This window comes from Sylvia atricapilla, chromosome 9, assembly GCF_009819655.1.
Source record: "Sylvia atricapilla isolate bSylAtr1 chromosome 9, bSylAtr1.pri, whole genome shotgun sequence".
In the NCBI taxonomy this organism is placed as follows: Eukaryota; Metazoa; Chordata; class Aves; order Passeriformes; family Sylviidae; genus Sylvia; species Sylvia atricapilla.
This window is the reverse complement of record NC_089148.1, coordinates 11,723,508-11,793,953: the sequence shown is the minus strand read 5'-3', so window position 1 is coordinate 11,793,953 and position 70,446 is coordinate 11,723,508. Positions and strand designations below refer to the sequence as shown.

General features: G+C 52.2%; 1 protein-coding gene across 2 annotated transcripts; it reads right to left on the bottom strand.

Moving 5' to 3' along the window:
- Positions 1–16,910: 16,910 nt before the first annotated feature.
- TMEM121 (transmembrane protein 121) lies at positions 16,911–50,828 on the bottom strand. Of its 2 annotated transcripts, none has more exons than XM_066324864.1 (2): positions 50,704–50,828; positions 16,911–18,904 (listed from the first exon to the last, which is right to left on the bottom strand). In XM_066324864.1, the coding sequence occupies exon 2, from the start codon at positions 18,273–18,275 to the stop codon at positions 17,337–17,339; it is 939 nt and encodes a 312-aa protein (XP_066180961.1). In that variant the 5' UTR covers positions 18,276–18,904; positions 50,704–50,828; the 3' UTR covers positions 16,911–17,336. The 2 variants fall into 2 exon arrangements, with proteins under 2 accessions (XP_066180961.1, XP_066180962.1); XM_066324865.1 differs by lacking the exon at positions 50,704–50,828 and adding an exon at positions 19,884–19,972.
- Positions 50,829–70,446: the final 19,618 nt, after the last annotated feature.

The following is a 70,446-nucleotide window of genomic DNA, read 5'->3' as shown; positions in this document are numbered from 1 at the left end:
TCATTTTATGTTGCTTTCAGGGTTACATAGTTTATTCCACAAACAAGAGGTTGGGACAGTCATTAGCGTGTGAAATCAGAAATGCATGCATCAGTAACTATGGCAACTCTGAGAGAACACCAGCTTCTAGTAAAATCAAGAATTAAGCTTACATGAAAATGCTGAAGTAGGAGAGATCCTATCTGCTGAGGGCTTGGCATATATTTAGAAAAGAAAAGAAAGGTCTGAAATACTCAAGTGAACTGAACCCACCCACACCCAGGAGCAGAGGTGTTCCTGTAACCTGGCTGTGCTGGTGCATCCCTGCAAAAGGGCACATCTGAAAAATAAATCCGTGTAACTACTGGGTCCACCAGCCTCATCCAAGGACTCCTCATGCTGCCCCTGCTATCTTCCACCTGCTCGTGGGACTTGTCTTTCCCAGGAGCAGGCTGATGCCATAGTGTAGCTCACAGGGCAACAAAGCTCCAAGCAAGAGGGTATCTGCTGGAGCAGCATCCATAAATAGTGCTGTAAAAACAACACCTCCCGTCTGGGCCCTCTCCTGATGTTCAGTGTCAGATGCCAGAGCAGCTGCTTCCCACACACCTTGTAGATACAGCAGTGTGCTGCTCTCTGTGAAGGCATCACAGAGCTCTCCCTAAATAATTCAGGCCATCCTTTTGACAACTTCCGTACATGAGGGCTTTTCCTTGCCATGATGAAGAAAGTCTTTGCTTTGTTCTCCTGAAAGCTTGTTGCCTCCCCAGAATTTCCCTTCCCTGTCACATAGGTGGGAACACATAAACGAGCTACCAGCTCTGGGAAGAAGCTCTGAGGTGCTATCCCCTCTGCAGAGCAGTAAGGGCTGAGAAGTGACAGTCTGCCAGGGTGGGAGATGTGACACTTGTGACAGGTTGCCATTAATCGGGGGCCAAGTCTGTGTGCTGCTCCATGGACAGCATCTGCAGAGATTTTAATACCAAACAAGGTGCTATAAATACCTCACCAGCCTGGCAAAAGGCAGGAATTAGAGGAAATGAAGTTTTTGGGAAGAGGCTGCTTTCTCAATGCCTGATTTGATGATGCTCACACCGCTACCTATGATTATGTTTGCCCTATTCCCAGTTGCTTTTCCAGGGTAATCAGCCTCGAAGCGCTCAAATGGAAATCTTTCCTCCTGCTTTCCGCTTCACACTGATTTGGGAGCAGAAGAGGAAGGAAAAAGCCGCTGGCTGGTGGGGGCCTTGGGGAAATCAGGGCTGGTGTTGGTGGGTGGAAGCTGAGCAGTGGAGGATGCAAGGCCAGCAGCACACAGGGTGAACAGCCTGCCCACAGCAGGACCCTTTCCCTGCCCAGCCTCACCCTGGTGCTTCAGGATGCTGCATGTTCTGGTCCCAGGACGCTGTATGAATGCCTGCTTATTCCTTAAAAAATCTATATATGAAACAAACCATATCTGAAACAGATGGAGCAGAGCAGGACAGTGGGGATGGGATTGTCCAGGCTGGCCCAGCAAGGTCCTGGCACACAGACCAGCTCCCAGCTGCCTTTGGCCCAAGGTTGACATGGTTAGACTGCATGGTGTCCATCTTCTGGAGCACCTGAAGCTGCCTCCTCCATAAATGCACTGCCAGTTATCACCCCCAGGTATGTTTTCAAGTGTAGGCCCATGGATGCATAGCGGATATCCATCCAGAAAGAAATCACGGGGCTTAGTATAATGCCCTTGCACTCCAAGAGATCAAGCATTTACAAAGAAGCTGTGTGTTTCAGCTGAAAAACTGTCAGGAAATGTTTTGATGTTGAAAACAGTGAATTCCTTTGAACCCTGGAGATACAGACATTCATTGTGCTCATCAGAAAGGTGGTACCATGTGCGTGGGGGGCGATTTGCAAAGGCGTTTTGCACGAGCTTGAAACCCAGACCCAAATCCAAATTAAATATTTTTCCAGAAAAAGAGGTTTATTTTTGATGAGATTTTATCCTTAACAAGAGCACCTTGTCCTCTGCAAATTATCTGCAGACTGGAAGTCTGTGCAATTATTATACAGATAATAAAAGGAGTTTTCCATATGGCAGGAAGATTCCCTCCTTATTTTCTGCTCTTAAACAGACGTGATACATTTCCTTTCCACCAATGTGAGCATAAGCTGATATTTTTGAGCATTCACAAATAAAAAGGGTCATAAACACTGAAAAGGCAAAGCATCTGGGTTCTTCTGCAATAACTTGTTCAGTTGCAATCATTTTATTCACTCTTTTTGATGAGGGTGAAGGCTCCTTGGGACAGATTGGCTCAAGAGCATCTTGACTTCTGGCTTGGATGCTTTTGATCTCACACCTGAGTTTGGTCCTGAGTGGGATTTTTGGAGGAATTGTATGGCGGAGGGTGACCAATCTCAGAAGCAGCCCAAAAATGTGAGCAAATTGTGAGCAGGTGCAGACCACAGCCAGGGTGCCAGGAGGAAGGACAGCAGCAGCACATGAGCATCCAGAGGAAGCAAGCTGCCTGTCAGGAGTGATTCCCAAGGGAAGATGCCTCCTGATGTGACAGATGAAAACCTCTGCTGCCTCTGCTTGGTCAGGGCTGGGTGCTGGAGGATCCAGCATGGGCAGGAGCGGCTGCCCCCAAGGCACAGCTGGAGCAGGCAGGAGCACCCCAGCTGCCCAACACCTTCGCTCTTCAGGGAAGCTCAGGGACCTCTTATTTTTATGGGCTTAACTCCTCACGTGTCCTTGGCCCTGGGGAGCATCTCTTGCTCTCCTGCTTTGCTGGCTCCAGTGGCAGCAGACATTGTCTTCACTCACTGCATGCCTCGGGCAGGGAGAGCCCAGTGCAATGGGCAGGAGGAAGCGATAAAAAAATAGATTCCCTTTGGCCCTGTGCCTTTGAAGGCTCCTTCACCCTCACTGTTGTCTCTTTTGATGCTGCTGCTTTGATTTGCACTTCAGAGGCTGTATCAGAGCCCTTCAGGCTGGAAGGAGGCTTCAGTGGAAGAGTATTGCCCTGCAGCACAGCCTGACCTGCTCTCCATCCTGCAGCATCCTGCTGGCTGAGCAATGGATGCTGCAGGCAGCAGCTGGAGGGGGAAATAAATGTGGAGTTTTGCAGAGCAGCTCCCAGCCCTGCCTGCTTATTATTTAAATAAACCCATTCCTGCTCACTTTGAATCATCTCAATGAGAAAATAACGCAACAGAAGACTGCTTGTCTGAGGGGTGCCACAGAATTACCACCATTGGGTGAAGGTTTTCCATTCCCAGGTACTTTGATATCCCTCTGTGAGCCAATTTTCAGACTATAAACTGCACACATGCACACCTTGTGTATTAATCAGGCTGGTGGGTGATACCGTGACAGGTGCCTATGTGTAATGCCAACACATTCACTTTTATCCATCAACCTTGTAACTAGGTGGAAAAAACACACGGGGTTTGACAGGCTTCATTTTTTGTTTAAATGTACGGACTGGAATTCGTTCTCCATTAAAGCACATGGACCACTGGCCAGGCTGCTCTCACATGCTTTTCCAGCTGCTCTGCCCCTTGCTGGCATTCATCCTGCCATGGCTACTTGCTCCTTGCCAGCCTGTCATCCTCGGCTCCTGGGGACATTGCTGTGAAAGCTGATTTTACAGAGAAATGATCTGATTCTTCAGGCCTGTCAGGTGGAGAGGCTGTCACACAGCCCTCAGCCTGATGGCACCTTTATCCCAGACGTCTCCCCCCATCAGCCCCAGCTAGGGAAAATAATTTGAAAAGTGACTGACACCTCTGGAAAGAAAACACCTTTGGAGGTAATTTGGCTTCTGCTTCATGAGTTTGCTTAATTTTCCTGCATCCTGGTGGTGCATGTTAACATGGGGTAAGAGTCTTTGCTTTAAGCAGTTCATCAGCTCCAATTATTGACTGCGCTCCTCCTGTCGGCATTTGACAGGGGAATGTAGCAGCAGAGACCAGCCACAAGCTGCAGAATCCCACGTGTGACCTCTGCCAGGCTCCAGGGAAAGCAACTGGTAGGGACAGAGCCAAAGTAATTCACAGGGTTTGTTCCCTGGTATGAGTCAGGATCTCCTGAAAGTGTCAGGATGGAGCCAAGCAGCAGGCTTGGAGAATGCAACACCCCCACTAATTGCAGCCTGTCTAAGGTGTGACTGACAGCCAGGCCAGCAGCTGGGCAGAGACAGCTTTCCTGGGAGGCAGCTCCTGTGGCTCTGCTTCCTGGCAGGACAGTGGCAGCACCGTGCTGAAAGCCAAGGAAGGTGGTGCTTTGCAGAGGGAATAAATGGCAGCATTTGGTAGCTGTAAGGTGAAGTCTGGTGGTGGCCTTGAATGAAATGGAAAGGTGGCCCTGGATCTCAATAGAAGAGATGAGATGGATGTTAAACAAGGAAGAATTTTAATGCAACACGGAAGTTCTGAGTTTAGAGTGAGAAGCACCAGTCCAGGCAAGTGGGGAAGGGTCCTGTGCAATGTCCCTGTGCCAAGGGCTGTGCAGCTCTGCTGGGAACTCGTCCCCAAGCTCCTCAGTGGCTGACAAGACAGAGGCTGCCAGCAGCATCTTTCTGACAGGGAAGGGCTCACTGGGACCTGAATTTCAGGCAGTGCAAAGCCTGCAAGAGTAAGATTTAGCACCTAGAAAACTGCATTTTGTGTGAGCACCAGGGGCTGGCAGCTTGACTTTTGAGGAGCAGATCCTGCATCCATCAGGGAGATGCTGGTGCTCACAAGGAGAGGTGAGAGCCTGCAGTGAGCACGGCTAATGTGGTGTGAGAACAGACAACTCGGAACTCTGTGGAGGCTGCCTGCGGAATAAAGCAGATGAAATTTCACAGCTCTATTATCACTCTCTGAAAGGCAAGCGGGTCTCTGCTCTCCAAATGAGGAGTCCCAGCCAGCCCTGCACGCTTTGATGGCCCAGAAAATCTCACCTGCAAGGGCAGGTGCAGCAGGAGCAGCCAGGCGACAACGCTGTGAGACACTGGTGATAGCCTTGAAGGACAGACAGCAGGATGCTGAACTCTATGATTCACCTGGGGAAAGCCCTGCTCAGAGGAAATCCCCTTTCCTGGGAGGCAGCCTGGGGTGAGCAGCGAAGAGCTTGTGCCCAGGCTGCAGGGACTACGGCCTGCATAGCTCCCTGCACAGGGGGGACCCTGGATGAGGGGTTTGCTGTGTCCCCTCTCCGCTGAGTCCCCAAGCCCTGTGCAAGCTGCTCCTCTGCCCTCAGCATTCTGCACAGCTTTCTCCTTGGAAAGTGCTCCAGCAAACACGTCTTGAAGGAAAGCAACAGCTCATATTCCCTTGGGGTTCTCGGATAGCTGTGATTAGCACTGCCAGGTCCTTTGCAAACTCTCAGGGGCAGCCCCTCGGCTGGCAGGGGCGAGCACAGGCAGGAGGTCCTTGCTGGTGCTGCACAGCATCAGGAATTCCCAGAGGATGCTCTGGGATGTGAGAGGGAACTCAGCCCCAGCGGCTCTGGATCCTTCAGGCTGGAAGTTCTTTCAGTGCCTTTGCCCAGGAACAGAGGGCAAATCTTCCAAGAGCACCTAAATAGCTCAGGAAGTTGTGATGCCCCCAGTCCTACAAACACGCCCCAGCACCAGTGACAGGTGATGGGACTGAGCAGGCTCCAGATCCTGCTGTCCCTCCTTCCCCTCACCAGGAAGCAAGGCCACAGCCACGGTAGCTGCAGTGGCACCATGAGGCCATGAAATGCCAGGAGCCTCCCTCTCTGCGTTTCCCACATCAACGCAACCTACATCCTCCAAATGTTTTCCCACCCCTCTCCAGCTCTGGCAATCAGTTGCCTGTGAAAGCAGCAATGCTCGTGCCCAGGATGACTTTTATAGTGGGGCAGCTGGGTTACTCCACACTGGCAAAGACGTGCAGAGCCCTGCTGTGAAATTCAGGAGATCCTCATCCATCTTCCCAGCTAAAGCGAGTCCCAGGTAGCTCTCAGATGTGTTTTGGCTCCTTGTCAGCTCCAGCAGAGGAGACCAACCACAGCCTATGGGGGGTGGGGTGGGTGGTTATTTACCAGCCCACACATTGATCTGGGCTCTGTTCGTCATAGTTCAGGGAGCAAACACACCGTCCAGACTGCTCCAGCAGCTGAGAACTGCCTCAAAAATGCAGCCCACAGGTGGAAAATAGGACACAGTCAGCCCTTACGTTCTTGTGCACAAGTTCTCCTTGTCCTCTCCTAATTTGGGGGCATTCTGGGGAATTCTGACATTATGGCTGTAAGAGAAAATGCAGCATTTTGTTTTCCACAAGAATTGGTAGTTTGCCAAGAGGACATATCTCTGTGAGAAATCCATACCCTCTCCTATGCCTCCAGCTGAACACTTTCAAGCAGTGCTGAGCCAGCCCTGTGCCATTGTTGCTTCCCTCCACTTGCCTGCTCACAGAGAGGAAGAGGAGGAGGATTTGGGCTGGATTCTGTGGTTTTGCTACCTGCTTTTCCCTGACTTTGCAGAAACACGAGCCCCTGAAAAGGAGACAGAGGAGCATAATTAAGGAAGAGAGGAGCTCCAGATGACACTGGCTCTGGAGAGCAGCGCTTTCCCCTCGCTCTTGGTGCTTACTTACTGCATCTGTCTCTTGCTGGAGGCATGAGTCACATTGGTTCTGGTGATGGATGAAATTAGCTCCAATGTGGAATGGGAAATAAAAAGCCATTCACCAACAAGACATCTGCACAGGCATGGAGCTCAGGGCAAGGATCCTCTCTGCCTTTTTCTGCTCTTGCGCTTTTCGGAAGCAGCTCCCTTTTAATTAGATGGGACTCAGTTCTAAGTCAACTATAAATGATACTATCAAACTAATAGAGTGTGATCATATCTTGGCTTTTATTGGTCTGGGAGCTGCTGCTGGCTGCCATGGGAACAGTGTATTTCACAAAGCTCCTCAGCTCTGGCTTGTAGGCATCAAAAGGCGGTCAGGGGAGACGTGATGAACCCCTGGGATGTCCTTGACTTTGCAAAGAACCAAGGAGTGGTTCTCCTCAGACACTCATCTCTTGGGATGTTTTCATCCTCTCTTTCCTGGTCGAGGCTGCCCTTCAGCATTGGTGTCCATCTCCTGCAGCCCTCCACCTTTGTGTCTTGCTGCTCATCAGCCCCCTCGCTGCATCCAGACTGGGCAAAACCAAGAGGGGCAGAGAAGGAAAGCAGAAAACAAAAGGGAGGACACTCACAGCCTGCATGTGAGTGTGGGATGGAGCAGCCTTTGCCCCATACTGGGCTGTCCTCAGGACCAAACCCATTTTCCCCAGCTTTGCAGCCCACAGGAGCTCATCCTGCTGCCCTGTGCCTCTGGGGGATGTGAAAAACAGAGGCTTCCTGAAAGTTATCCGAGCGGAGTGAGAGCAGTAGCACAGGGGAGGCTTTTCCTGGGTCTTGCAGCTGCCACACTCCTGCAATGTCGTGTGGGGAGCTGGGCAGCAGCAGGAGGGCAGCCCAGGGGCTGGAGCAGCAGAGAGAGAGCAGTGTAGGATGCACCTGCCAAGGCAGGCACCTGGGAAGGAAGAAGAGACAGGAGAGAAATACATGACTCGATCCTGGCCATGACTGGTGTTCCAAGCCTGACAGGAGGTTGCAGGATCCAGGTCAGGCTCTCTGAGGATTAGAAGATGGCACAATGGATGTGCAGCCTCATGGGCATAGGGGCAGCCACAGGGACATGGGATCCACAGGGGTTGGTCGACTCAGTGGAAAGAAGGCTTCTCTGCCAAGTGTGTTCCTGTCTTTCTGTGGCAAGAGATTCAGCTCCAGTCTCAGAACTGGGGTTGTGGGGAATCATGGCTGAGTGACCGAGGGGACAAGGGACAGCCTGGCCTTTATCTCATCGAGATCCTCAGCTCAGTCCTGCCTGCCTCCCTGCTCCTGCTGCCCATAATGGTGCAGCTCAGACTGCTGGCTTGGCCTCACCTGGCCTGGTTAACTGCTCTCCCCTTCTTCCAGCATTTGGGAAATTCTTCCCCAGAGAAAACCTACCCTGAGCAGGAGGGGTTAGTTCTAACTTCTTCCCTGCCTGCCTACCCCTGCTCCTTGGCGTCCCTTTGAAAAGATGTGTCCATGCTCTATGAACAGAGGCAGTGTGAAGTCTCAGGGCCCAGCCGAGATCTCAAACCACCCCCTGCTGCATTGATTTTTTTTGCATGGGACTAATTTTTTAATCAGAGCGATGTAGAACACGATCAGAAGCAATTAAAGGCTGGCAGGCTAATTAGTGTCAATCAGCATGGTTTATGGGTATTGGCCTTGTCAATCAAACTTGATATTGTATGTTAGTGCGATTGCTTTTGGATTTCAGAGCTAATGCTTCACAGAGAGCTTTTCTTTCTTGAGCTGTCTATTAAAATAGCAAAAGTCCTTCAGAAATCAGTTAAAGGACATATTTAATAGTCCTTTAGGCACTGACAATTATAGGTAGATCCTTTGCTAAATCCCACTTGGGGCTACAGCAGATTAAATGCCAAGCTTGCTCCTGTGCCCCTGAAAACGGTGCTGGGTTCATCCCACCCCTCCTGGGGCTGTTGTTCTCCTGGGAATGTGTTTGCAAAAGTTGAGGCTGCAGGAGATGGGTATGGCAAGCTTCTCAGCCCAAGAAAGGAGGGATTAAAGGGCCATCATGGCAAGGCTGAAGCAGGAGAAGGGCAGGATTTCTTCCAGGGACATACTGGAAATGTGATAAGGGCCACTGGGTGGTATTCAGTGGGATGTCGGGGAAAAACAAAAACAAAAGCAGAAACCTCTCATAAGCTTGATCCTGACAGAAGTCAATCCCCCGGGTATGTCCTTTAGAAAGGCTGGGTTTGGAAGCAAGGAGACCAACTGCAGCCAGGGCATTCCCTGCACTGCTCCTGCTATCTTCACAAGGCTCCAGATTTTAGCTGACTGTGGGCATTGGCAGCATTTCCAGGATCCTGTGTGAACCCACAGAAGAAGAGCAGAGCCAGCCATTAAAGCACATCCCTTCTCTTGCAAGTCCATGTGCCCCGAGCCTGGTGCTGCCCTTGTTAACACAAAAGAAGCAAGGAGTGAATGTTAGGATGGCACAGGCACAGCAGCCATGAGTACATGCTGCCTTTCAAACCCTGAGCCCCACAGCATTCCTGTTCTTTGCACTTAACAGTATAGATGTAATTTTCTGCTTGTAAGAAAAATAAAGGAAGAACTCCATCAGGCAGAGCCCCTGGGAAGTGCCTGACAGAGGTGTGAGATACGAGAGGGATGAGCGTGCCAGCCAGACCCAGCCAGGGAAGCAATGCTCAGGAAGTCCCAGCAGCCCAAAGCAGGGATGGCACGAGCCACCAGACTGATGGCATTGTCTTCCCAGCAGAAAACACCTGGCCTGCTGACAGCATCATGTTTGGGAGGGCTAAGACTCATGCATCATGCCAGCTCCTCCCTGCACAGCCCTGGAGAGGGTTGAAATGCTGGTCCACATCCTGCTGGCTTTTACAGGCCTCCCTGGGTCTGAGAAAGACTGATGTGCTGCTCAGCATCCTCATCAAATATTACAGCTCAGCCAGCAGGTCTCTGAGTGGGCTACATTAAATTGATCTGTGTGATTGCTGGGGCTCGTGTTATTAAACTATGGAGCCTGGATCATTTTGTCCTTCCTTAAGGGCTCACAGCCTGCCAGGTGGAGGTGTCTGAAGTACCACGGCAGGCTGAGAGCACTGGTCACCAACCAGCTGAGAGCTGGACCTTGATTCAGGCAATGCTCCCCAGCTCCAGCCTGCAGGGAGCTGCTGCAGCACCCCAGGAGCGAGGAGAAAGCAGCCATTGCATGACAGCAGAGGGGGTTTTACCACACACTCAGTTCCGTGGTACAAAGTCACATCTTGACATCGTAGCAGAAGATCCTTTGCCTGGTTATTGCCCAAAGACATACATTTTATCTAAGGGAATGCTTAATTGCTCCTCGTTGGACACTGGTTATGGAACATTAGGCACCAATAAAAGACAACTTTTAAAATCCAGGCTGAATACCCTTTCCAGTGGATGGTGGTGGTTACAGTCAAGGAACATGGATTTGCTTCACTGCATTTTTATTTTTTCCTAACTTTCCCATTTGGGCAAAGTGGGTGGTATGCCTGCCATAACCACGTCCCTCCTTCTCAGCCCCATCCTTTGCCCTGAAGCTTTCCTGATGCAAAATGCCCCGCCCCATGGGGGGCCACTGTGATTTTAATCCACAGATTTTAATTCCTAGCTGATGTGGAAGAGCCTGGCCCCGAGGCAGAAGATGAGGCTGCATGATCCTCAGCAGAAACGTGGAGAAGCCAGTTGCTCTGAGGACATGGATGCTGAAGGAAGCATTATTATTCTAGGCCACCATGCCTCCCTACCATCTGTTGCACCAAAACAAAGGATGCCCTAAAAAAATTTCAAAAACCCCTGCAAGGGAGAACACTCTGGATGCTATTTCTACATCAAGCTTTTCAAGACTTGCTAAATCATCTCTCTCCTTTCCAAACCTTTTCCAGAGCTGACCTGTCTCAGAGAGGTGGCTTTGGTGGCTGTGTCCCACTCACAGGAGTGTGATGGAGGTTCATGGTGCTCCAGCACAGCCAGTCCAGCTTACTGCCAGGGGAAGGATGAGACAGAAACCACATCGTGTCCAGAGCAGCTGGTTGGGATCAGGCAGGGATCTGCAATCTGGTAGTTCTTGTGAAGCAGTTTGCTCCTGAGCTGACAGCACCATTTGAAGTTTTTAGAATTTCCTGACATGTCCAATGGAAAGGCAGTGCCCCCAGAACACCTGCAGACTACTAAAGGCCCTTGTGCTGCCCTACCTCCTTCTAAAAGCTCTTCCTCCAAGGATCCATCTCCTCCAAAAGTTGATGTCCTCTTGCCAGGAGGAGATCAAAAGGAAAATTTTATGAGGATTTCTTCTTTATTTGCTGTTTGGGACTCTCCCATTATAACACACTTTCTGATGATGGCCCATTCCCCTGTTTCCTACTATGTGCAGGTAAAGATTTATGCAATTCCAGGTGCCAGCCTCACTTGAGAGATTAACGAGAGATAATGTCTCACAAAGAGGTTTATTGAGTTCTCTGAGTTCATTCACCAGCTGTGAAGTGAAACATCTGAAAACAGTTTTTGAATACTAAGTTCTCCCTGGCACCAGCACAGGAAAGAGAAACAGTGCTGGTTTTTCTGCTTGAGGTACTTATTCTGCTGGGCAGAGCTGGCTTCATGTGAGCAGCCCTGGGAGCTGGGATGTTGGGTTTTTAAGCTGCCTGCTGACCTGGCCCATCTGGGGTGCAAGAGGATGTGCCTGGCATGCTCAAGGTGCTGCACTGCGTTTCTCAGCATCCTCAGCCCCATGAGTGACAAGTTACTATTTCATGGCAGATTTGAAGAAGCAGAGGAGCCCTGGCGAGCAGGGCAAGGGTGATCACTCACCTACAGCCATGGAAAGACACTAGAAAATGCATTTGTGGCTGCAGAACCCTGCAGACCTCATGTCTGCTGGCTTTATGGCACAGAATTGATTTGGTGTCGTAGCAATATCTCTTCAAGGGTGGAGAAGGAGGGTCCTTCCTTGGATGTCAGCCTGCACCGGTCACCACTGGATGCATTTTGTTCATTTGCTTCTTGGGACACCAGGAAGCTTCTTGCTCCTTCCTTGTGCCCTGCCCAGATGCCAAAAGAGGCTCGTGCACCTGCACACTGGGTTGGTCAGAAGACAGAGCAAGCCTGGCATCACCCAGCAGCACATCTCCTGCCCATACAGAGCTGCTGTTGGTTAGGGCAACGGGTTTTCTTCCTTGGTGCACGGCTCCTTCAAACAGAAGGTGCCCCTGCCTGGGTTGGAGCAAATGGGTTGCAATTTGTAAACTGTCTTTAAAAAGATCCTGCCATCAGCAATTGGGCAGGTGGCTGTGCAAGGGCCTCTTGGGTACATCTCAGTATGCAAATGTTGGCCACGAGGACATAATTATTCTGCTCTCCCATCTCAAGCACATTCCTACTTGCCAATGGATCGTTCTGCTAATTTTTATCTCCGCTGCACTTAGCATAACGTGCCCTGTGTTTTCACACAGACATTGGGGTGCATCAGCTGGGAAGGGTCCATGGGGAAACCCACAGCTCCAAAGACAGATTTTGGCAGATGATTTACCCTTTCCTTCAACATGTTACAGGAAGTCCCCAGTGAGGCATGAGGGCTTTTCCTCTGGGATATGCCAGTGGGGAGGACCTGGGCATCTTCATCACTTATTTTTTAACACTTTGACATCCCTTCCTTGGAGGTGACTTTTGTGCTATCTGCAGGATTTTTCCTTTAAAATCGTCCTCCCAGCAACATGACTGCTGCTTCTTCATGTCCTGATGAAGAGCTTGCAGATATTTGTTTGCAAATGCCTTTTGTTGTAACATCGGGAAGCTCACATAAAAACAAAACACGGTATTTGTTCTTTCCTATAACTGGTCTTTGTCTTCAGGCAGCTGTAAAAGAGGGCAATCAATAAACCTTGCCAGGGTCTTTTTAATGCTTTTTGAACCATTATGGTCATAATGCTTCTTCAGGCTGCTGTGTCAATACACTCGAGACACTGAATATGTCAAAACCACATAAAATCTTTATTAAGATGAAATTAAATGAGCAAGCCCAAATCAGCAATTGAAATGGATATTGTTCTTCAAGGATGCCAGACCCAAAAACTAGACACAACTGAAGAATTCAGGGCACTCAGTTAGGATTAAATTGGTGTGAAACTCAAACTTTTGCTACAGTCCCTGCGCAGGAGGACTTTAGGAGGATGGGAATTGCTGTCAGGGTGGTCTGGACACCGGCCCTGTGTTTTCAGTTGCAGCATCGGCCTGAGCTAAAAAAGTGAAGCAAGTCTGGGGTGGCTGGGAGGAAAACAGTTATTGGCATGAAAGTTCAGTCTGTCTCTGCTCATCAAATCAACCCAGACCGATCCAAAGGAAAAAAAATTCCTTATTTATGTATGGTTCCAGGTGACAGTGCTTGGAGCTGCAGTGGGTGGCACTGCTGGGAGCCCATCCTCGTGCTGCATGGCCCTGGTGGGTGTATTTCTTCTCCCATATCCTCCCAAGCCCTTCTGGGCCCTGCAAAGTCACCAGAGCCATGCTCACATGGAGAATCTGGCAGCAGAACCTTGGAGTGCTTTCAGCTCAGTGACTGAACCGTCCCCCAGCCCTGCACAGAGACTACAGCATCAGAGATTTTCACCTGCCAAAAGGAGGTGAGGACGAGCAGGACATGTGAGAGTTGCCAGCACCCTGGGAAAGAAAAGCTACAGCTCAAGCCCCTCAGCAGCCTCCCAGCACACAGCTGAATGCAGCAGCAAGAAGCTGGGGCTGCCGCGGGCTGGATGTGAGCTCCCAGGAGGAGACAAACCTGTGGTTCAGCCCAAGGCAGCGAGGAGGTACTGCAGGTACCACGAGGCTCTTGGGCCACAGTAGCTGGGTCCAGGTTCTTTTCACAGATGGTGTCTCAGGCATGCAGCAGTTCAAGCCCATTGCTGCCACTTCACCCAAATTTTGGACAGGGGGACAGGACCCAGGTGGATTTGTCTGGGCTTGATGCATTCAAACAGCCTGCATGGCTTGCTTTGCTCCATTTGGGAGCTCCTGTTTTGCAGTTCCAGAGTGGCTGGGAGATGAGTGGGTATGGCCTAGCCCTTTGCCACTGGCCAGCAGGTGATATCAGATCCTCTGTGCCTGTGCAGGACCAGGGCAGTTTGCTGACCCTTGGGACCAGCCTGACAGAAGGGCTCAGAGGGGCTCAGGTTTTGCATCTCCAGAGGGTGCCACGACTCTGATGTGCCCTGCAAGCTAAATTGTGAACCTGCTTCCCCCAAGGCTTGTCCCTTGGAAGGAGGTGTAGCCTCAGCACTGACCAGTGGGTTGGTAACAGGTGGGACAGCACCACCTGGGTCCCCAAAGCACCATCAGCCTTCCCTGCCAAGGGCATGGGCTGTCTTGTGCTCATGGCTTGGTTCTGATGGCAGCAAGGGACAACACCCCCGTGGATTTTCCACTGCAGCACAGGGAATTTGCATCCCTTCTGCATTTTAATTGTGCAGCTTTTGCTTCATCAGGTGGGATTCTACACTTGCCAGAAGGATTTGACTGTTCACAAAGGAGCTCTTTTTCTTCTCAGTGGAAAGCTGAAAAATTGCTCAGTTCCAGCCTATTTAGTTTTAATTGTTTCCTTTAGTTCTCATTGCTCAGAGCAAAATATCACCTTCCCCTAACAACCAGCCAGGCTGGGAGCCAGCCACCCTGCCCAGCCACTGGCACATCCCTCCTGCTGGTCCCGTGCCTCGCGGGGGTCCTGTCTGTGATGGCAGGGCTGGATTTTGGGGAAGAGGCATCACCCCTCACCAAGCAGCAGGCAGGAACAGCTGCAGTGCTGCCCTGCCGTGCTGTCCCCATGCCCCATGGGCTTTGCTGACTGCTCTGGCTGTCCCCTCTGCTCGCAGACATCCTCCTTTCCCTGCTAGCTCACCTCTCCCTGCTCCCCAGCCTTCCTCTGGCAGCTGCTGAGGAGGGGTCAGCCCGTCATTCCTGCCAAGGTGGCTTTGAAAAGAAAGGGCTGTGTTGCTGAGGCAGAACGTGATGCACACAGAGCCCTGGTCAGCATGAACAGCAGAAGATGAGAAAAGCCTCTTCTCCCTACCTTCACCAGAGTGAAGCACCTGTGGCTTTTTGGGAATTATGTGGTGCACTGCATGCCAGGAGAACATCTGGACCTCTGCTCTTGAGCCCAGGACCTCTGCTCCTGCTCCAGTTCCTAATGCAGCCCTTCCACAGCAACACCCCACTCCATAAAGACACAAACTTCACGCCAGTAGTAGAAAGCAGGGTCCTACAAGCTCAAGAAAAACTTGTGGGGCCTCCTAAACCTTCTTGGAAGTTATGGGACCAGGAGGATAAAGCAATATTCTCTTCCCATGCAGGCTGCCTTCAGGGAGCACAGCCACACACCCCCAAGCAACTTCAGCAACAGATCAGGCTCAAGGGAGTATTAACATATTCCAGTTTAAGGCAAGGATGCAGAGCTAGCTTTTGGGGTGAAACAGAACAAAAATATACCCAACCCATCAGAGTAATGCATCAGATCACTGATTTTATCCCCAGGATCAAAGATCTCTGCATCAGGGCTCAGTCTGCTGCCAGGCTCTGCCTCAGCTGGCACATCCCAGCCCCCAGGGTTCACAGCACCGTGCCAGAGGTTTCCCTGAAGGTTTTCCTCTGCTCAGTTCTGGGGAAGAACTATAAAACAAAGGCTCATAAATTAATTACCTAAAAGAGCGGCAGAATGTTATTAGATACTTGGGAGTTAATTGCACTGATGCTAAGCGCGTGTATTTTAAAGGCATGAGCAGAGATGTAATATGTAATTCCATAGGTATTCCAGAATAATTTAGCAGTTTAATTAATTTCTGCTAATACCTTTTCCATCACCTGCCCACTTTCTCTTGCTTCCTGAGGGAAAGGGGGAAAAAACTTTTCCAATTGGCTAAATCTGTTGCAAACTCACTTTTGTTGGCAAAGATACTGTTTTATTTCTCAATGGATTTAATTAACATTAGAGTTATGCCTGGGTGACAGGGTGGCCAAGCAAGACTGCGATTGCCTGGTCCTAAAATTGGAAGTCTGGATCAGGGATGGTTGAAATGTTTTGGACAGACTGTGATGGGCTGAGAAGACGAAAACTGAAATAATTTGTGGATTTAGGTCAAATTTGATAAGCAGAGCCAGGGGAAAATGCGGAAGAGAAATGTAAACAGCACCGGGTGTTTTATTCCATCTCCTCAAAATGCAACATTTTGTTTAGAAAAAGCAAAAATATCCCATTTCAGTATGTTTGAGATGAAGGTTTTTTGCTTGTCTCCTTGTGCCTTCCCCCAGGGTCAGGCAGCTGAGATGCACCCAGCCCCAGCACAGCATTGCAGCTGGAAAAATGATTTATTTCCTTTCTGGGCCCACTGCTCAGCGAGTGTCGGCCACAGAACCTTGGGATGGCACTTGGGAGTCCAGGGGAGGCGAACAGAAGATGAGACAAGTGATTTGAGCTGTAGGAGAGCTGAGCCCCACCCTCCCCACACTGGCAGAAAAGAGACCACCAGAAGCCATTGCTCTCATGGGGCTTTTATTGTCTGGCTGGCCCTCACCTCCCACCCTGCTGCCCGTGGCTGAGCCCCTCATCACCACCCATGCCTGCAGAGGAGACCCCAGCCCTGCTCATCCCCATTGCAGCCACTTGCCCGGGGCAGCACATCCTTCCCAGTTCAGCCCAGTCCCATCCCAGACACTTGCCTGGGGCAGCTTATCTTTCCCAGCTCTTTTTTGGGGTTTGGTTTTTTTTTTTCTTCTTTTTATAATATTTATTTTAAAAATATAATAGCTGTGGAAAGCAGCCCTCTTTATAAACCCTTGATGCCAGAGTGAAATGCATCATCGCCATCCTTGTTCCTAATCCCTCCTGGGTGCCCGTGCCTGCCAGCAGTGCTGGGGGCTGGGGAGGCTGCTCAGGCTGCTGCAGGCAGGGAGGCTCTCGATGGCAGGGAGAGAGGATGGGGGGGGAGACCCTTCTAAAAATAGAAATATTGTGCTGAGTCGTTTGGAGTGAATGAAATACATGAAACACCAGCATTAGAGTAGCTTTAGCTCATCAGATATTGCTGCCGGCAGAGTCGGCGCAGGGCACTGGTGGAGGCTCAGCCCCCCTCGGCCCAGGCCGGGGCAGTCACAGCAGCCCCAGCCCTGCTCCCCGCTGCAGGGCTCCCTGCTCTCGCCCACCATGAGGACACTGACCCACAGGGCAGCCTGAGAGCCCCCGGAGCCGATATAAATAGGAAACTATAAACACAACCATTGGAGATAAGAGACATCTACGATCACAGGGTTTACCGCCTCAAACGTCCCCCCCTCCCCCCCAGTCCGCACCCCTGCGCCCTTGTCCCCACTCCGTAAAAAGGTCTCCAGTAACAAAATCTTCGATCCAGGCTTGGAGTAAAGGTGAGGTGCTCAGGGAGTAAAAAGGGACATTGCAACCTTAGCAGTCTTTGCTCGGGAGGGGAGATGGTGGCAGGAGGGGGAGAGAGGGTCGGCTGGTTCAGGTCCTTTGCAAGTCCATTTGGTTTGTCTGGAGGACTCCTAGGGTTATACCTGAGATGAAGACGTCTAGAGGACACTCCATAGCTCAATTAGAACGCGGTTGGTGTTTCTGTGCCTAGAAGAGCCCTCACTGCCAGGATTTGTCTGTCGTGCTTGCGCCGGGCAGCAGGAAAGCAGCATCACCCCTCTTCTGCTGGGCACGGGGCCGTCTGAACCAATGCTGGGCTGGGCGACCCCTCATGTGTCCAGGATCTCGCTGGTGGGCGACGGCTCGTGGGGGATGCCCTGTGCGCTGTGGATGGTCTGGTTGTGCGACAGGGAGTTCTGCTGGAGCTCCAGGGCGATGGCGTTCTGCGGGAACTCCTTCACCTGCCGCTTGTACTCCAGGAAGGTGCACGCCTTGGTGGCGATCGCAATGATGTTCTTGCCGATGAAGATGGTGGAGACCCTGCTGTCCTGGAACAAGATCATGTTGATGGCCCGGATGAAGATGGTGACGATGTTGATGGTGACCAGGCTGAGGACGGGGTAGAGCATCATTTTTTGCGGGGCAATGTGTTCCCCTTGCATGCTGATCTCACTGAGGGACACGCAAGGCAGGATCAGGAGGAGTATGTAGCAGTAGAAGAACATAAGCCCCTCTGCCCAGATGGGCAGGCCAGTCCTGTGTGGCTCCCACAGGTTGGCCTGGATGTCCAAGATATCCAGCAGGTCGAGGGCCACCCAGAAGAGGCGTCCCCGCAAGTCCTCTTTCTTCCGGAAAGTCCGTATGTACTCCATGCTGTCCAAGGCCACCAGCACCAGGTAGAGCCCTGGCACACAGATGGAGAGCAGTAGGGTCAGAGCTTTCCTGGCCACCGTCTCCAGGTTCTTCTTGTCTGCTTTGTAATTCTGAAAGATGAAATACAGCTTGATCTCCAGCACGAAGATGTAGAGGAACCACAGGATCATGGCGTAGCCCCGCTTGGCCGTCTTCACCTCGGCGCCCACCCACACGGCCACGTAGCGCAGCACGATGAGGAAGCAGATGTCCCCCACCAGCACGATGATGCAGACGCCGATCTTGCGGGGCCCCTGGTTCTGCTCCACCAGGTAGGCGTCCATGAAGGCCATGCTGGTCATGATGACGATGGTGGTGAGGCAGACGTGGCGCTTGTCGGGCGGTGGCAGCACCATGGCGAGGCGGGCGGCCCTGCGGCCCTGGGCGCTAGGGGAGCGGTCCCGCCGGCGCTGCGCAGGGGCACATCCGTGGCCAGCCCAGGCACCCAGCGCCGCTCTGTCCCCCACTGCCACCCCAGGAGGAGGCGCCTGCAGGAGCAGTGGCTCGGCCGGCAGCCCCGCTGTCCCGGGCCTTGGGGCTGCCCCTGCAGACCCCACTCCAGCCCTTCGCCCCTCAGTGGCCGTGCCCTGCAGGCACCGTGGCTCTGCCCCCAGCCCAGGGCTGGCTGAGCAGCCCAGCCCCAGGCACCCTCCGCCACCAGCAGCCAGGGCTCACAGGTGTGCAGGGCCTCCCGGAGGAACGTCCCTCCCCTGTGGTGGGCTGCCCATCACTGCCAGGCTCTCCAGCAATCCTATGGTGCTAACATGCCTCCAGGCTCCACGCCCCAAATCCTGCTATAGATCCCTGGAAACACAGCAGCTGATGGCACAGAAGGGGAGCTCTCCCTGCTCCTGGTGAGATCCCACGTTCCTCCAGGGTCTGGGGGGCTCCTGTTGTGTCCTTACAGGGAATCACCTTCACGCCTGTTCCCACGGGGCTGTGCTGGTGTCCTGCTGCTCCCAGCTGTACATGCATCCCTCCATTCCTGGAAAAGATAGCAGGGAACAAGTGTTAGGGTCCCTCTGTGTGCTGACCACATGGCAATGACAACCCCCTCGGCTCCCAGCAGGCTGCGGTGTGAGCTGGGCTCCCACCAGGTGCCATAACACCACCGGTGCACCACCACCACGGCCTGTGCATCAGGATGCAGAACAGCATCTCTCGGAGAACAAGGACAGCACAGGGTGTCCTGCAGGGAAATGCAGCCTGCTGCCCTTCCAAGGGCACTCCCTGTCCAGAACCCCTCAGCACGCTCATGCCCTGTGTGCTTCTGCTGTTTCAACAGCACAGACACAAAACCACAACCCCAGTGAGGACACACAGGTCCACAGCATTCCCAGCTCCAGGTATCCCAGCCTAGCTGTGTCTCAGCTCCAGCAGGGAGACAGACCCACAAGTTACTGCAGAGGTTTCAGCCTGGACAGTTCTGCTTAACTACAGCCATGGGTTACTACTAGTTACTGAGCAGCTCACATGTTCCTCCTCGAGCAGGGGAGAGCACAGGGCTGGCACATGGGGGACGGAGCAAAGCTGTTTCCAGGGTGCCACGAGGTCCCAGGAGCTTTCTGAATGGGTTCAGCTGCTCATGGGCACAGCTCCTCCTCACCATGCTGTGATTGCCCAGTTAATCTGTTAATCGTTTCTGTGCAGGGAATGCACCCCCAGAAATGAACACGTAGGTCTCAGTGAATGCAAAAATGTCATTGGACTGCTTATGTGGAGACAGACCATGATCACAGCCACAGAGGCTGAAGGGAAGAAGCCAAGCCCAAGGAGGTGTAAGCCATTAAAAACCTGCCCTACTTTGCAGCTGCTTATGTTTATAGAGCCTCATTTAAATAAAAGCTGGATTCTCTCCTGCTTCAGGGAGACAAGAAGAACAAAGAAGAGAAAGTGGCAAGCCTGATGAGTCAGAGCCAGCCCTGCCTTGTGCCTGAGTAGGTGGACAGCAGGGATGGGTGTACCTGTGCCCTGGTTTCCAAAGGATGTGGTGCTCAGCAAACATTAGCAAGGGACTTGAAGCTGCTGCTCCAGCCAGGACCCTTGGGATGCTCTGCTGCCAGCAAGGAAAATTGGCATGTTAAAATAATTTCTCAAGCAGGATTGCTCAGAAAGAAACCGAAAAGATGTGATGGGAATTCATGAGAACTGCTGGATGGTGCTTCCCAGGCAAGGCGGTCCCTGCAGCCCCACTCTCACTAGTGTGGCTCTCTGCAACAATTCAGAGCTGCCATTTGGGGCTTCAATTTGTTCTTTCCCGAGGTTTTGGATAAAAATATACAGTCATTGCTGTAACTGCCTTAAAACTTGTGCCAAGTTTTACAGGGGATTTATAGCCAAGGATAGATAATTCCAGATAAATTAGGTCTTTCAGGAGGGAATGGTGGGGTGTTTTTTTGGTTTTTTTTTTTTTTTTTTTCTTTCACCCTGTAAGTATTTATGCCTTCAAAAGGCAGCGGGTATTTAAAGGGCAGTGGGTTGCATCACAGCACAGTAAGGCTAGGAAGCAGCTGGCCTGTAAATCCTGCCCCTCTGCCCTGTGAGTTACTGCTGTGGTCTGGGGAGCTGGGGGAAGGCACAGCTCTCTCCTCATGCCTACATGAAAGCAGAGAGGAAAGCCCTTCCTGCCTCCCGGTGAACACCCAGGACACCAAAGGATGTTCATTCACAGTGCTCACAATGGTGGCCAGCAGGTCTTTAACCACTGGTGCTGAGCAGATGGTTTTTAGCACAAAAAACCATACTCAAATGGCAGATCCTTCCCCGGTGTCTGCTCCTGAAGGGCTCGCGGCAGCCCGGGCTGGGTCTGACAAACATTTGTGGTGGTGACCTTTCAGAGGGGAGGAAGGGACCGAGTCACAGGGCTCGAGCGCTGCTTCCTCCTCGGTCAGATCATGCACTACCCAGGGTGAGCACCTCTCTTGCCTTTTCCAAACTGTTTCCAAGCACTTGCTGCAGTGCAAGCTCTTCTCCTGATCTTCCAAGGGCTGGTGTTTTTCCCTCTCCTCACAGCCCTGACGCTGGATTGAAATACAGAGTGCTTTGCAGATCCATGGAGCAGAGCCTGGCAATTTGGGTGGTGCCTGACCAGCCTGCTGGGGAGTGGGCACATAAAACTCTCCTTGGAGGACTATTAGAGAAAAGCAGGTAGTTTTTAAACAACCATTACTTTGTAACTTTTAAATGACCACATCGGGCAGTACATTTAGAAACTGCCTGAGAACTGTGCTGAGTAAACAGGACAATAACTACGTCAGACAGCCACAAGAGCCCATCTGAGGCAAGTATTTATTTAGACAAGTATTCAAAGAACTTTCTTCCTGCAGGAATTCCTGTAAATGAAAGGCAGCCCACCTGAACATAATGAGCTTGGAGTGTGAGCGCTATGGATGTCAGTGAGCCAGGCTGGCAGCTTCCTATGGGAAGGAATCTAACAGCTTCTGCATCCCTCTTGGTGCCAGAACTCCCACAAGCAGGTACTGAAGCGACACTTCAGTCTTGGCAACTATGGGCCTCCTTACCAGGACAAAATTCAATCTCTAATTGCTTATTTCCCTCTACTTCTACCCAGCTCAAGCAGTTCCATTGCACTGGAGTGAGCAAATGCCCTCAGTGACATCCACAGCAGAGTGTCACCAGCTAACAAGGCACAGCCCAAGGCCAGCATCCAGCCCCACCAGTGAAGGCCAGCAGCAGGGAATGTCCCCTCTCCATCTCTGGGGTGTGCCTGGGGACACCCCATTTCCCAGTCCAGCCTGCCCTTTCCCACAGGATGGGAGAGGCTTCAGTGAGGACGGAGGGAGCTGCTGCTTTCCTGGAGAGGCTCAGGGGTCCTGCAGAAGAGTCCAAACCCACCCGAAGGGCAGGGTTTGCACTCCCACCACTGCCCTGCTTCCTCTGGCATCGAGGGAAAGGAGCAGCACTGGTGCAGCCAGCCCTTGCCCTGTTCCTCTGTCTGAGCAGTTATTTCTTGGTCTTGCACCTCTTTTTTCTCGGCTCTCCCAGACACTCTAAAGCACTCGTGGTTACCCAAGGACATGCAGCCACAGCCTTGCTCCAGCAGCAGCCCAGGCAGCTCGGAAGACAATCAAAGTGGGCTTTTGCCTGCGATGCCGGCGGCTGGTGGCGGTGATTGAACGCTCCCTCTGCCCTCCCGTGCTGTGCCCTCCCCTCCTGGCACAGCATCTCCCGGAGCTGGGGGATGCAGGATGCCGGGATCCCCACACAGAATCCCACATCCCCTGTGCAGGGAGCCGGCAGCTGCAGACAGCCTGGAGGGCTCCTGGAGCCTCTGGCAAAACTGCGTCATTAAAGCCAGCAGGCGCTTCCCAAAGCCCAGCTCTACCTGGCAAATTAATTTAAATTATTTATGCCATTTGAATACCGCCTATTTTTTTAAAAAGGGAGTGAGACGGGAGTATACACAGCGCGCTTCCCAGGTAATTAGGATGCCGCATTGCTTAAAACTTCATTTGCACTTTAATTGCTTTGATTTATTCCGGTTTTCCTGAATGTAAATCCAAAGCTCCCGCTCTCGCTTGGTCCTTCAGCCCCCTCGAGAGCTGCTGCTGCACAGGGCCTTTTCCCCTGGAGGCGGTGGGCACAGGCAGCTCCGCTCGGGACCTCAGGGCAGCGGGGGCAAAGCCGAGGCGGTGGCACGGCTCCCGGCGGTGTCCAGGGAGCCCAGTGCCCCGCTCTCAGCAGGGGCCGGCCACAGCGAGCGGCTCTTCCTTGCTCACAGGATCCGTGACCCCGGCATCACCTGTGACTCCCCGCACCACGGAAGGACGGGCTTTACGGGCAGGGCAAGCTCTGCTTTGACTAAGAAGAAGCTCTAAATCAGCTCGTCCCCGAGCTTTTGCCCGTTCCTGCCGCTGGTTGAGCCTCCCGAAGCTGGAGGCTGAGGTTTCACCTTCCCCGGGCCGGGCAGTGCCCGGGAACCACCGCAGGGAGAGAGGGATGCTCCTGCCCCGAGGAACAGAGACCATCGCTTCCATCAGGAGCAGGGGCGGCGGCTGTGCCCTGCCTCCTCCAGGGCAGCGCCGGGCTCTCAAGTGCATCCTGTGAAGGAAATGAGATGGAGGAAGAGTTTTCCGGACCCTGCCCACTAATTGTGTCTGAAGGAGGAAGCAGCCCACTTGCTAATGATTACAGATGATTTACTGTGTAGGCACATCAAGAGGGGGAAAGAGCTGCAAACTGTTCCTAGAACCTGTTCAAAATAAGGCAATGTCAGATGAAACCAGCTCCTGCTTATCCCAGTGAGTGCATCAACTGTGCTCTCCTGCTGCAAACCCCCTCAGTCCCCTCTGGGGTTCATTTCAGCCCCCTTTCCCAAAAACAAACACAAGCAGAAGGTACCAGAACTGTTGTCTGTTGAATAGGAAAAAAAACCAAAACGGTTTCTCAATCATGTCACTTTGGTGACGAGGTGGGGAAATGCTGTTTGTCCAAAGCAGAGCCCTGCACAGGCTGGCAGCATGGATGGATGGATGGCCATTTTGTTCCCAGTTCTGTCCCCCACAGCCATCCTAGTCAGGGCTCTCCTGCTGACACAGGCAGCCGCAGTGAACATCTCCCCATTCACAAACACGCTGAGCTCAATGATATTTGACAGACGTGTCAAAAAAACAAAAAAAACAAACAAAAAAAAACCCAAAAAAAACCAAAGCAAACAAACCCACAAACACAAACCTTTTTCAGATGTTTTGCATGTTTAAAAATAGTTAAAGAAGGTAAATGATTCATTTTGACTTGTACGTAAAACATGAAATTATACTACTACATTTAGACTCTACCAAAACAATTTAGCATTTTCCCAGCAAAACATTTCTGCAGGGGAATTTCTTGGCGTTTCCAAATTGGATGCATTTTCAAGATTTTGATCTAATCTGGACCAATCCCCAGATATAAAAGCATCAGAATCCCCTGCAGTTCGTTGGTTTGTTGCCAAAAAGGGCCCATTTGGCAAACGTCTGTCTGAATGTACGTTTGCCACAGTGAGATATGTACATGGAGTTCAGTGGAGTGCAGGTTCTGCTCACAGAGCTGCCCCCCACCCTCCTGTCCCTACTGCAGCCTCCTGGCACTCTTCATCACTCTTCAGCAGAGCTTTCCCCACTGGTCCTGGGATGTTTCCCTCTCTGCTACCTCGGGGGTCCTCCTGGGCTTGCTTCTCCTCTGCCAAATCATCAGCATTTTCCCCGCACTGTCGCCCTCCTAGTCCCAGGGCTCCAGCAAATGCAGGACTTGCCCCTGCTCAGGGAATTTGACCCAACAATACTCTCTTTTTCGTTTTTTGGTCTGGCTTTTTTGCTTGTTTTTGTTTGGGTTTTTTTTTTGGTTTTTTTTTTGTTTTTTTGTTTTGTTTTTTTTGGTTTTTTTTTTTTGTTTTCCAGGCTTTCCCCTCACTTCTTTGGAGATGCTGTTGGATTTTATGTGTTTCCTCCAGCATGCTCCAAGCTCACCCCACAGAGTGCTCTCTGTAGGTATAACCAATACCCTCACTGCTTCTGCCCGCTTCCTAGGAAGCTGTTTGGCTTTCATCTGAAGGAGATGTGCCATCCTTGGGCTGGGAACAAAAGTGCTTCCTGTCCCAGGCACAGCAGGGCTGATGGTGCACCTGCAACTTGCAGTTGAACAAATCACCTCTCTAAAATCTAGCAGCACACCAATAGCTCTGACCTCTGCCGGTGCCCTCCTGGAGAGAAAGGCCTCACTAAGTGGTCGACAAGTTTCACCTGCACACAAAGACCACAGCTTGGATTTTTCCTGTTCCATCAACAGGCATGAGTGCAAACAGCAGAAGCGAGCCAGGCCACGAGCACAGAACTTGGATCTGATTTCAGTAGCCTGAGGATGTACTTTTGTGCGTGAATCACAACCGTGTCCTCAAATAACCTTACAATGTCAGTGCTGGGGGAAAGGAAATCATGGAGCCAGAGCAGAGTCTTCACACAGATGCTTTCTCCTACTGCCTGCTGGAAATCCCTACAGATGGAGGATGGAAAGCTTCTTGCTCTGGCTCATCCTTGTCCTCGCTCTCCTGGGTGCTGGCAGAGAGGTACAAACTTTCCTCCGTGCTGCTCTCAGGATCCTCATCCAATCCACCAGGTGGGAGAGGGAATCAGCTAATTAAAATAAAATGAAAACTGGCGTGTGAAGCTATAAATAGGAGAGCGCTGGGAGTTTCCTGGTGCTAAAAACATGCTTGTGGGGAAGGAGATGCTGGAAGCTCTGGGGCAGAACTCCGGAGATCTACCAGGGAAGATGCATCTGAGACCTGCTGGCACCTCCTGCCTGTGTGAGCGGGTGTTCAGCCAGGGATGACTCTGCAGTACTGGTGGGAAGGATAAGGGCTGCCTCGCAGGTTCTTGTAGAGACCTGGCAGACAGTCACCTGCAGGTCCCTCTGACCTGGCCCAGGCTGGCTGTCAGCCTTAAGACAGTAGGAGAGGGACCTCTCTTCTCTGCTCCCTCACCCACACAATGCAAGGAAAGGCTATGGGTGAAAGTGCCTGATTGAAGTAAAGCAGGGCAAGCTGCAAAGGGAAGAGCTGGGAGGACAGAGGTCTGACTCCAAACTACAATCCTGGCAACCTCTGCTCTACTTAATGGTGAAGGTACTGAGGACTTTCTGCACTCAAGCAGCTTTTGGGAGGTGCTGTTCCAGCAGCTGGGTTAGGCTGGCAGGACAGCAAGAATGGCTGTGTGTGTCCTGCTCTCACAAGAACTCCTATTCCCCTTGAGCCCCCAAGGGAGCAGAGGGCCTGGGTGCTCGAGGGGAGGAGGTGGTTTCAGCATCACAGAGCTGGGGAGATGCCTCTGGAGACCAATCAGCTCCTACACAAAGCGAGTGGCATCTCTGCCCTCCCTAGGAGTGGCCTCCAGCTTGTCCCTGCTGCCAGGCTGTGGTGGCACACTGCACCACAATTGCACAGAAACAACTGTGCCCCGAGCACAGGGTTAGTGGAGGTGGGATGAGCTGGGCAGGCTGCTACTGCTGCCATCAGTCTGGCCTTTGATTAAGAGAGATTGTTCTGCTCCTAATTAACAGGAGGCAGCTGCTGGCTGTTCTGGTGGAATGGAGAAGCAGAGCCCAGTGGCTGTGATAAAAAGAGATTGTGTCTGCTGGCTCCCACTGAGCCTGGCACAGCCACCCTGTGACCAGCCATGCATCTGGGCTGTGGGACATGTCACCAGGATGGACTCAGCACTCTAGAGTTCAGCCTCTTCATGAACAGCAGATATGGGGCATCCAGATAACCCCTGGGGTGATTTTGCTCCTCTCTGTTCTCCCAGGCCACACTGAGGTGGTACTGCTGGTGATGCCTGCCTGCTTCCCACAGGGTTTATTTCCCAGTCTTCCCCTCAGAGACCTTCCTGAGGCAGCCTCTCTTGTGACAACAGGTCTCATGCTCTGGTGACATCTGGCATTCCGCTGCTCCCCCAGGTTTAAGGCAGCCATCCGCCCTGGGAGCAGGCGTGCTGCTGCTCAGCCTGTTGTGCTGAGCAGTTCCCCAGGAGATGAGAAGGAATCTCAGCGCCTTCTGCTCCTGAGGGCAGTGACTTCTGAGCAGCAGCAGGGTGTATTCCAGTAAAATCTACACCAAGAACATCACGCCATTTTTCTGAGTGCAAAGCTCACCTCAAATCTTTGTAATGCAGGGACAGCACAAGACAGAAGTGCCAGGTAGCTTGTAAAATCGAGGGACCTTTGCCTTGCCATACAACTGCTGAATTTATTCTGGGAAGGCTGGTCTAATATTAATTATTGACAAGAGTAGCTTGATGCTGGTTGTCATGAACCCTTAGCAGCATGAGAACTGGTGGTGCACCCCCAGCAGACAGTTTTTGACCTGCTGGAAATCACAGTCAAGTCATGGTAGGGGCTGGTGGTGCCACAGGCTGGCCATGGGCCTCAGTGGGTTCTGCTCAGTGGGTTCTCCACCATGAAGTCCATGCCACTGTCAGTTCCTTCCGGAACAGGCACTAAGCTCAAGGTCTCCCTCCTCATCCTGCCCATGCCTCAGCCTCTGGGATGGGGCAGTGCTGGCATCTGCTGCTCTGGCATCACCTGGGAGATGACACTGCACCCATCTGACACAATGCAATAAAAATAATGCCAGCCCTGAGGTCGCTGGGGAGACACTTCTTTCCTCTGGTTTCTAGCCTTCTCTCTACCAGCCATCCAATAAATCTAATAAAATCTGTCTTGTTGATGTCTAATTCAATTCCAACACCCAGAGACCAGGCTCTATATCAGTCACAAACCTAACCAGCTCCCTCCCTGCCATAGGAGCGAGGCCACAGGGCTGCTGCAGGCTACTCCAGAAGAGAGCAATTACCTGGGATCAGGACTCACTCTCCCAATCAACTGTATGTTTATAGGTTTTCTTTGGGTCACACCTCATTGAACTTTTAGGCACTTGAACACTGTGGTCAGAGGCAGCTGGTGACTTCTAGGCTGAAGTCTGGGAAGTACATGAGGTGCCTTAAGTGTTAGCTCAAAGAAAAGTCACCACAGCACCTCCTGTTCATACCTGGGGGCCAGACAAGAGTGGTGTTGGGAACTGCCACAGCCCCTTGCCATGCGCCAGCCAGCATGCAGCAGGAAGGGGTTGGCATGGCTCAGAGGAGCATGACCTGGGCAATTTGAAGTAGTAACTTGTGTATTCCAGTATTCCCTCTCCTTTGAATCCATCCCCAGCCAGGTGAGGATAATTCCACCAGAGCAGCTCAGACCACCAGCAAGTGCCCCTGCAGGGGTCTGAGCTGTTGGTCAGACAGCACCCCAAGGAGCAGAGGTGTGTGCTGCTTCCTGGGGCTAAGCCACTTGTTTGCACAAACTGTTGGGTTTCCAGGCTTTCCTTGCTAACGGAATTCTTTCCCTTCTTCAAAAACAACCAGGAGCAGGGGCCATGTCTGTAGTGTGGGAAGCTCCCAGTTTCCTCATTGCCAGGTCCCAGGCAAGGAGGGACCTCAGCAAGGAGGTAGCATGGAAACTGGGAGATGGCTTCCTCACCCGACAGTGCAGGCAGGTCCTGTCCCCCAGGAGGATGTGACAATTTGCTGTGCTGGAGCTTATTGCCGAAGAGAGAAAATATTTACTGCTGCTCTCTTTAGCTTCCTCTTTCAAGCCACGGTGACTTATTTGTTACAAATTTACATGCATGTTTAAAGGCATCTTTATGTTCCTTCTAAGTATAAAAGGTATATTTCTCCGTGCAACATTTTGCCAGTCAGAGTCAGCCACCCCTCTACTGTGTGACTGCGTTTGTGCCCAGCTTCAGTGCTCATTTTCCTCTTGGTAATGATTATCATTATATGAAGAAAAATGGGTCATTTACAGCGGTTTCTCCCCAAATGAAAGGCTGTGGGATACAGGATATCATTAAAATTCTAAACCTGACTTCCAGCCTCAAAAGGAGGCTCTTGCTATTCGGGTCTCTCTGTGGAGAGAGGAGGGGAGGTGGGGAGAGGGCGCGTGATGAATGTGCTTTGGCTGTGAAATCTCTGGCTGACATCTGCACTGGCATCGAGACCCCGGGCCTGAGGATATCTCTGCTGCTCACACACGGCTCCTTGGCTGGCCCTGGAGGGCACAGGCTGCCTCCCAGCCCCTCCAAAACTTTCTCCTGGCCAGCACATTCCCAGGGCTCCCATTCCAGCCATGCTGTGCGTGGGACAGTACAGCCAGAGCAGGTGACAGGAGTTAATTCCTGCCATAAAAAGAGCAATTTAGCTCCTGCCAGAAGGCTGTGGCTGGGTGAGGTCCCCTGCAGAAGGAAGGCTGGCAAGCTTAAAAGCTAGTGCTTGGACAAGGGAGAAAGCAAGATGAAGTGCTGAGACACAGCAGCCCTTGCCCATTGCTAGGGCTGAAACATCCCCCTGTGAGAGTGTCACTGCTGTCCCACGGGCCAGATGGCCAGGACCTGCCACCAGCCCCTCCAACACCCCTGTGCCCCCAGCTGCAGGTGCCTGGGCATGGAGAAGATGCTCACCCAAGGACTCTGCCCATCTCCTCTGCCACAGATCCAGGCTCCCAGCACCAGGGTCCCCACCAGGCTTCAGGCTGACTCCTTCCCTCCTCATTCCTGATGACAGGAAAATGTGCCCTGCCCACATTCAGTGCTGGCTTTGTACATGGGGGCAGATCTCCCACCTCCTGGTGTTCTCCACTCCCTACTCCCCAGCGTGCTGCTGCTCCTTTCCATCTCCTGGTATCCCCAGAAGGGGCTTCACGGGAAAGGTTTTGCTTGGAAAGGCTATGCAACTCCTGTGCAAGCCTGAAATTGCTGTGTACAGAGCTGTAAGGCAAAGTTAATCCATTTTGCAGCTTAGCCAGCTGCTGAAAGATGCTATTTAAGAGTGGGGAATGGCTAACTGTCTTTCTCCCATCCATGAAATGGGGGGGACAAGGCATATTCAGAGGATGAGAGATGGAGACTGACCCAAAATGGCTAATTTAGAAGCATCTTTTTAAAAGGGAGACTTGCCTTGTTAACTTTTGAAGTCACTCCTTTCTAGACATGCTCAGAATGGACTAATTTTTCATTCTCTTTTCCTGCATTTTAAATCAAAATGTGCATGGGAAACTCTCTTGCTGCTGATGCCAGCCAAGCAATCAGGCCATGGCTAATGCCAAGCCTCATCCTGGCACCTGGGAACAACCCCAGCAGCTCATGCCAGTGAGGGCATTAACCAGCTCCAGGTCCCAGCAGCGGCTTTGCACAGTCACAGCCCTGGGGTTATGGGTGTGTATCACAGGTGGGATTTGGGGTATCCCCAGGGCAGGACAGAGAGTATCTCTCCTCCTTGGGGCTGGTCTATATTAGGGGTGTCAGGATGACAAGTTAGTTTTGGTCTGGCAGACAGGCTGAAAATCCAATATAAATTATTTCCGTTTGGCAGTCATTTAATTATTTTCACTTTGGTTTTTGAGCAAAATGAACTATGAAGAGTGGCTTGGAGCAATCCTGGGATGCTTTGTTCAGCCTCAGAAATATTTCCTTTCTCTCTGGGGTCATTTTACCCTCCTCCTTCCATCCCCTCTGCTGATAATGTTAGATTGCGTTTAAAGTGGCAAATGGCCTGGACTTTTCAGGAACAACGAATGTGGTTTGCTAGAAAACATAGATCCAGGGGAAGAGTGTTCAAACCTCATTCCCAAGTGATGCCAGACAAAGGGGAGAGCAATAAACCCCCTTTCTATCCATTCATGGCCGCAAAGTCATCATGCACATTCTCCCTCACTGGGAAGGAAACTCTTGCCTGGGAAAGGGGGATAAAGTGTGGAACAGAGCAGATATTTCCCATTTTTCCAGAGAAAATAAGCAATGTGGAAAATGGCAGGTGTTTCTCACTGAATTTTCAGCTGCACAAGGCACAGGAAAACTGGTGTTTGCAGAGCATCCCTTCTGTACAAAACAGGCAGTGATGAAACCCTCCTAAGGAAGTGGTGAGATTTGGGGAGGCTGGGAGAGACTGGAGGAGACTGGGGGCTGTGGCAGCCAGGGCCACTGCTGGGCTGGCAAAAAACCCACCTGGCTGCAGAGGCACAGTGAGTGCACTTGCAATCAGCTGCTATTTTAATTTACATTCTGAAACTGCTTCTGGGAGCCCTCTCTAAGCACCATGCCAACATCTTGCACTGATTTTTGCACCACCGTTTTCCCTCTCCCACCCTTGCTCAGCTTTAGCCTTTTCCACCCTCTGGCTGGCACCTCCAGTGCTCTCCCATGGCATCCCCCATGGTCCCATCAGGCAACCATTTCTCATGAGGAATCCTGGAAGCCCAGGTCCCCCTGAAGCCATGTAAGGCCCAGGGGGATCCCCCACCACCACCACCACCACCACACATCCAGGGGTGCTCATCTGCTGAGTCCCTGTGCCTTCCAGCTCTTCCCTGGATTCATAGATATGCATGGAGTAAGGACGGCCCCACTCTGGGTGGTTAATTGCTGTGTAATTAGGTGGCCAATATCTGCCACAGCACCACATTAAGCCTTCACCTTGTGGCCACCAGCACACCCATCTCCTCCCTGCAGGGATGTCCCCATGTCCCTCCATGTTCTAGGGGCTGGGTGTGAGCGCAGAGGCCAAACACGGGACAGAAGATCATGAATTTCTGCGGTCTGCGGGGTGCAGCAGGAATTGTGCAGTTGAGAGGGGAATCCTTTCAGCCCCTGGCCCTCCTCCAGTGCCTGGCTGACCTCTCTGGGCTGGGTGGAGCAGGCTTTGAGGCAAGCACTGGCCAAAGACCCAGTTTACCACAAAACCCACTGCCAGGTGTTCCCAGCTGGAAACAACGGTGAGGGGACCAGGGCTGTGCAGCTGGGAACAGCTTTGCAGCATTAACCCCGCTCTTCCAGGGCAAGCACCAGCGGCTTTCTGCTCTCTCCAGACATGGAGCATCTCGAGCCCCCTGGGGACTGATCTCAGTGTGATTTCTGTTAGTTCAGCTTTGCTGAACCAAGTGAGTGGAGAATGCAAGCTGGATGGCTTGCTCCTGGGTTGTTTGAGGGTCTGGGGGTGACAGTGTTCCCCATTATGGTGCTCTCTCAGCATGACTGGGGCCCGTATGCTCCGCTAAGGGAAACTCTGCCAGGGGAAACTGGTTTTGGGATGGAGCTGCCCCACTCTCCAGCCAATCAAAACCCATTACCAGAGCACTGCTTTAGGGGGCTGGTGGGACCTGTTTTCATCTTGTGCTATGACCTGCAGAGCCCCCTGAATCCCTTCTTTCCAAACATCTCTTGCTGGCTCCGTTGTGTGTCACAGGTATCACCCTGCTCCGGTAGGATGGGCTGGAGCTGGTGGCAGTCCACCTTGCCTGTAGTGCCAGATGGGGGTTTCTAACCACATCACCAAACCCTGATGTCCTGCCAGAGGAACAGAGTGATGTCCTGCCAGAGGGAGCTGGCCCAGGCAGGATGTTTTCCACCTCCTGGACTGGAGGGCAGCTCCAGCTTGCAGTGTGAGCTGGGGAGGTACAACCCCCCTCCAGTGCCCAGCCCTGCCTTGTGCCTGGGGTAGGGGGTCCTCTGACCCTCCAAACCTCCCTGGCCCCGGGTGAATGGGGACTACACTGGTTTGAGTGTTCCTATAAGAATACTGAGCCACCTATGGCTTTTTGGGTGCACCTTTGTATTCTCTTCCCAGGAAAAGCTGATTTCTTTGTGCTGCACTCCAAAACAGCTCAAGTGCACTTGTAGGAGAGAGTGCAGAGAGCTGGCTTTCCTTTCCTCTGAGGTGGAACACCAGTAAAATTCTACATGATGTTTGTGTGAGCTATGCCCCGCAGGACACCCTCGGGGCCCAGGCTATGGCAGGGTGGGGACAGCACAGCCAGACTCAGGCTTGCACTGATTTGATCTCAGTTCAGCTTTAAACTGATTAGGACACACACAGTGCAACGCTGAATTACTCCAGTTTATGCTTAAATAATAACTATACACAGCTTTCTGCTGAACGAATTACATGTGTGTAAACACACCCCTTCTATAAATCCAAACAAAGTGTTGAAACACAGCTAACCATTCATCACCACACAAATCTGCCACTTCAGATTGCTGCTAATGCTGGGATTCCCCTCCTCTGCTGAGCAGCAAGCCAGCCCTCCAGCTCGTCCATGGCTCGTACAGCTGAGCATCACCAGCAGGAAAACAGCACAGATACTCAGGAAGGAGACAAGGAACCTGGTACAATAAACACGAGGCACATCTGTCCCCTCCCTGCCAGCTCATAGACCTGCCACAGCAAACACCAGCTCCTGGGAAGTCATCACTTATCCCTGTGTCCTGCTGGACAACACCTGCTGCAGGCAGGATTATGGATGCCCTGTTGGAAGGGATTGTAGATGGCAAGATACCATTACAGGTGTCATTTCTTCTGTCAGCCCGGGGAGAGCTGGGATCTGCAGCTTCTGGCTGGTGATGGTGAGCTCCAGAGACAAGGAGGCTCCTCAGTGTCAAGCCCTACACATTTCTGTGGGCTGGAGATAACCCCCAGCGGCAGTGAGTGTTTTGGAATCCTGCAGCAAGGAACAGCATTGCTCATTTTGGGCAGCCCCTGGAAAAGTCTCCATTTTTGGTACAAACACTACGGATCAGGAACACAGGAATGATTCACGAAGTCTAAGCCGAGCAAGGACGCTCCACCTTCCCTTCCTCTACCGCACCGAAAGTAAGAGAAAGCAGATTTTTGCTTTTTCATTATCAAGCTGGGAAAAGAGCCCGAAAATGGAACAATCCATGCTAGGTTCATGTTCAGCTATGGGCCCTGAACCTGACTCTTACACTGCATCCCCAAGTCACCCAGGAACCAGCTCATTGCCTGAGCGCACCCAACAGGGTTTTGCTGGCAGCTGCTGCCTTTGGCACTCTATATCCCTGCATACTAATATGAAGTAAAATGGGATGGTAATTTAATCCTATGCCACTAGAAGCAAAGCATCACACAAGCCTGCTCATCCTCTCCTCTAAGTTTAGCCCAACAGTGTATTAAAAAGCTGCTACTGGATTCTTGCCAGCCCCTACTTAGCTAAACTACCTGACTCTGCAGAAAAGCAGAAAATTCTCCATTCTGTGTTATTTCTGATCCTTGGGAGAACGACCCACATCTATGAGGGAACTTGACCCCCTACAGGGTCTGCAGGAAGCCAGTGTAATTTGGAGAAATGCGTGGAGTGCCAAAGGCTTTCTTGTGACATTGGGCACGTTTCCTGCTGCCTGGAGCTGGGCTGCTGGAATCTCAGCTTGGAGCTCCTTCCATCCCTCCACTGCAAGCCCATACGCAGTAATGAATAAATCTGCCCCTGCTCACTTATAAATAGTTTATAAAAGGTTCATAAATAATTTCTAGATGTTTTAATGAATAGTTAATCAATTGTTGCCAGGCCCAACAGGTCAGCAGATTGCTTAAATCCATCAACTGCAATGGCTGCTGATGGACTTATGAGCATCAGCAGGATACCACCGATGTCTGTGACGGGCTTGTAGCAGCTACGAAGGGTTAATAAGTAATTAATAAATGATGCAAGTGCTCTTTTAATTAAAAGCTGTAGAAGGCCATTGAAAAATGCATTCCTGGAAAGCCACAGGCAACACAGCAGGCAAACATCTGGACCTGGTTTTGTAACCCTGCCTCTGAGGAGCAAAGGTAGAGAGATGCCAGCCTGGCCCAGCAGGCAACCCATTTTTCTGCCTGAGGAGCAGCAAATTTCCTTCATTCAAGCTGATCTCAAAGAAGCAAGGCCTGCTCCTAGTGCCCTCTTTGAGCCTGGAGCCTGCACCAGGGAGCACAGCCACCTCATCCCCAGCTGCTGCAGGAGCATCCTCTGTGCTCCGGCTGCCACGGGTAAGGTGCCAGAAGGGCAGGGGATGCTCGGGAAAACAAGACAATTCCCACTTTTGTGGGGCTCTGGCCTTGCCCTTCCCTCCTGGGGGGTCTGGGGTGAGCAGCCCACTCTGCCCGGGGTGTGGGTGACACATGAAATGCCACACCGAGGAGTTGTGCACTGGCAGTAACACACTCGGTGTTTGGCCTCCTTAGCAGAGGCTCTTTATTACCATTGAGCACTGAATATTTCTCAATGATAAAAGCAATTAAGTGCAAAAAAAGGTAATGATCCATCCCATATTGCATCCAAAAGATATGAAAATCCCTCATAAAATTATCACCCTAGCACAGAATGGGACCTAAATATCTTTATAATGTAAGACAGAGAACTTTGCTTACAGTCAGAACATTTATAAGGCATTCAATTAGCCACCGGAGGGTTTCTTTAGTATTACCCAATTCTCCAGGAGCACAGAGGCAATTACAGGAGATTCTAACTCTTAAAATTAAAGACAAAAGGCAGGAGAATTTGGATAAAACCTGTTCCCAGGTTCACCCTGGAACATACATGCAGAGGAAATTTCATGCAGATCAGGCTTAATTTACTGCACAATTTAGCTCAGAGCAAAGCAAGACTCTTCCCACTCCTTTGCTGGAAGATCCTTCTGCATGGGAAGTGGACCAGTACGTGATGTACTGCGCTGTGAGCTGGTTTAGGGGATGCCAGGGCAGGGTGCCATCCCTCATCCCAGCCCCTTTGACGTCCTCAAGCCCTTGGGCAGAGATCCCAACCCCAGCTGCCCTGGGGATCCATCGTGGGGACCCCATGCCCCCTGTTCCTGGCCTCTGGGTGTCTGTGCCTTCAGCCTGTGCTGGCCCAGGGCCCCTGAGCCGCTGCACAGCCCTACACCCATCACTGGGCCATGCTGCCATGCCCAGGGACTAATTCAGGCTGGAAATCAGGTGTGTATCTGTAACGGGCAGTTAATGGTGAGGGTAATCAATCACAGCAGCAGATTAGCGAGGGACGTGATGGATTTCCTGATTCCGACACCTTTAAATCACCATCAGTTTCTCCTTCCAGAGCTGCTCGGGCTGAGCCAGAAGGGATGGGCTCAGTGATGCATCACCCAGTCAAACCTCCCCACAAACTGGTGCTGTGGTGGGAGCCCCCATTCACATCCACCCCACCCACACCCACCTGCCCTGGGGTACCAGGGCTCTCCCACCCTGGGAGAGGGCAGCAGCAGGAGCAGAAACTCTCCCTGCACAGGGGGCTTTGATTGCATCCTCCTGATTTATATTTTGAGAACGTTTCAATGGATCAAGGTGTCAGATCCATACTGCTGCCAGCAAACACTATTTTCTTTTAATAAGGAGAGAGCCGCAGGTCATTTCATCTGCTGTACCTGCTCTGCTCCTCCTCTGGGGAGGCAGGGCCGCACCTTCCCTGCACCAGCACCTCTCTTCTCCTCTCAGGGTGCCTGTGGCAGCCCTTTTCCCCTCAGCAGGAAGGCAGCAGCACCCCAGACAGCTGCTTCCCTGCAGCTTGTGAGGATCCACAACCCCCTACACATTCCTTAGGGTGTTTGCTTCTCCAGAGCTGCTCCACACCACCATGGCCTCACAAAAGCACCGGTGGCTGCTCCCAAGCACGTGCTCCCCACGACAGATGTGTCATGAGTGGCTTCACCATCTAGGCACTAGTCTCCAAAGGGGTCCAAAGCCTTGCCTTTCACAGTGCTTTTGGCTGCCAAGCCTGTCAGCCTGCTTTGGCTCACAGGCACAGCCACCAGTGCCAGCCACTCCTCGCTGGCTGCCAATGCAAGCCAAAATCCTCCGCAGCCACGCACCAGCCAGGGCCTTCCCAGGGACCACAGGGCTCCTGGTGCAGCCGTGGGGCCACCAGCCCCACAGCCCAGAGGCGCTGCCCAGGCGCAAGCACCATGGGGAGCAGCTGTGTGAGCCCCAGCACGGCTGTGGCTGTGGCTGTGGCTGTGGGGTGCCCCCGGGCTGGCACAGACCACTGGGAATCACTGTGTGCTGGGGCAGGAATGAGACAGGCTCCTCCTGACACTGCCCTGCTGCTGCACATCCCAACTCCTGGAAAACCAGCCCTGCTGCAGGGGTCTGGGCCGCTCCCTGGACAAGGTGTGTGGGGGAAGGAAGCAGCACAGAAAGGTGAAGTGAAAGTTAATATAGCTGCATAAACCAGCTCAGACACCACAGGAGGAGGATGCAGGAAAGTGTAATGCCAGAAAGGACTTCTATTTTTTTTTTTTTTTTCTGGAAAGCAAAGCTCTCCACTACTTTTTCCAAGGCACTTGGAAAACCTGAGCATATCATCACTCCCTCAGGGCATTCCCTCACAACCTCTGGCATTCTCCACGCTCTCTCTCCACGGGTGTCAGACAAAGGGCGTGCACACTGATGAACCCCATGCTGCAGAGCATTTGGATGCTGCTGTTTTGCCAGCACTGAGATCACTACAGTGGGGCCAGGTGTGGGAGGCAGGGCTGCAGGCAGCATCCCCTGCCAGCATCCCCAGAACCTGGCACCCATCAGCACTTCATTCTACCCAGCTGAACCCAGCCAGCATTAACGCCATGCTCTGGCATTTCTTAGCTGCTGCTGCTCTATGCATAACATGGCAGAGCTGGGTGTCCATGATGCCTTCCCCATGCCCAGGTGAGGGAGAGAAGGGCTCTGAGTGTGCAGAGAGGCTCCTCCTGAGACAGCCAGTTCTGCCTCTTGGGGCACTCACATTCAGCAAAGAATAGGGGGGGAAAGAGCATGTTTACAAATCTATATATTCATACCTATATGTATGTCATTATGCTAAGTCATGGTGAGACAAAGTGGATTGGCTACAGTCTTGACGTGCTAAAATTAGGTTTTGTGTAAAATAAGTATTTGCTTCATGTAGGGCATGTTGGTATTAAGATTTATTTTCATCCTGACTTGTATTACTGCTTGGTATGATTGGGCAAAGCCCAGGGCACATGCATCTCGTTTCCATTCATAACATCTACATGGATTCATGACCTAGCTAGCGAGCTGAATTGCCTTGCAATCTTTTTTCCACTGCAGAAAGCTTAATAACCGTATCAGTCTTAGAGCAAAAAGAGACTCCATGTATTTGCTCTGCAAGAAGAGCTCTTCAATAGAGTTGTAGGAGGTAGGGAAAGCATCACACCAACTCCCTAACACCCATTACCCATGTGGACTCATTTCTACGAGCAGGTGTCTGTGGGACTAACAGTGGATGCCAGGGCAATAAATGTTAGTGGAGTGCTTGCATAAGCTCCCAGAAAATAAAAATCCAGTGAGTTTATTTACTTCGACTGTTTAACCAAATGGCTTTTGCAAAGGCAGTTTACTGTTGTGAAGAAAGCATAAATTGAATGCTTACAGATGTGGGCATGAGGGCCCCCTGTTCCTGCAGCAACAGAAATAGTTACCATCAACAAGTGGAAACAGTGAGTTAAATAATAACTTTTATGTCCTCTGGGGCTTTCCTGAGGAATATTCCCTCCCTGGGGCAGGGCTCGGAGCTGTTAGACCCCAGGGGTGTCAGTGGTGGGGACGAAGCATTTATCTCACAGGACCAAAAGGTCCATCGCTAACAGCAGCCAGGGAACTGAGGCTGCCTGTGGGAAGCAAGGAGAGGAGACAAGAACAGGGTAGGAAGAAGCCCCTGCTTGTCTGCACAAGAAGGGAAAACAGGCACAGTTTGGTTTCTGCTGCAGAGGAACAGGGATGGCAGGAAAGGCACAGCGTGCACCAGGGACGCTGCTGAGAAACAGCCCCTTCCAGAGACCCCTGCTCATCCTTCAGAGAAAATACTCCTGCCTGCAGATGGGAGAGGCACAATTAGCTCAGTAGAAGGAAGATGCAGGTTTATAGAAAGCTTTTCTCAGATGGGCAGAGAGATCCATAAAGGACTGGCTAGAGCCACAGGTTTCTGGGGTCAGGGTTGAGATGTGACACCCTGATGCAAGTGAGAAGATGATGAGAGAGCCTGGCCAGGTGTTTGGAGGAAGTGGAGTCACTGGCTTAGCTGAGATCAGGTAGTTTTGTAATAGAAGGACCACACTGAGTGCAAATCTAGTTACACATCTCCCTGAGAGTCATTTTGGAGCCCTGCTGCTGGAGACAGCAATGCTGTTGGGACTGGGAAGAGTTTTGCGAGGGGCTGCTTTCCAGGCGGAGGCTGAGGTGCAGATGCTTAAACCAGCTCTCCTTGGATGTGGCTGAAGCAGGCTTCTTATGTGCCAGTCACAGAACTGACATGAGAAGATGCTGCTTTTGTTTGCTTTTTAAGAAGAAAGAATGTTATCAGAAAAAGCCAGCTGTGGAAAGTAAGCTTCTATTGGACGCTTGTGGAGCAATCACCACTGGCTTCAGTATAATTAAACAGAAAGGTATGAAAAGACAAGCTGGTACGTGAGGGCTTCATCCTGAAGAGAAAAGGGATGAATGGACCTCCAGCCTCTTCCATGTGAGTACTTTTCTTCTGCTTTGGCTTATTGCCCACTTTTCCAAGGAGAAGCCAGGATGCAGCACCAAGGGCACCGGAGCTGTGGGCTCTACAAGCCCAGAAGCCTTAGCCCACAGAGCTGCTATCACCTGCCATGGCCCCTTGCCCTCCTCCTGCTGTCCTGGGGCTGGGGGCTCCCCGCAGGACACTGCACCTTGCTCCCAGCTCCACTGGAACACATAAACACTGCTTCATTCCAGGCACGTGGCTTTTTAAAAACATCCACGGCACTCCCTCACAAGTGTCAGCATCGACCTTCACAGCTGCCATGGTGATGAGCACCACAGAGAAGCCTATAAATAACATCAATGTGCCACACACTGGCCCTTTTATGAGCCCCACTCTTTTTGATTTAGTTATATGCAAGATATTTTACAGGACAACCCAATTAAGCCTGGCAGACGGCTGACGATGACGGCGGTGACTCGCAAACAGTTTGTTTTAAACCAAACAAAAGGATGCAGGAGACCAGTGGAAGCTACTGGTGTGATTTTGTGTTACCCTACAACTTCTACACCACCAGCCACTGGAGAATAGCCCCGTGGAGGAGATGGGCAGAGCTCACCAGGCTGCACCAGGCGGGGAGTTTAGGAGCGTTCGGAGTTTCTAGGATGCTACAGGAACCCTGCAGCCTGGCTGCCCACATTTCTGTCTACGGCTCAACCTGAGCAGGTCACTCTGCTGCCAATGGAATGCAAGAGTGTGCTTGGCCACCCTGTGCTGGACAGCAGCCGTGAATTTTGTGTCAGGCCACTGTGGAACCGAAAGCCTGGGGGTGCTTTGGTGGCATCGGCACCTGCTGTGCAGTGCACCTGCTGTGGGTCATTTTTCCTGCAGCCCGGCTGTTCAACCAGGCTCCCACCACTGCTTCAACATGGGCACTCCTCAGCCAGCAGCCACCAGAGCAATGCTTCACTTGGCAGTCTCATCTGACACTGCCACCCCAGCAGTAATTTCTGGATTTCAGATAACAGAAGACTCAGGGCTCACATGGCATGTCTCTCTCAGCCCTGACAAGTCACAGCTATCCTGGGAAAGCCTTTCACTCTTCCATTTCCTCTCCCAAACAAACAGCCGTGATAGACAGCCCTCATCCCAGAGCTACTCCAGCCAGATGGTTTTCCCAGCTTGATGGCATCTTTCCTATGTTCTGCCTGTACACCACTGTACCTCTGGGTCAGGGGAGAGCATTCCCAGCAGGTACAGGAGGAAAGAAAAGGTTATTCACCATAGAAATTACTGAAGTTGCTTTCTGTGTTGCTCTCTGGATCCCACCTGAGCTCTCTGGGAGGCAGGGGCAAGAAACCCCCCACGGCACATTGGGAAAAACGCAGGTTCCTCACTTACAAATAAACACGGCAGCACCTTTTTCAGCTCTTTGTGGCTGGAGCCCAGAATTGGATTCAGGCCCAAACATCCATTTTTAGATTTTTGATATTGAATGACTTAACAATATTGAGGAAGGCAGAGGCCTCATAAAATCCCATTCAGTCACTTGAAAACCCGATTTCCCCACAGTTTCTCAAAGAGGGAAAGTTTTGATCAGCTGCGGTTTGACGTTGAGTTGACACCTGAACCCAGGTGGCTGGAAGGTTAATGAAGACCAATGAGTCCCAGTAGTCACCTAAACTACCCAAGCTCTGTGACTACTTGGCTTCAGGTGTATAAATCCCCCCCAAATCCACATTAAGGCTGTCAGTTCTCCCCTCCCATTCAGCATCTTCTCCTTTTATGTCTGCAGCATTTTTCTCCAGTCATTATTCCCTTCTCCCTGCACAGTTTGGCTTTGCCAAGGAAATGGAGCGTAATACAACTTTGCAAAGTTCTTTTGCAACTATAAATTTCCTATGCTCCCTCTGCTAGGCTTAGGTGTGAAAAAGGACTTCAAAGCAATGCTAGCCTCATGAAATTCCTGTGAATTTGACACAGGATCCGTGTAAGACTGCAAGGATTCATTGCCAAAGCCTGCTTATGAAGAGGACAGAATTAATTACGAAGTTATGAGCCCCACCATGACTTCCACCCACAGCAAGGGAAGCACAAGCATTGCCCAAGGTCTGAGGGCACACAATGCTACCTGAGGTGAAAAACCATGCTGGTTATTAGTTTGGATGAGTTGTGTAGCTGCAGAAGGGGTGGGAAGATCAGAAAAGCCAAGAAATCGAAGGAGGAACCAAAGACAGTACGAGATTGATTTCTGTCAGGGAAACACGAACTGAACAAGCCACTGATTATATAACTGCACCTTGCAGAGGATGAGGAGGACTCTGAAGCAAGAGGCTCCCATTCCCAGGAAGCCCAGGGTGGTTTGCTGCTGTGCTGCATGCTGAAAACCAGCAGACATATTCCCCAAAATTTGAGATACATAAGGGTAACTCAAACAAGAGTAAACAAGAACCTGGGTGTTTTGCAAAGTGATTAAAAGAAAGCTTTAAAACAGGAGCCCATAGCTCCACAGATAAATTATGTGGAAGCTACCCAAAAAAAGGATGTGTAGCAGCAGCATAAGCCCCAGTAGCATCCCTGGTGAGTGATACCAGGAGACTGAGGGCAAGGGGAAGTGCTGCTCAGCAGAGCCACGATGCAGCTGGTTCTCCTGGAAAAAACAAGGAAGCTGTTGCCAGCCAGGACTTTGCTCACAGAGGCAAACCTCAGCAGGAGCTTAAAGACCAGTTCTAGAAGAGAATCCCAAGTTTGCAGTCCACAGCAGGGAGCACTTGCTTGGACACAGAACTTGACCAGCCTTAGCATGAGGTGCTGCTGGCACATCTACACGGATTTCCTTTGCTTTTTAAATGCAGGCATGCAAGTCCACAAGGGTCAACCCAGGCTGTCCTACCTTTAATAACTCAGGACCTTTAATAATAAAGTTGATCTCAGACCGCAATTTAACCTCACCATGTAAATGATGGCCAAGGGCAAGGCGTGGCTATAAAACAGTGAACCCACATCGCCTGCCTCTGCTGCTGTTGCAGAAATGAGCCCACAGAGAACAGAGAAGTCATCCCAGGGCAGCAGCAGTGGCAGCTGGAGCTCTTTGCTAATGGCTGAGGACAACCAGGGACCTGCCATTTGCTTTCTGCCTTGCTGTGTCTGTGTGTGGGAAGGGTGAGGGCACGCTTGCACTCTGCCTGGTTTGCAAACAGCACAGGGGGAAAAGTTCAGCTGGAATGCCTGAGCTGGAAAAAAACCAGCTACATGTGAGGATTAGTAACACAGCTTTCCCCTTAACTGCAGCTACTAGCAAGACTCCAGAGATGTGCTTACCTAAGCAGGTAATGCTCTGAGCCTTTTAATGGTGTTGGCCCAAAAGCAGATACCTGGGGCCCATATCACCTGGAGAGTGAGCAAGGCCAGAGTGCCTCCAGCTATTCCAGCAGGGTGTAAACACCAGAAACGTGGCATGACCTGAAAACACACACATCCCCATCTACTTGTGCAACAGTCAGTGCTGCAGTGGGACATGGGGAGGCTTCTTTCATTTGGGAGGCCAGAGTGTTTCCCTGACCTTTCTACCCTGAGAGCGTGAGAAGTCTGGGTGCTTACAAGACACTCACCTGTTTGTTCACCCCAGCTTCATAACCTGAGAAACCCCCTTGAGGAACCCAGGGAAGCTGAGGGTTTGTTCCCTCCATGGGTGCAAGGACCTGGATCTCTTCCAGACACTTCCTCTGGGAGAAGGAAAAGGTGTGATGGACTCGTGCAAACCAACAAAGATTTCCTTATGTATCCCAAGCATCAAATCCACATTCAAAGCAAGCTCTCTGCACAGCTGGACTCTCACATGGGTTTGTCTGCAGGGCTGTCACAGTCTGAGCCTCTGCTTTGCAGCCAGATTTTTGTATTCTGTGCTGATTTCCCAAGGGTCTTCATTTGGGTTTATCATCCCCACAGGGATCAATAGGACTGCAGCTGCTGTCCTAGCATCTGCAGCCAGCTCTGCTGAGCAGCAGTGTGGTCTGCTGGATAAAGCAGGGGCTGGGAGCCAGGAGCACTGAAAGCCAGCCCAGCTCTGCCAGGAGCCTCTGCCGAGGGCTCGGTCATGCTGAGCAATGCCTTCAGAGCCATCCCAGGCACGTCCCAGCCAGGCACTGACACCAGTGACCTCGTGTCTGCCTGATCACCAGGGAGAGCACTGAGGAGCCCTGTGGGTGGAGCAGGCAGAGGAGAGCAGGCAGGGTCCACTCCATCCGCACCCCAGCCCTTCCCTTGGCTCTGACATGTGAAGCTGAACGCTGAAAGTCTGCAGCTCCATGGCCAGGATCAAGTGGGAGGAATGGAATTAAAACAGCCAGGGCAAGCCTACATTGTGGCAATGGGCAGGTGGCTGAAACGCCTCCTCTGCCCCAGCTCCACATTTTGGGACATGCCTGGGAAGAAGCCTCTCTGCAGAGCAGCCTCGTGGCTGCAGAGCCAAGCACTGCTCGCTAGCAGAGCCTTTCCAATCTCCCTGAGTGCTTCTGGCCTTCGCCAGCCTCTTCTTGGAGTTACAATCCCACTGAATTGCAGGTCCTACGTCAGGCTGGAACAGCCATACCAGAGAGCAGTAGCCACCTAAGTTGATATGGACCCATAACTCTGGGCTAAAATCTTGGTTAGCATCAGCTGCTTTCCTTTTTGTGGTGATCCTGAGATTCACAACCGATGCACTGCTCTTGTTTCGCCACCATCTTGTAAGTCTCTCTATTAATGCCTCCCTGTCCTCCTTCACTCTTAGCTCCATGGTCACTGCCCAGCACAGGCACTCAAACCTGATTAGCAGCAGCAAAAACTTTGTTAACACAGCTATATAATGATGCCATCCTAGCCCCTTCAGTCTGGAGGAGCTGGACCCACAGGAAAGCACCCTTGTCCCCCAGTCACTGCACAGAGCCACAACAACATGCCCTGTGGTGCCACTGGAGCCAGGCCCACCAGCATGGTTCCCTGCTGCCACGCTCCTTCAGCCGTAGTAACATTCCAGTGGGAAAATTCTGGATGCACATTGCCAGGTGTGTGTGTGTTTGCAGTGATGGATTCTGCATCTGGTTATTAACCTCTTGCAAGAGCTCTGTGTTATCTTGCATGGAAGTAATATTAAGTTAAACAGCTGTTGATAACTTATCTCCCATTATCCACCACTTCATTCAAGGCCAATATTTACTCACAGCCCAGAAGCATTGCTGCATTTCCAATGGTACTGTTTATGGAGTCAAATGAGAGCAATTTTTAATAGGTCTTAGGTACTCAGAGGACAATGTTACCCAAGTGCCTACTAATCCTGAATGTGTGACACAAGAAAACTCTGCAGGGCCACAAGGCCTGGACATGGTGCACCATCTGCAGAGGAAAGCTAATCTGGAGGAGGAAACCTAACTGGAGGAGAAAACCCAGCTTGGGGAACATCTCCTGCAGCCACAAAGGTGCTGAGCCAAGTTCCCCATCGCCAGCATCCTGCACCAACCCCTTGCCATGCTGCCGTTTCTCATCCTTTCTCCCTGAGAAGGCAGGTCAGCCATGGGCCAGCAGGTCCCAAAAGGTCCTAGCCATCAGTGTGATCCTTTCCCTTCCCTTTTTTCATCCTCTAATTCAACCAAAACATCAGTAGAGACATCCCGTGCCACTTCACTCAGTCACTCAGACTAGTGCAGGTAGGTTACTCATAGCTGAAGAAAATAACTCTCTGGGCTTTCACTGTGGACACTGTCAGGAATGTGTCAGTGGTTTGCTTCATGGTATTTTTCCAGGGAGTCCATTCTCTTCTTTATTACTTTTGCTGATGCTATAACAGTGTGGCAAACCCTTAGGCAGACTTAGACCCCGCTGTGCTGGACATGGCAGAAGCAATGATCAGAGAACAGGATTTGCATCCAAAAAAATAAGATCTCTGCAGTATAACTCCTCCCACCACTATCAAAAGGACTGGAATGGAGAAAGGGCATTCTGGGATGAGTTCCCAGGTGCTTCCCACTCGCACAGGCACTGCCACGCACACAGAAGAGCTCCTGCTGCCCCTGCCTCAAGTTTTCAGGTGTGAAGGCAGTTTCCCAGTGAGCTGCACAGCCCAGGCTCTACTCACGACCTCTCCTCTCCTCCACACCACCACTGGTCCATGCTGCAATGAGAAATCAGACCATGGCAACCACTGGGCTGTTTTACGATGCCCCTGGAGCTGGTGGAGTCAGCAGAGCTGAACCCCTGATCCGTGAGCAAGTGGCAGCCCTTGGAATGGCCAAGGACTGGCAAGAGACCATAGTTAATGCCAAGTCCAAGCTGCAAGTGGCAGGTACATTTTAAGTGTGTCCCCTGACTCAGTACCCAGCTGGGGTGAGTTTATAGCCTTTGATATTGTTACATTAATCATAAGGAATCTCCCAGCTCCTTGGAAATACAGCATCAAGCTCTCCAGGGCTAGTTTCAGTCATTTTATTCCCAGGTAATAGCCCTCTCCCTCATTTATAGCTATGTCTAGACACACAGTGAGGAAGGTGCTATAAACGCTTGATGGAAAAACCCTGTCTTACCTCCTAATTCCTGCATTTCACACCCCGACCGTGCACGGAGTACGTGGTTGTACAGTCTGTGCTCACACACCTTCCTGTGCCACCAGCCCTGTGTGACAGCAGCTCAGTGTCCCTGGCACGGGGACACAGTCCAGAGGGTCCCAGGGCCAGGAGGGTGTTTGCTCAGGTCCCACAGTCTGCCTCAAGGAAATGGCCAAGCAAGAAGGGAAGAAGGAAGAGAGGCTGCAAATCCCCTTGGGAAGATGCAGCAGGAGCAGCTCTGCTCCTCGTGGCATTTCTCAGCACTGCCCTTCCAAGCACCAGGCAGGACGGTGTGAAGAGGAAGAAATCAAACTCATATGTAAACAAGAGCAAGGAGAGAACATGTTTATTCCTTTTTTCGGGATGCTGATTCAATATTCATCAAAACCAGGAAAATTAACACAATGGGATGAAATCCTACAATGTTCAAGGACTCTATGAATGTCAAAAAATCATTCACTAAGTTTAAATACTGTGTTTAATGCACCCATCCAGTGGCTCTGCTCCAGTTACACATTGTGCAGAGTCTGACTACCTATTTTACATCTCCCCAGGGCACTGGAAATAACTGAGGCCTCTGAGCAGGGTGAGATTGGTCAGTGTGAATACATGCTGAAGCCTGGGGATGACCCCATGTCACTGAGACAGGGCACATCACAAGGAAGGAGAATTAAATCACAGCCCCCTGGAAGATGGTGGTGGTGCTGACCAGGACCAAGCACACATAGGAAGGGGCTTGGGATTAGCAACGTCACACCTTGGCTGTGGAATCACAGAATCATTTAGACTGGGAAAAGCTGCTAAGATTGTAGAGTCCAACCACTAACCTGGCACTGCCAAATTCACCACTAAATGACATCCCTAAGTGACACATCTACACATCTTTTAAATCCCTCCAGGGATGGTGACTCAACCACTTCCTTGGGCAGCATGTTCCAGTGCTTGACAATTCTTTCAACGAAGAAAGTTTTCCCTAATATCCATCCCAAACCTCCCCTGGTGAACCTTGAGGCCATTTCCTCTTGCTCTGTCACTTATTACCTGGAAGAACTGGGCTGCTCCCACCTTTTTACAGCCTCTTTTCAAGTGGTTGTAGGGAGCTGTAAGGCCCCCCCTGAGCCTCCTTTTCTCCAGCCTGAGCCCCCCAGCTCTCTCAGCCACTCCTCATCAGATTTGTGCTCCAAACCCTTCACCACCTTTGTTGTCCTCCTCTGGATTTGCTCCAGCATCTCAATGTCCTTCTTTGAGTGAGTGGACCAAAAATTAACTCAGATAAAGCAGAGATGCAGTCAGGGCCTGATGGTGAGTGAGCCTGTGACCCACCTGGGGTGACTCTGCTGCCAGCAAAGGTGGTGGTGCCAGATGTTGTCGACTGTTTTTCAGCTCTTATGTGTATTAATGCACCGCACAGCACTTGGAGCCTTCAAGATAAAAGGTACTTTCACCAGCACTTCGGTGGCTTGTTTCCTATTATAGGTCTGGTTTTGACACGCCCCCACCCTCTTATCTAACTTTCTCTACAAAGCTCTTCTCACTTTTTCATCTCTCTGCTGTGGTCCCTAGCCAGGGAAAAAAACAAAACAACAAAAACAATACCAACATTTTCATTTCCTTTTCGGAGAGCTTGAGCTTAAGACAGACACAGTGATCCAGAGACAGAAGACTTTCATAAAGGTGTTTCTATAACAAAGAAATGTGCATACTTTGCTGTAAATTCCTCTCTTCAAAATGGCCTGGTACTTAAGGAAAAAAGGCCTTTGTTTTTTCTCTTTTTGTTTTTAACGAGCCTAGTGAATATTTTAATTAAGTTGGATAGAAATTTTCACAGTGACTTGATGTGAAAATGTGAGCCTTTAAGAGTCGCCTTTGATGCTTGAGTTATGTTTTAAACACTTGATGAGTCCTGCAGAGCTGTTAATCCTTTTAGCATAGCTAATGGCTGTTGCTGGAGTGCTCCTGAAATCCTGTTTTGTTTCTGTCTTCCGGGCTGGAGGCTCCCTCCAGAATGGCAGCAGTGCACCCTGGAGCTGTCTGCAGCTGCCAGACCCAGGAGCCCCCCACACCACTGAGGGCACCTGAAGACCACAGGGCTGGTGGATCTCTGATGGGAGCCACGGGAGTCTCCCCACACACCGAACACGGTGATGCTGGACAGCTCCAGGATCCCCCTGCAGGAATGCACACATCCCGGTGGCATTTCAGAGCCGTGCCAGGGGGAGGTCAGAGGAATTTATCCTCCTCACCACCCTTCTGGATGGGTCAGCTGCGTGAAATCGTGCAGAGCAGGAGCTCAGGAATGCTCCCCCGACCCTGCACTCAGCAGTGGAGCACACACTGCAGTCTGTGTGTGCCATCCTCTGCTGTGTTCAGTGTTGCTACCTTAAAGTAAGACTTTTCATTATCAAATATTTTGACTTCAGCTCTCTCCAGATCTGGCAAGGCACCCCACACCTTGTAAACAGGCTTTCCTCTGCTCTCTAGCTCTGGATTTGCTTGAAGGATAAGGTAGCAAACTGACTTTGGGGAAATGCAAATGCCTTCCACAAAGGATGCTGCAGGGAGAGATGAAAGCCAACTCCATTTGCATTAGTTCTGTAAGTGGATGTTTTCCCTCTCCCGTTTAGACTGTAGTTCACACACACGCACACACATTTTTGCCACTGAGCTATTTGTTGTCAGCTGCTCCTCCCAGGAGTTTCGAAGAAATCCCCATTTACACACAAAGCTACTTGTCAGGGCACCGGCAACAAGCTGCAGAGGCAAAAGGAGCACCCTGGGAGCAGGGATTCAGCAGAGTCCTGCTGTGGCCTTTTGGGCAAATGCCACCTTGCTCTGTACCCCCGTGCACACCCCGAGCCTGCAGCAGCACCAGCAGGACCCTCCTGACACCGCCCCTGGGCAGCATTACTATGGGAATAACTACAAGAAAACCAAGTTGATGAGCTCCAACTCAGTGCCCAGGCTGTGCTTTTAGGTGTCCCACAGCAAAACAGCAACCTCTCCGTTTGTTAAAGCAGGGAAGAGGACACAGGAGAAAGCACTCTCTCTCCAACAGAACGAGCAGGGCTGTCTTGCAGGTCGGTGTGTGTACACGGCACTCCTGGGGATGGATATTCACTCCACTGCTGCTGCCTCTCCTCAGCAAGGACCCAGATCCACCTCTGGGTTTCCTCTGAAGAGCTCCCTGGAGTGTCTGCAGGGCACAGCAAGGCACCCAGAGCCCCACGAGGACACGGGCAAGCAGCACTTTGGACTCAGCGCCAGACTCGAGCTCCAGCGGAGCTGCTGTGCCAAGCCACGCTCACTTCCCTCAGCACACGGCTCTGAAACCCCCCTCCACCATTTGCACCGCTTTTTGTAAATATTTTCCTCATTATTTTTTAGAGGGAGCAGGGAGGATGCCTCTCTGGCAGCAACCAGAGAAGTTTAAGAACAGCTATGCTAAGGCAGCCTTTGAAGCCATTGAGGTGAAGGGGATGGGGCTGGAGATCCCAGTGCTGCTAGTGCTCCTAACCAGAGGCGTTTCTGGCTTAAACAGGCAGCCAAACATCTGTTTTCTTTCTGACAGCAAGAGCTTTGCATCGGGAAACAGATAAAAACCCAGGGAAACCGATAAAAACCCAGTTTATATTCAGCCCCGTCTACTGTTGGTTGCGGCAAAACCCACAGAGAGCCCTAAAATTGCAGAATCTCTGCTTCTTTCACCTTATGTCAGCAGCGCTCAGAGAAGGGGATCTCTGGAGGAGGATTTTTGCACGCAGTGATCAGAGCTCTGTGCTCACATCCGTTCTTGCAGATAAACCCAGGGCACCCTTTGGTACACAACGGGCACCGGGGGAAGCCCGGTGCCACCAGTGCCACCTGTGATCCATGGCCACAGGGTGGGTGGACACCCTGCAGCCAGGCTGCAGCCCCGCTCAGCACCAGCGCCGGCAGACCGAGGAGCCGCGGGGCACAGCAAGCCCGGGAGGTGCGGAGGGGATCCTGCGGGGAGCGGGCACCACTGTGGGCCCACCGGGAGGCAGCTCACAGCTACAGCCACCCGGATTCCCGGTACAAACCACCGCGGGACACCTAAATCCTCTGCCAGCTGCCCGAGGAGAAGTGTGACGGCAGCATGTCCAAGAGAGAGCAGTCCAGATGTGACATCTCTCCAGAGCAGGAGCACGGCAGCGGGCTCCCCAGGCGATGCACTGGGCTGAGCACACCTTCCCTTCCGCAGGGCAGAGCCACAGATGGATACCCGACGCCCAGGGGAAGTCACAGCTCAGCCGCACAGCCCCGTCTGCACGGTCCATGGCGACAGTCTGCCACCGTGCAGGGAAAAGAGGGAAAAGGCTGCAAACAGGGATCTTCCACGCACAGGGAAGCACCCCGGTAAAATCCGCACCCGATGGCACCGGCGAGGCAGGACCCCCAGCAGGAGCCACTGCCCTTGGGGCACATCAGGTCTGCAGGTGGGCAGCGCCTCCTCTACCGGGCTAGGAGAGGAGAAGTCCCACTCAGAACATGCTCAGCACTCTCGGGAAAACCTGGCCCCCTCCTCATGTCCCCGGCTGTGCTGCCTCTCCCACGGGCTATGTCCCCTCTCCCACACTCGCCTCCTGAGGTCGATTGCGAAGGGACGCGTTCCCAAGGCGAAAACAGGAGCATCCCGAGCCTCCCAGCGCTCAGCCCCGCCACAAGGCTGGAAGGAGCCCGCGTTCCCTGCGGAGAAGCGAGCTCCAAAACGGTGTTCAGCCTCCAGCCAAGGCCTAGCGGGGAGCATCCCCAGGAGCGGGATGGGCCCCGCGGGGCGAGACACCCGCACCCCGAGCAGCAGCAGGCTCCGGGCACGTCCTTCGGGGCTCCCCCGTCCCACGGGTGCCTCCCGGGGCTCCCACCCCGAGGCCAGGTTCCCCGAAGCCAAGTTTGGCGCAAGAGCAACAGAACCTTCTCCCGCAGCAGCCCGAGCAGCCGAGTCCGCTCCCCCCGCGGCCCTGGCCGCATCCCTGCGGCCCCTGGGCGCTAGGGCCGGTCCCGAGGGGAGCCCGGGCCGTGCCGCCGTCCCGCCGGGGGCTCGGAGCTGCGGCCTCAGCGGGGAGCGGAGCGGAGGACGAGCGGCCGGCGGGGGCGCGCAGCCCAGGGCAGCCCCAGCCCGGCAGCATCTGCCGGCGGAGCGGGGAGAGCGGGGAGAGCGGGGGAAGCGGGGAGAGCGGGGGAAGCGGGGAGAAGCGGGGAGAGCGGGGAGAGCGGGGAGAGCGGGGAGAGCTGCCCGCCGGGACCGCAACGGGGGGAAACTTGCGCCGCGTCCGGAGCCCGGCCAGACGATCCCGCGGCGGAGGAGCGGGATGCGCAGCGGGGGCGGCGAGGCCCCCGGGTGCCGCCGGCCGCGCCTTACCTGCCTGGCCGCTCCGGAGGCTGCGGTCCGCGCCGTAAATCCTCGTGCCGGGTGCGGAGCCGGGCGCGGCGCCGGGCGGGCGGGCGGGTGTCCCCAGCGCGGGGCCGAGGAGCCCCGGCCGCCCGGCGCTCAGCCCCGCCGCCCCCGGCGCGCTGCCCGCCGCCCCGCCTCGCCTCCCGCCGCCCCGCCTCGCCACATCGCCGCCGCTGCCGTCGGGGGCTGCGGCCGCCCCGCCGCCGCCGCCGCTCGCCGGCCCCGCGGCCCCGCGCCGCGCTCCGCCGTCCGCGGGAGGCGCTGGGGGCGGGCGGGGGGCGGCGCGGCGAGGGGGCCGTGCCCAGCGCCCCTCCGCCCCGCGCTGCGGCCGCCGGGAGGGGCTCGTCGTGCCCCCGAGCCCGCCGTGCCCCCGAGCCCGCCGCTCCCGCCGCAGCGCCCGGCCGCGGCCCCGTCCCCCGGGAGCCCCGACACCGGGAGCCGGGGGGTTCCTCCACCGCCATCCTGTAGCGGGGGTCCCCCAGCCCCGCTCTCGGCATCCGAGAGCATCCCGTCCTCCGGGATCCCGTCCCTTTGTCGCTGGGTCGGGGACTTGTCCGAGACCTCGGCACAGCCGAAACCATTCCTGGGACCGAAGAGCGGCATCAGAATCCAGACCCTTTGCCTCCTTCCTCCCGCCTCCATCCCTGGTGGCCGCGGTCAGTCCCTGAGCCCCGGAGTCTCCAGCGCCGACCTCTGGAGCCGATGCCGCTACCAGAGCCCCAGGACTCCCTGTCCCTACCCTGGGGAGCGCTCTGGTCAGCTCCAGAGCCCAGGACGCTGGACCTCTCCTGGCTGTGCCCCGCGTGTGGCTGAGCAGATGTAAGGGGAAATGGGAAAGGGGCTGCCGGGTGTTTTCCCGCAGCGCACAGCCTGCCCCACGCCTCCCGCAGCAGAGGTGGCACACCATCCCGCGGGCAGCCCAAGTCAGGCTCATGCCCCGTCTCAGTGCCCCTCCTGCCACAGCTCTGGAGTTCCTACCTCTCCCAACCCTGCCCAGGCACAGGTAGGATGCTTCGCCGGGAGCATTGCAGCAGCACCTCCAGCCCCAGCAGCACCGAAACCACCCTGTCATGGGTGGGCTTTGTATGTGGGTGACAGGGATGGGAACTGATGCTGCAGGTAACCTCCTAATTCCACAGACTTTGGCTTTTGACAGCAACGGCTAAAGACTGGTGAGCCGTGTCCTAGATATCTAGCCTCCGTTTGACGGTTTTGCAGTGACCCAGGAGAAGTGACCCCTTGGTTGGCTGTCGTCATCACCCAGGAAGTGCAGCACCGAAAAGCAGAGGGGAGCAGAGGGACGCCAGCCTGAGCCCTCCTCGGAGGCTCACAGCCCTTCACTGAGAGGGAACAATTTCACCTTCACACTCTACAAAGGGAAGAATTGTCCCTTCGTGGCAGGAATGGAGGACCCATCTGGGATGCAGAATTGTCTGGCCTAGGGGCTTCCACTCCTCCCAGGCTGCAGCTGCCCCTGTCACAGCTCACTGCCTCAGCTCCCTGTTGTGGCAACAGTTCTGGGATGCACTGGGATGATAATTGTGAGAGAATTAGCAAACCCAGAGAAACCAAGCGCTGCTGGAGGTAAAACCTGGAGGCTGCTCTGCACCAGTTCACCATGCAGAAGATGGGTGTCTTCACAGCCTCTTACCTGTAGCCAAAGCTGCTCCAACTGAAAGAACCCTGTGGAGTTATGGATGGGACTTTGCGAGAAGGGAGCCCTCCCAGGCAGCGGGATGAAAGCAGATTAAGGCTGCAAGGGTATTTAGACAAATATGAGCTTAATCCACTAACCAGATCAATCAAAGCTGCAAGCGATGCTTTCCCCCTGGAGTGTCTTGCTGCTCCTGCCTGTTCACCGCAGGAAAAGAAGCTCTGCCTGGCATGTACAGCAGCTGCCCTCCTATATCTGGACTCACTTTATCTGTGCTAGCCAGCCACAACCCCAATTTCGAACCGTATTAACAAGCAGTACTGTAGATTGCCATGAGGGACCTGTGTCCATGCCAAGGATAGCAGGCAGGCGTCACTTCTGAGTTGGAGCACCAGCGTGGTTGGAATGGGAAGTCTTGCAAAGCAGGGCAATTTGGAGATATCTCTGTGCAGTTCTGGTCACTTATCACACTTACACTGAATTATGCTTCACTTACACAAACTCTAATGGTCTTACTCCAGCAAGGCAAAGCCAGCTTCTATGCTAATTTGACTATTTGTTAGTCTCATAACCCTTACTTACATTTACTGTACAGCTTAATATTGTCAACATGCCTTAATTTTGGTGTGAGAGTGCTTTTATGGGGAATTACAACAGTAGAGGTTAAACTGCACAACTGCAACTTCCCAACAGGTCCGTAACTGTGGAGTTTATAGCTGAAGAGATTTGTACGTTGTCACACCTGACCTTATGCACACCACTGGTTACTTCTGCATCAGGTCTTGTGTTTGACTCGGCCATACCTACCAATGTATTCATGGAGGGGTGTTTCCAGATCACTTGTGAGCCCCGCTGAGCTCCCTGAGACTGTGTCTCTCCGTGCCCTTTGCCCACAGGTCTACACTTCCTCACCTCCCAAGAGTGCTGAGTGACAAGCGACTTTATAGAGCAGGCAGCACACAGGGCATGAGCTCGGAGAGTTTAACTGTGAGTCACAGCAAAGGATCATTTGAACCACTGCAGAACAAGGTTTATGGATCTTAAGGGTCCCTGTTTGGAAATACACATTAGTTGGTTGTCTGTGTCATAAATCTCCCCATTTATCCCGCTCGAGCTGGATGAATAATTGGAGAGAGGTTTGTGGCTAATTGATTTGCTGATCAGTGGAAAGAAATCATGAATAATTTATTTGATGAATATTCCTCAACCATCCATGAAGCTGGTCAGTTATACTGAAAATAATTAGTTGCAAACACTCCATTTTTCAGCCAATGGCTTTGTTCATTTGCAAGAGCACCTCACACTTCTCACCCCAGAGTGGGTCCCCATGGGTTTCTCCCGGAATCCTTTCAGAGCCTGTTCTTCGAAGCAGCCTGAGGACTTCACCGTGGCTGTTCTGTCCATCTACTCCTTTGCAGTTCACTCTGCAAAGGTCCCTTTTCCTGCCCGTGTCTTGGCAGGCACAGATCTTCCAGGCTGCACAGAACTTTCCAAGTGGGGTTCCGCTGACACCCTCCACTTGGGATCAAGGCATGGAGCAGTTTTGCCAGTGGAAAGGGAAAGGTGCAAATATCTGTGACACCATCAGTTCCTGGCACTTTCTCCACAGCAGCTTTGCCATCTTGGATGAGTCCCACACAAGGTACCCGTGAAGCCAGCCTTTGGAGCAGAGGTGCTGCCTCTCACCCACATGGCTGGGCCAGCTAAAGGATGGAGCAAAGGGCTGGGATAAGCACAACAGAGGAGGAACATCCTACACCAGCCAAGCCCTGCTTCCTTTTTCTGAGCACAAGCCCATAAGCAGGCCACATAAGCATGTAATTTTTCCTGTATCTGCAGGATATGAGTCCTGGTCCCCGCTTTGCAGGCATCCTTGCAGCACCTGGAGCAGCAATCAGGAAAGACCTGTATGGCTGCCCCTTCTGGACTCTTAAAAAAAAAAAAAAAAAAAAAAAAAAAAAAAAAAAAAAAAAAGATAAAAGAGACTCTTTGGTTTCTCTAAAATTGCTGTTTATTTGCCAGTTTTTGCATGTTAAGATTTCTGAGAAAACAAACAATCTCCAGAGGCTTCTTGATGTTATTTGCCTCTTAGCAGAAATCCTATCAGCTTCTCCTGTGGTTCTCAGATCTGGCGGGGGCAGCTTCCCTCCTTCCTCTTTTTTCACCCCTAAGCAACATGCAGACACCCTCCCCATTGAATTAACATAATCTTTCCTCTGCAGTATCATCTCGGAGTGACTTTCTTGGCTCACAGTTGCAAATTTGTTCTCTCCCGTGCTGGGGATTCCAAGCAGCAGGAGTCAGGATCTGCCTGGAGTGTATGCAATCCCGTGCCAGGCTACACTTGTTTGGGAATGAGAATCTCTTCCCGTGGAACCTGAGGCGGTTCAGAAACCCCTACGGAGGTCCTGCTGTGTTTAAGTTTAAGGGGAATAGGACACTTGAGAGCACATTAGCTGTCCCTGATCGGGCGGGGAGAGCTCCCCCGCTCTGGGAGCTTGTGCCAGCATCCGCAAGCCTTGTGTGCTTTGGGGGAGTGATTTTTTTTGCGGGCACTCAGCAGCTGCCCACCTGGAGCAGGGCTGCTGGACGCCCTGGAAGCGGGGCTGGCTCTGCTGCGGGAGCCTGGGGGGGCTCTCCCCGTCCTCTCGGCAGGGAGTTCACAGCCTGGCACCGAGGGCCCATCTCATTATGCAACGTTTGTAGCCAGAGTCAGGACTTTGTGTCTTCCCTCTCCTCGCTGGCTCTCAGCAAAGCCACGCCAGCCCTGCTCTGTGCGATGCTCGGCCGCGGCCGGGAGAAAGCGCGAGTGTTGCACTGCGGGGAGCTGGGGACGGAGGCTGCACATCCAAGGGTCTGCAGTTGCAATCCCTGCTTCGGGCGCTTACCCCGGTCAGCGGGACCTGCTGCCGGACCGGGGATTCGCACGTGGTCCCCGGGACCGAGGAGAGGGGATGTGGCTCCGGGAGCCAGAGCCTCTCGGAGCTGAGCCGCAGCGAATGAAAAACGGGTCCCACAGGGGCGGGATGCAGCCCGGGATGCGGCCCCACTCACAGCAGGGACCAGGGCACTGGCCAGCACTGCTCCTCCTTCCTCCTCTCGGGGATGTTCTCCCCTTGTTGCCTGCAGGGATGGCCAGCCCTGGCTGCCGGGGAGCGGGGCTGAGGGGCCCCTCCAGCACCTGCATTTACGGTGCTGGAACGGATTCCTCCCTTGTCGCTGCAGAATCTCCCTATAAATCAGCGCCGCAGATGAGCCGCGTCGTTCTGCGCCAGCTGGGACTTTTGGCCCTGGAAGTGTTTGCTGTGGCCTCCAATAAATACACCAAGACATCCAGCCGGGCTGGGCAGGGAGGGCAGCAGCCGCCTGCCAGCACAGCCCGCACACGCCGAGGGGACCCTGCAGCCTGGGCCGGTACTGGGCCAGCCAGGGCGGTGCCCAGAGCGATGGAGAGGAGCCTGTGTTGTGTGTTCTCCTTCCTGGGGAGCAAAGGGCTCTGAGAGAGATGGCCAGAGTGCCCACCCTGCCTCGCCGCCTTTATCTTTGCAGCGCTTCGGAGAGAGCTTGCCTGCAAGCAAAGCACTGATGCGTGGGTAGTTTTCACCTGCAGATTTGCCGTTGAGCTTGTTTAGGTGGAGGATGGGCTTAACGGGCCAGGCTTAGCAGAAAGAAAGGGGAAAGTTTGCTCAAGACAACCTAATTGATCTTAATGAGACAGGAAGGGCTTTGTGCTGCAAACACCAGTGTTTGTTTTGTGAGTTTAATGCATTTTCTGGCTGGGTTTGATTACTCTGGGGAAGTCCTCTGGCCTAATAAACGGAGCCATAGGGAATTAGAACCGATAATTTCAGTTGCTGCTCTCAGCCCAAAACAGCTCAGCCTTCCAGGGGGGAAGCAGAACTGGGGAAAAGGTAATTGCTATAGATTCAATTAGCTCCCAATCATCAGCCAGCTTTGGCTCTGGTGGGTGGGCAGCGACCAGGGCTGGGTGCCCAGGGACAGGGCACATTGACTGCTGTCCTCCGGCGGGGTGACACCGAGCCCACTGGGGCACCCAATAGGGAGCTGGCGCTCTCAAAGAGCCAGGAAACTGGAAAGATTTGTGGATTTTACGTCCAGCTGATAATGATGAAAATGGTTGTTGTCAGAGGGAAAATTATTTTTCAAAGCCTGGGCATTTGGATCGTGACTTTCCTAGAAAATGGTGTCATTTCTGCTTTCCTCTGCACTGAAAAATGGAGCCACAATGTGGTTTTGTGCTTTTTATTGGTATCTCCTTAAATGGAAGGGGAAAAAATTACTTCGAATCTCGCAGCTGCTGCTGAAAAGGAGGTTCTCTGGAGAGCAATGTTTCCACTGAGAGATTTCTTCGTGCCTGTTAACAGCTGCCTGTGCCCGTGGATTTCCTGGGAGGCAACCATATCCAAACCTGTCCCAAGCCAGGACTGGGACAAGGAGGTGCTGAGCTCATGCCAGTGATGCACCTTGCTGCTGCAGCCATAGCTGAGAAATGCCCCTGGAGATGCCGAGACCTGGCTTGTCTTGCAGAAACAAGGGCAAGAGGAGGGGCGAGTCAAAGCACAGTAAGGAGGGGTTGGCAACACAAAGCAAGGATGGCAAGGGAGGAATTGATAAGGCAAGGTAGTGGAGGGGTAGGCAAGAAATGGTGCCAAGGGAAGGCCAACACAGCCCCCACAGCATCCCTGCAGCCACTGGGGCCAAGTGATGCCTTCTTATGGCAAGGGAAGGAGTTGGTGGAAGTGGAGCAGCTTCTTAGTGCTTCCCTTCTACACAAGCAAAACATGGAGAAAAAGCTCACTGCAAGATCTCCTTGCTTCCATCGGTAGGAGGGAAAAGAAAATACTCATTTTCCTTCTTTTCTTCCCTTCTTTTCTTTCTTCTGTTTTTCATCTTTACAAATAAAGGTAAAAGACCCACTTGACAGGGTCTGCATCCCGGGAACTCTTTCCCCTGCTCCAAACCCATCCCTGTGGGATGCAGCCCATGGCCAGTACGCAGCTCTGCACAGCTGTAGGGACAAAACAAAGCCACCTCCCCGTTGTCCCCAGCTCAGCCACCTGCCAGAGCCACGCCATCACCCCAGGGACAGTCGCAGCCGGGGGCTGAGCAGAGCCGAGGGGCTGAGTCATGGGGACGCCATGCCTCTGCATCCCAGGGAATGTCATGGGAAGAGCAGAGAGGAAGATTATTTATAGCTGCAAGAGCAATTACACGGAGCTGGTGTGGAGCAGCTGGCAGGCTGCTGGCTGTACAGGCACAGGCACACAGCAGTGGCATGGGGGGCTCACGGTGGGACAATGGGCAAGGGGCTCTTCCTCTGCCTGGCTGCACTCTGTAGGCAAAACAGGAATAGTCACTGCCCATCTCTGCCTTGCTCACCTCAGTACAGCTCTGGGCTCCAGTCCCCAGCACCCCATCGCTCAGCTTCCTTCAGAGCCTGGAAAATCCCCTTTGCTACTTTCTTGCCCACTTGGACCAGAGATTTGTTCTGCTCATCGCTTCTGTTTCCCAGACCAATTTGCTGCTTTTCACATTGATTGCTGTCTATTTTCCCACTCTGCCTGTTGGTGGATTTGGGGTTTTATTGCTAATTACTCTTCCTGCTCCTCTGCTGGGGGAAATACTTCCCAATCCCTTGATGTTAAGGGCATTAAACAATATTTGCTAGAGATAAACATTTTTAAATCAGTCAGTCTGGACAGGCTGCTTTGGCTTGCAGTTCTTGTCAGAGGCTAGTGATGCCCTGAAATACTCTCTTGTACCCAAACCTGTCAGGGCTGAGACAAGGCAGAGTCTCACTGTGCAATTTATGGTTGGAGACCAAATGGCTGAGTAGGGAATGCACGACTGGAGGCTGTGCGGGCGAGACAAAAGCTCCCTGCAGAAGCCTAGGCAGCTGCAAAGTTGGGCTATATTTAATTTCAAATGCCTGGAGGGTTCCCGTTTGATTTCTGGGAGGATTTCAGACTGAGAGCTATTAGGGATATAGCTGAGGTACATCTAAGGCTCTTTGCAAAGAGCGTAAGGGCACCTGCTGAGCTCTCAGGAGAAGCTGGGGTGGTGCTGATTTCTCTGCTCAGCAAGGAGCAGTCCCAGGCAGGAGGAATGCCAGGGGAAGGGAGGTTGAGCAGGCCGTGGTGACTCCAGCAGCACACAACCCCCAGGCAGGGCAGTGGGCAGGCAGCCTTCAGCCCTGGCAAGGCAAACTGCCCAGGAACAGCCTTGGAGGCAACTGGTGGCCTTTAGATGCACTTAAGAAAGTGAAAAATTATTCAGGCCCAGAAAAGTTTGGATCACAAGAACTTGTTGTGCAGGAGCTCCATCAGCTGAGGTTTATTATTCCAAAGCCCGGGTTGAAGCTGTCAGGCCAGCCAAGCCCTGGAGCTGCTGGCCTTGCTCCTCGCCTGGCACAGACCCAGGAGGGCTCTGCACATCAGTGCTCCTGCCCCCTGGGGGCTTCTCAGTCACTGGGAAACTTAAAGTAAAGAGGTTGGGAAAGCTCACCAAACTCTCTGTTAGAAGATTGCAAGCTCAAGCATCAGGAATTAGGCAGGTCTAGTTTTATAGTAGCTGGTTTGACCTCTGTTCTTCCCCCATCTACATTACCATGCAGTGCTCAGTTAAATGATCACTTACTCCTTCCTCCTGAGGCTTTTCACTCATTTCAGTGCACATGGAGCAAAATTAAAGTTGCAGAGAAACCACAAACCCGACCTTTCCCAACATTTGAGTACTTATCTCGCTGCCTGAGCAATGTTTTTTTAACAGAGCTTTTTTGTCTGTAGGATCTTAAATAATTTGGTATCAGTTCCAGTCCCGCTGAACTCAGTGGATAATTAGCTCCTGGTTGTAAGTGAGCAGCACGTGGCATCGTGACCTTGCCTCCCCCAGTGCAGGGCTTGCCATGTGGTGGGTTTCCTCTGTTAAAGCAGCCTGGCTGCTAAATGCCCCAAGAGGCTCCTGATTCACATGCTGCGGGCCAGGCATTACAAAACTCATTTAAAGTTCCCCAGCTAAACATGTAAGTCAGGGAAGTTAAATTGTGCTAATTCTGTCTTGAATGTCCCAAGGATAAGCAAGGCCAGGACGCTGCTCTGGGGTTCCATACCCTGCTCTGTGCTAATGTGCACTAATTTTCCTGGGGATATCGCTGTCCAGCAGGGCTACTACAAATAGGTTAGGGGAGCCTTGTGCAGGGGAAAACGTGTTTATTTTCTGCAGAGAGCACGGTGAATTTGCATCTCAAGGGATGCTTTTTCCTTGAAGGAATTTTCCATTAGGGGAGAAATAATTTCTTCTCACGGATAAACTGCTCCAACCACCTCACCTGTGGGCTGTGTTTTCCCAGACCTTGCAGCCTCATCACAGGGCTGCTGGGCAGGGTAGCCCTGGGCTGGCCAGGGGCTGCTGTGAGGAGGGAAGGAGTGAGGCCAGCCCACTCTGCTCTGTGCCCTGACTGCACTGAACAAGGGCCTGGGCTGGAGATCACTTCTCTGATGGCAGAGCTACTCAGTGCCTACTTGTTGCAGACAGGTAAAAGATGTTATAAAAGAAAGATCTTATAAAATATGGATTAGGCCCTGCTACTTTAGCTAAGCAGCCAGCAATAACTTGCAAGTTCCGAGTCAAAGCAATCTTGGGAATGAAAGTCAGTTAATAACAAACTATTCCTGGGTGAAAAACAGACTGCTCCTGTATAAACAATAAGATTTGTCCTATGAGAATCAGTAAAAATAGTAACTAAGCCAACTAAAAATACAGAAGTTTGATAAATATGCAATGTACCAGCCAATGAACTGTGTGTGGCTAACCAATTAAGTTCAACACTGTGCCTTCTGAAAATCCTATAAAATATGACCTGTACAATAAAGATTGGGCTTCCCTGCATGAAGAAACTGAGTCTTGTCTGCTTATTATTGTAACACCTACCTGAGTCTGAAAATTTCCCAGCAGCTGGAGAGGGCTGGAAATTTTAGCTGCATGGGAAGACATGGCTCTGGAAAGGAGCAGATAATCGTGGTGGTGATGAACTGCATGAATCATTTAGAAGGAGGCAATCTTGCACCATATGTTATGTGTCAGGATGGGGAGAACGTGTCACATCCATTAGGATAATAATTGCACAGTCCATCTTTTTTTGGCAAAAAAAAAAAAAAAATCCTTCCTGAGCTCATCAGCATTTGCAGGGCAGAGGCAGGCTGCGTTCTGTGGTGGAGACACTGGGTACCGAGGGCAGGCACCTGAGGAAGTCCCAGGCTGTGTCAAAGAAGAAGAGAAAGAGACAGCTGGGTGGAAAGGAGGGAGAGAAGAGGAAATACTGCTTCAGTAGGCCAAGAGGGCTAAATAAAACATGAGCCTTTCCCTGGGCATCTGTGAGGAGGTCAGGATGGATGCCAAGCCCTGGGTGTAGGAAAACCAAAGGCTTTTGAAGACTCACATCTTCCCCATTTCCAGACAAAAAAATGCTCCAGACTCCGAATTTTGTGAAGGTTTTCCTGTGAGATTAAAAGCCCCCCTGCTGCTTAGAGATGCCCCCCTCGCTAGGTAGGGCTCTGTGTGCCCTCCCTGCCCTCCTGCAGCTCCCTGGAGCACTGTGCTGGAGAGGCTGGGGAGCAGGGTGGGTGACACAAACCCCGTGTTCCCAGAGGACCCCCCATGCCCTGGGGCAGCTCCTGTGGGCAGCACGTCCAGCAGGGATGGCAGAGCTTGTGGCCAAATTGCCCTGCCGTGAGTGCCGCGGCTCCGGCCAGGAATTAGTTTTTATTAGCAGTTTTCCAGGCTTTTAGCAAGCCAAGCAGCCATGCCTGAGAGACTCTGGGGTGAGCTGTCATTACTGCACAAAGGTAGCTAAGCTCCCAAATCCTATTAGTGCAGAGGAAAGAAACACTGGGAATGACCCGAGGCAAGGCAGAACCCAGCTGTGACAGCCAGGGAAGGGCAGCAGCACCTTCCTCACACCTCTCTGACCCCACAGCAGCAAGGCTGATGGTTCTTTCTCCCTCAGGCAGCTGACCCGGTGCAGCCTGCATCCTCCTAAAGCTACCTGACCTCTGTGGTACCCACCATCCATGCTGGAACTGCCTATGCCATCCACCTCCTGACACCATGCCCCAGGCTCCTCTGCCTCCTCCACAACTGCCTTTATACACAGAGGAGCTAAAATGCAGCCCTAGGCTCCCCCATCAAGCGTGGTTCTCCTGCTAACATTGCCTTGGCAGGTGAAGGTTACTGTGCAAATGAACTATATTTAGCCCCCCCAGGTCTTTGCAAGACACTTGATTCAAGCATTGCATGACATTTCTATTTTTAAACAATAATGCTGCCTAACATCAATGAAGCTTAAGTGAAGAGGCAGCAAAATTGGCTAGGTTGGAAACAGCCACGAGCAGGGAATCATCAGCCATGGCCCTGACCCAGGGAGGCCCCCAGGATGTCCCAGAGCATGGGCAGGGAGAGATGCCAGGGGGTGAGCAGTGCCCAGGAGTGGTCCTGAGGGCAGGCACAGGCACACACACACACACACAAGGCTGCTCGATGGGACAGGGCTGCACTATCATCCCAGGAGGCAGAAGGAGGACTCTTGTGCACAGCCTCTCCTGTCTTGTGCTGCCCATCCCACTGCAGGAGCTTCCTGCCCTCTCTGCAAGTCCTGCTAAGAGCACTCACTGAGATACTTCAAATTTCACAGGTCTAATTCACCCCCTCTGCTCCTCCTCCTGTCCAACAACATAAGCCCATGAGGCTTTTAAAAGTACAGCAGCATCAAGACACCTTCAGAGCAACATATTCCCTGCAGCGAGTGAGCTCCATTTCCCAAAACTCCCAGCGGTGAGACATGCTGAGTCCCTCCCAGAATGAGAAGCCCTGTGGGACAGGGCTCTGCTGAGCTCCCACACTGCCGTCTTCCACTCTCCAACATGGACTCCCAGCTCCAAAGGGCTGAAAAGGGTCACAAAAAGGACTGGTGGGCTGACATTTCTCTTCAAGCAGCTTTTATATTTCTCTGATTGCCTGGAGTGACCTTTAAGTGATAAACTGCCCCCACAAAAAAAAAAAAAAACCCAAAACAAGCAAGTGGAGTTTGTCATTTTTGTTTCCCTATTCATGGCAGAGCACTGCAAAGGACTTAACAAGCCACCCCAAACGGCACAGGGGAACAGTGTCTGTCCTGCATCTCAGCTCCTAACCTGGGGAGACTGGGAAAGTCTTCTTTCACCAAAACTTCCAGCAGAATTTTGAAGAAGAAAATGCCATTACCCAGGAGGGACCGTGGCTGTGACTGGAGACGGAGAGCAAGGAGCAGCTGGGAATTTGCCAAGGAAATGCCTACTTGTCAGAGACATGTGGGCCTTCCTTTTGGGGCCAACAGCAGATTTTGGGGAGCAGATGCCAATATCACACCTCCCAGAGCCTTCTTACTTTGTATTTCCCACCCTGACAGTGCAGCTGAGGCTGGAGAGGGGAGGACCAAAGCACAGCCACATCTGGTGAGCTTTCTGACACTTTCTGAATGTTATACTCTCTGTCAAGTGATTTTCACCCCCAGCAAGTTCGAGGCAGCGTAGTGTGCAGTGAAGAATACAATAAAATCGAATTATTCTGGCACAAGAAGTTTCCCTCCTCCCCATTTGTCAAGCTTTCTGCATCTCATTGCAGAGCAAAGAAAAATCACCCAGCCATCCATCAGGAAGGGGGAAAAGTAGAAAACCTCCCCAGCAGATGTGCTGGATCATACAGCCCCTGAGCAGTCCCTGCGGTGCTCAGGCCCCCTGCCAGGTTCCTGCATTTCCCCCAGCCCATCTCCCTGGAGCTGTGCCCCTCTGTCCTCAGTGCTGGCTGCTTTGTGACAAAACCATCTGCAGCAGGAGAGCTGCTGTGTGCTGCAGGCCAGTCCCCGGTGAGGGTGTTTCTAGGGGCGGGTTTCCACTGCCCCCAGGGGGACTGCAAGTGGGATGGTTTTGCAGATGATCTGCTCTCTGAGCTCCCCCTCCGCATGCAGCATGCCGGGGAACTGAGCTGCAAAGGGGAATTTCATATTGATTTCTATAGCTCTGCTGAAATTCTTTATTAGGGAGCTGAGCCGCACACGGTGATGGAAAACTGCAAGGATGGCCTGAACTGCTGAAGGGTTTTCTGAAAATCCAGGAGAAACTGGAAAAGCCACTGAGGAGGAGGAAAATACTCTGTTCTAAAAGGCACCAATGGGGAGATAAAGAGTTTTGCAGGCTACATGTTTCTTCTTTCTTCTAAAGGGAAATTATAACCAAATTCACATCTTCCTCCAGGAGCTTTTGATGAAAGAGCAATTTTTGTATTGAATGACTGTGTTGAAAGGTGTCCAGTCAACTCTATTCTGCTTTACCACATCTGTTTTATCTGTGAACACAGACCAAGGACTTTCTCTCCATTTCCCTTTTTTCTTTGGTTTTTTTGGGGACTAGAAAAGGTCAAACTCATCGTTTGTTTGAGCTTCATAAAAGAAGCTGTACTGAGTTTATCAGGTGTCCTGGGGGTGAAGGAAGCAGCAAGACGTGGCCCAGGGGCTGGAGGCTTGGAAGGCTGGGGAACAGGACAATTCAGCCCTCAAGGCAAGGCCAGGAGCTGGACTCGATGATCCTTGTGGGTCCCTTCCAACCCAGGATATTCCACGATTCTGTGATTCTTTAAGCACAATATCAGTGATGCCAGAAAACTGAATCCTTTTCTTGCAAAGGGTCGACTTTGCCTCCGTGCCCACCCTTCCAGCTCCCCATGTCTCCTGCAGTGCAGTTCATCTCTGTTTGAGCTGAGGCAGCCTGCACTCTGCCAGCTGGCAGGAGTTCCCTTTGACAGCCCAAAACAGTCAGCAGCCAAATACCTTGAACTCTGGAAGGTGTCATTGTAGACATTAAAAATAAAGAGGCTGTCCTCTCAAAGAATTTATTTAAAAAAAAAATCACAAGCATTTTTTCTGTTTAAATAAATGTAAAAGTCAGTGCTTTTTTTAGTTTTGTCTGTGTAATGCTGTTGTTAAAAATTGGCTTTCAGAGAGGTGCTTTGCCTTCACCCAGTGATGGTATCCAGGGCTCTGCCTCAGCACCATTTTGGTTTCTCTGGGTGCAGAGCTGGACAAGGCAACAAATCTCTGTTCTTTTTCTCCTCTGATAATTTTGAAGGGTGGGATTGACCTGTCATGGTTATTTTGTTTCATTGTCAACAAAATAGAATATTTCTTCTGTGGCTTGCAAACAGCAAATAGCTTAATAATGTCATACCATTATGCAAGAAACCATTTCCTTGACTCTTGAATGAAAGAGGCTTTCCAAAGTTTGTCGCTATCCTTTGTGATTTCCTTTGAACGGAACCAAGAATTCTATTGCTTCCAATTAGAAAAGAAAAAGGAAAGATTACTGGGACAGGGGGAGGGAGGGTGTCACTGATTGCTTCACCACTTTTCTTCTCTTCTTTGAACAGGAGGAGGCAAATCCAACTTTCCAAATTCTCCTCTGAGACATTTGGCATAAGGTTTCCCTCACTCCTGGGCAGCAATGCTGAGGAACCCCTGGCTGGGAAAGAAACACCAGCAGCTTTGCTGCTGCCTTCTGTAGTTCGAGCTCATGCTTGAGATGTTTTGGTTTTCTGAAATTCTTTTCTCAGGGCATTTTTTGCAAACAAGAAACATGTTTTTGTGACTATAACTTTGTTTTCATTCTTTTTTTTTTTAGGAGGGACGACTTCTTGATGTCCCTCTGGTCTGACCAATGTGATTGAAGAGGTTTGTTTCAGCAATCAAATTGGTCTGTATGTAAAGGGAGTATAAAAAGGGAGACACATCTCAAAAACAAAGGAGTAATTTTCAGCCTTCTGAACTCAAAGACTGTGTCATTGTGGTGTACAGCAGTGTCAGGCTTCCATCCCTTCCATCCCCTCCATCGTCTCCCTCCTCTGCTCCTCTCTCCTGGACAGCTGTGGAGAAACCTGCTGCTCCTTGGTGGTCACAGGCACACCTACCACAGCATCTGTGCCCACCAAAACCCCTCTCAGATAAGCAAGGAATACACATTAGTCTAATTATAAGCATCCTGTAGGAGCAAATATTTAGCTAATCAAATCAAAGGAAAAAAAAGCTTGTTTTAAGTAGAGCTGACCAGGCTTTGTACAAACGACATCCTTTCTAACAGCAATATCATTCTCTGAGCTCAGGGAGATGTCGTGTTCCCAGCACAGCCCCCCTGGCTGGCCAGATACCTCAGCCAGCTGAGGCCAAGCATGAGGGACCTCAACACCTTGTGCTCACAGGGCGGGGCAATTAGGCCCACATGTCAGTGATGCTGGTTTGGTTTGACCCGGTTTTTTCTTTTATATACGTGTGGGAAGCACAGCCCTGCCCAAGGCTGCCACAACCAGAGTGCCCCAGCCCCAAGAAGCCATGAGCAGGGCCAGAAGGGGTCTGTCCTGGCACTCAGCCCCCAAGCATCACCCAGAGGTGCCAGGATGTCCCCTGGCATTCTCTCTGTTGGGCTCTGCTGGCTCAACTCATTAAACTCAGTGATTTCTCTGGGTATTTCATGTTTCTGTGCAGCCCCAAATAACACCTCAGTGAGGATTAGAAGAGCCATTGCTCTGCCACGTTCTCTGCAAGACCAGTTCTCTGCATCCCTCACAGACCCCAGGGAACAAACAAGAGGGACTGTCTACAGGGAAAGCAAGAGCAAAGCCTTTATAGAGAACTGGCCTTAACTGCACACTAAATTTGGGTTAATTATGAACACATGCTCCAAGATAAAACTCGAAGGAAGAGCTAAGCATCAAATACACAATGAATCTAATTAATGTGAACACAGCTAATTAGATTTGAATCTGTTCGCAATATTGCATGTGTGCTCGAAACTGCTGGCTTTATGGGAGTAATTAAAAAAGTTAAGTAGGGTTGGATTCACAGATTCAGCAGCCCCAATGATTTCTTTTTGGGCATGTGGTCTTCCCATAAATTGTTGATTCATTTTATTTCTTGAAGAAACTGTTGCATGTGGATCATTTGCTCCCCCAGAACTTGACATATTCAAGCTCCCAGAGGTGCTGCTGCTGCTCTTGTTCAGGGAGATGGGGATCTGCAGGATCTGTGCCATTTGGCACATCCATTTAGGGGAAAAAAAATGTCTCCTGCCTGGGAGATTGCCTGCAGAGCAGCAAGGGAAGGAGCCCAGCAGCTGTTTGGCCAGACAGCTTGGGATGGTCAGATCCAAACCTGGCTTCCAGGGGCTTCCTGCTCTTGCAGGCTATCCTCTCTGCCATGAGCCTGCCATGCTCTGGAGCACATCTGGGCAGCACTGGGAGAAGTGGAAATGTCCCAGGGCCAGCCTAAGGGATGGAAAATGGTATGGGGCAGCACTGCTGGGGGAGAAAAGGCAGCTCCAGGCTCACAGAGATATTTCAGTGATGGGAGTTGCCTTGGGGACACAGCACAGGCTCCCAGAAAGAATCAGCGCCTGATGTAAGGTCCTCACACCAGCTCTGGGAGGCTGCAGGGGCAGAAGCTGGTGAACTGATGGCTGAAAACATGATGCTAATTCTCATGGTGTCCGTGGGTTAAGCAGCCTGCTGGGACAGCCCCTCTCCCTGGGAGGAAGCAACCAAGGGATGAAGCCTCTTGGGAGCCCCGCTGGGCTGAGCCCACAGGTGAGGATGCTCCTGGAGAAGGGCTGTGTGGGACAATCCACAAATTCCACTAGCCCAGCCTAAAGGGCAGTGCAGCTCCAGGGGTCCCTTGCAGTGGCCCCTGCTAGTGATGGAGAGGGTCTCTGTATGGAAGTACATGTGTTAAATGAGATGTATCACTGATCTTAGAAAGGCTTAGCCCCCTAATGAGATTAGACTGAGTCCTTAAAGCTGTTTCTTTCACAATTTTTTCTGTTTTGTTTTGTGGGGTTTTTTTACATCAATTCTAAAAGTGAGACTTTTTGAAAGGAATTGTGCTTTTGGTATGTCTTTTATGCTTCTTACTCCTACTACTGTCACATAAAGACTGCTCTGGTTAAGGCTCCTGTCGGTCTCTTTATAGCTGGAAATCCACTGCAGCTGATGCTGTTGGTTAAATGTTGCCCTTGTGATCTCATCCTCTGATCAGTGACTCCAGCCAGGACCAGAGCCCTGCACAGACTCTACGCAGTGTGCACAGCCCCTGCTCTGCACTTCAGCCCCATTCCTGCTGCCTCAGGAGCCTCCTGCCTGTTTCTGGGGCCTGGGTTTGTTATGTCCTACCTGAGGAAAAATCGGATTTTTGTTCCAGCTCGGTGTTTACAAAGCAGAGGAAATGAACAGGGTGAGGGAGACGCGATGGAAACTTGCCTAGGAATTTTGAACACTAGCACATCCAGCAGAGGCAGTTGGCTTTACTTAATTAAAATGATCGTTGTGCTGAGATACCTAATTAGATTCAGGCACCTGTAGCAAGACAAGCACAGTACTGTGCATTGGCTCTCGTGGCAGTGGTGCTGCTGCTCTCCCGCCTGGCACCGTGTCAGATGGATGCTCTGCTTCACTGGCCTTCTGCACGTGCTGGGCCCTTCCCAGGGGCAGCCCCGCGGAGCAATTTGCCAGTGGGGAAAAAAATCAACTTGACCTTTTGCGTGCACCTTTCAGCCAAAGTGCTCGAGAGTTAAGTCCATCAAGAAAGATCTTCGGTCCCCACCCTGGCAGCAAACAGTGGCCACTGAGACAGCCCTGGCTGGTTTCAGGGAAGTTGGGGTTTAAAACTCGCAGCCCCGAGGTCGCAGGCTGAAAAGGATTCACGGGCTATGTGTCTTGTAGGGGATGCTCAGCTCATACAAACATCTCTAGGACTGCAGGGAGCTGGGGCAGTCACTCGTGGTCCTGGGGATGGACAGTGCCCTGAAGTGGCCATGTGTCACTGGGGCTTGTGTCACTGCCTGTCACCACGGTGCAGAGCTTCTGTCTGCCTCTGGCAGCAGATCCCAGAGCCTGCAAACTGTCTGTGCAGCCCTGGCCCTGCACCCTGACCCTCACAGCACCCTGTGCACACCCTGCAGCCCTGGCCCTGCACCCTGACCCTCACAGCACCCTGTGCACACCCTGCAGCCCTGGCCCTGCACCCTGACCCTCACAGCACCCTGTGCACACCCTGCAGCCCTGGCCCTGCACCCTGACCCTCACAGCACCCTGTGCACACCCTGCACACCTCTGCCGAGCTGGGACAGGGGTCTCGAGCGCTGCCCGCAGTGGCTGGGCTCAGCCAGCTCTGTCGGGCCATGTGTGTGGGAGCTGGCTGCACTCAGGGCCAGCAGATTGCCAAGTGCTGATGCGCAGCTTTATCTTACAATTGATCCGGAGGCAGAGGGAGCTGGGTGTTAATGAAGCTGGCTGTGGATTTAGGCAGGTGAGGATCGCTTGTGTTCCCTCAACAGGCATGAATCACCAGTGATGGCTTCGCGTCCCTCGCTGTTGGAATGCAAAGGACTCCTGCAGCCCCTCGAGCCCCTCGTGAAGTGCCATAGGGTGACGATGCAGCTTTTGGGCCAGGTAGCTGCGGCAAGGGGGACATGGGACATGCCCACCTCTGGGGATGCTGCACAGAGAGCAGCACCCGGGGCACAGTTTTGGGGGCTGGGACAGAGAGCCCTGAGCGGCTGGAACAATTCCATGAGTCCCCGCATCCTGCATTTCACTGCAGCCCACCCACCTGCCATGACTGGGCTGCAAGACGGAGACATGAATGAGCCGTCTTCCCACACAGAGCGGAGCCTGAACAGACGGGAACCCGCCCTGTACTCCCAAAGTGGAGGTTTTGATTACCACGGAGCACAGTAAGTGACAAGCTCCCAGCGGAGGGATGATTGTTGGGGAAGTAAACCCACCAGCGCTTGCCTTCGCACGTGCTGCGGGCGCGGCTTTTCTCAGCGCCGGGAGCAGCTCCCAAAGGGGGATGGAGGTGCACACACAGTGCGCGCCTTGGGAGAAGGAGAACACGGGGACTAACGGGGAGAGGGAAACGTGGCCACGGAGCACCGGAGCCTTGGTCTCTGCAGCCACGAGAGCTCCTCTGGGAACGCGGCCAGGACACGGCAGGGCTCCAGCAAGAGATGCTCTAGATCATTGTAATGTGCCTGTGCCTCACAACTGCCCAGTGTGTGCAGGGAGGGGATCAGCTGAGCTTTGTCCTTCCCCAGACCGTGATCCATCTCCCTGCTGGAGCCCTCTGACAGCGCGGTGATGCTCAGGAGCCCTGATGCTGCCAGCAGTGCACCAGGAGGCTGCAGGAGACGGGCGTGCGGTTTTCTCCTTGTGCCCAGCCCTCTCCCTCCTGTCAGATGCACAAATTGGAGTTATTGCCACAGTATTTCCCCGTCTTCTTGGAGCCGAAAGCACATCGGTACTTATTTTGTTTAATTTACGCTTAGTTTCCTGCACGGCGCTTCTTGCAGTTCTATCCCCAAAAATATGTTCAGAGGAAAAGGTCAGCTCTTCAGGGCCCAGCACTCTATAAACCCACAGTAAGGGAATATAATAGAGCAGATAGAGCGAAATTGGTTTCTCTGTTACTGAAAACCCCTCAGGTCACTGGCTTGTTTGCCAGGCTCTGAGTAAATCATTTCTCTCCATTTCAAGTGTTTCCCAAAGTACTTCCCAGGGGGTGCCCAGCACCTCCACTGCCCAGCTCAGAGCTGCAGGGTGCAAAAGCCTTGCTCCCGAGACTGACAGTAGGATATAACTGGGTTTGGAAATTTTATTTGACCTTCCTTGCTCACAAAGGCTTTGCTAGCAGCAAAGTGATATTTCTATGGGGGAGAACACCCTCTTCATTACTTGGTGAACAGCTCACTCACTCACTGCTACTGCTTGGGTAGTACCAGGCAATTTTGGAACCAGTTCTTGTCCAAAGTCCATTCCATTTCAGAGCAAATCAAACTCTGGCTGTTGTCTACCAGTTGTGTTTCCAGCGTGTGAGCTGCAGAGGCATTTCCAAACAGAGATCTTCCCCTTGAATGCTAATGAATACTGGGTTTTACAGAGCCATCAGAGACCTTCCAAGAAGGTTC

Bases quoted from the DNA above. Each gene is read 5' to 3' on its own strand.
- TMEM121 (XM_066324864.1), bottom strand. From the start codon at position 18,275: ATGGTGCTGCCACCGCCCGACAAGCGCCACGTCTGCCTCACCACCATC.